Source organism: Onychomys torridus, chromosome 2 (assembly GCF_903995425.1).
Source record: "Onychomys torridus chromosome 2, mOncTor1.1, whole genome shotgun sequence".
NCBI lineage: Eukaryota > Metazoa > Chordata > Mammalia > Rodentia > Cricetidae > Onychomys > Onychomys torridus.
In genome coordinates, this window is record NC_050444.1 from 32,195,192 (window position 1) to 32,267,280 (window position 72,089).

The 72,089-nt window shown below is 38.5% G+C and overlaps 1 protein-coding gene across 1 annotated transcript; it reads right to left on the reverse strand.

Annotated features, from left to right (window-relative positions):
- Positions 1–27,323: 27,323 nt before the first annotated feature.
- Positions 27,324–60,714, reverse strand: Crispld1 (cysteine rich secretory protein LCCL domain containing 1). Its single transcript, XM_036179202.1, has 15 exons — positions 60,363–60,714; positions 59,158–59,477; positions 42,893–43,011; positions 42,459–42,591; positions 41,513–41,628; positions 40,610–40,710; positions 39,102–39,242; positions 38,664–38,724; positions 38,492–38,558; positions 38,161–38,291; positions 36,576–36,619; positions 36,414–36,486; positions 33,929–34,004; positions 30,616–30,746; positions 27,324–28,364 (listed from the first exon to the last, which is right to left on the reverse strand). The coding sequence occupies exons 2-15, from the start codon at positions 59,413–59,415 to the stop codon at positions 28,313–28,315; spliced, it is 1,503 nt and encodes a 500-aa protein (XP_036035095.1). The 5' UTR covers positions 59,416–59,477; positions 60,363–60,714; the 3' UTR covers positions 27,324–28,312.
- Between the last annotated feature and the right edge of the window lie 11,375 nt (positions 60,715–72,089).

The following is a 72,089-nucleotide window of genomic DNA, read 5'->3' on the forward strand; positions in this document are numbered from 1 at the left end:
CTCATGATATTCAAAAAGCATATAAGAAAATGAAAAATATTTTTCATTATTTAGCCTTAGAAGTTACATTTATAATTTCTACCATAATACGTTGGTCCCTACAGTAGGTTGAATGCAATTCACTCCCAAAATCTCATAAGGAGTGGCTCTATTAAGAGCTGGGGCTTTGTTGGAGTGGGTATGAAAGTGCATCACTATGGGGCTGGGCTTTGAGGTTTCCTATGCTCAGGATACCACCCAGTGTCTCAGTCAACTTCCTGTTGACTACAAGTCAAGATGTAACCAGCAGCATGTCTGCCTGCATGCCACCATGCTCCCTGCCATAATGATAGTGGACTGAACCTGTGAAACTGTAATTGAGGCATCCCAAATAAATGTTATCTTCATAAGAGTTACCATGGTTGTGGTGTCTCTTCACAGCAATAGAAACCCTAACTAAGACAGTAGGAGGCTACACTGGCACACACACACTATAATAACGCTTACTGGGTTTATGTTGGAGACTGGTTACTATAAACATTAAAAACAAAAACCTGAGACCACACTTTTTCACAAATGCTGGACCCCAGATACATGTTTAGAAATCAGTAACAATACTTAATGTAAATAATATTTTGCACATCATTCATCTACTTCATTCTAAGCAACAGTCTTGTTCCTTTCAGGTTCACACTTAATAACAACTCATTAGAAAATGTTTGAGTCAGTTGATAGCTGAAGGATGGGGTTAAACAAAATGAAATGTGCAGAGGGAAGCTACCTAAGAAAATGTGCTCTTGCAGCCCAAGCAAAAATTACAATAAAAGAAGATTATAGAACACATGAGATATGAAAGAATGGGGAGGGGGCTTGGAGCTAAATGTTAAGTGGTGATGAGGTCAGTGATGGAGAAAAATAGAAGATAGGAGATGGGTTAGCAAAAGCTAAGGATGTAAGAAGTGATTTATCAAGGCCCTGTGCTTTGTAGGCTAATTTAAATATGCTTTAAAAAAGTTGGAACAGAGGGACCTCATATGGGAAAACAACACAGCTCTCAGAAGACTGGATTATTAAGTGAGAATCTTAGAGCCAGGCACAGTTACCTCCCTGTGAGTTATTGATCAGGGAGGCCCCAGACCAGCAGAGTCTACTCTGAGACTTCATGATTTAAAATCCTCTGGAGAATTTGCCTTTCTTCAAAGGCAAAAAGTCCACAGCTCTGGAATCATTATTTGAAGCCTTGAGTGTTTAGAGACATTTAATAAAATACATTTCCTCTTAAAGTTGGTGTCTCTGGGGAATGTCACAAGACGCCCATGGCTACTAGTGTCTGAAATACCACCAGATATTCTAGCAACAGCTCTGATCTGTTTTAATAAAAACTTTAGAAATTATGGTCATAAAAACTATAATGATAACTAAAGCAAAGCATAGGAAATACACATCATGTTTCCATTTCTCAAACTGGACAATTAAGCTAAGAAAAAGTCACAGTTCCTATGGAAATATGAACATGTGAGACTTGTTAAAAAATGCCAAAGCATGAATATACCATGTCAATTACTAAAGTACAAGTCAATTAGTCAAACACATGAATATTGGATGATAAACAGATCAGTGGATCAGAAAACAGACAGCCATACCAAATCTTCATCAAATTTCAACTCAAATCAGGTAGCATTTTCACTTTTATTTAGCAAAGATGGCTTATTCAAAAAACAGTGTTACAGAAAGTGGGCAAATTGGATTATCACTTGGAAGAAAATACACTTGATTTCTTCTTTGCTCAGTCCTTACACCAAAATAAATCCTAGGTTTATCTAACTTTTGAGCAAAATAAAAGGAAATGTTAAAACATGTGAAGAAACCATTCAAGAGTTTCTTTAAATTTATGGTTGGATTAAGAATGGACCTTCTGAGTAAAATATGAAACCAAGGAAAAAGGTTTTATGAATAAGTATGCAAATGTAAATCTTTAAAAAGCAAAGAGCAAAGACTAGGGAAAGTGAATGAAAAATGGCAAACTGTCAGAGTAGCAGATAGGTTAGATGTTCACACACATTCATGAACATACACACTAGCATAGATATTTGTGATTGTATACATCCAGAACTTTGCTGAATTTATAAAGGGAAATAAATGGCTCTAGCTCATCAGAACAGTTACTTTCATCATATATTCTTTGAATTTTTTTCTAAAAATTGTATTTTTCTCATAGTTTACACTTCCTTTTCTAGTAAATAATTCTTATATATTACTTCTAGTTATAGCCATAATTAAGTAGCTTAGTGTGTAATAAGCTTGTAGAACACACACACACACACACACACACACACACACACACACACACACGCACACACACAGCACAGAAGAAATATGTAAAGCATGTGTTTTAAGATTTGGGAAACCAAACAATGTTGGCAGGTCTTGAAGGATTAACATCCTTGACAGAAGTTGAATAAGTTACTTTCCTTTGCAGAGATAAAAATACCGGGACACAAGCAAAGGAGAAGTGGTTTATCTTTGCTTACAGTTCAAGGGTACACCCATCATGGTGGCTGGAGCTTAAGGCAACCAGCCACATTGCATCCATAACCAGGAAGCAGAAAATGATAACACTTGTGCTCAGCTCACTTTCTCCATTTGCTGAATCTGGGAATCCAGGCTATAGCCCTGAGCACATTTGGGAGGAGGGTGTTTTTCCACTTCCATTACCCTGATCTAGATAATCCCCTACAGACATACCCAGCAGCTTATCTCTCCAGCGATACTAGATCCTATAAAGTTGACAAATATGAGCTGTGAGGAAAGGAAGTGTGTAATGTGAGCTCTTGTGCTGGCCTTTTCCGAACTTCAGAAGGGAGGAAAGAGTGCAGTTGAGATGGGGGGAGCTTACGCTCCTGAGAAACACCAGGCCAGAATATGGAGTGCCCAGACTATTGGAGAAAAGGTGAAGACAAAGAGGAGTAGAAAGCTAGAGATAAGTTAGATACTTCAGTCACGTTTGGTTGTGAAATTTAAAAATATCGGAACAACAACAACAAAAAAAACCAAAACAACAACAACAAAAACCACATGTTCCTTTCAGTGGAGGAAAAGTTAGCTCCAGAGAAAATTCCTAATTACTGCAAAGGCAAAAGACAACGTCTGACCCTCAAAAAGAAAAACAATTCACCTAGAATTTTCTAGAAAAAAAGTTTCTCAAAAATGAAATATAAGGAAGGGTTAGGCTACAGGGAAGGGTATCATGAGCGACTTGGTATGTGACATGAAGAGCCTGTTGCACGCATCAACTCAACAGCAGCTGTGGTCATTTACACAATACCTGATAAGATCAAAGCAGTCAAAACTACAGTATGGAGGTGTGTGTGTGTGTGTGTGTGTGTGTGTGTGTGTGTGTGTGTGTTCTGAGGCCCCACTTCTAGCTGAGGAGGTATTGGCAGGTGATGACCTCCTCCAGGTTAGGAAGAGTCATTTATTTCGTGATGGTAGTGATGACTGTTAAGCTGTTTATGTCCAAGTAGATGAACCCACATGGTGTAGGTAAGGTCCGTACTAATTTGTCTAAGTGAGTTAAAAAAATCATAAATAATTTTAATGAAATAAAAATATGGATGTTTAAGATAAATGAAGACTGAAAAAATTGAAGAACAATAAGTACACACTGCAAGGGCTATGAGGGTTCCCAGTAACAAATAAATACGGCATCTTGGGGAAATACAGGAGTTTGGGGGGAAAAGACAGATACAGGTAAGTATTAGTGAATATTCTCTCTCTCCATACACACACACACACACACACACACACACACACACACACACCATACTGGATAGAAGTTTTCCAAACTTGAATTCAAGGAGACCTTCACAGCATGATACTCTGCGGAGGATAAGGGAGACAGGGCTGCTTTCCATATGGGGTGGAGAGCAATGAATTATCAGGGAACAGCGTATTTGGCAACAACTTGCGTGTTTGAGTCAGAGCTCTAGGTATCCAGATCAGTTATCTGCTGTTTGTCTGATTCTCATCATTGTATTTATGCTGTTTGTAATCTAAATATTGGCACTATACGTTCTGAGGTTAGGAAGCTGTATTTAAAATAGTATCTATGCTCCTAGATACTAAAACTCAGTGTTTGCTTATACTCCTGCCTTTGCCTCTGAGATTTTTTTTAAATAAGTTTCAGAATTTCAGGAAATTGTAATTAGTCTCAATTCTACATGAGTTTGTCAAAGTAGGCACAGTATCACATTTGGAACTGAGTGAATACATGACGGTTTAGAGGAACACTAAGACATTGATATAATAGACTATCACTCTTCAAAAGTGGAATTGTAAGTACACACACCTACACTCACACATCAAAAGAAGAAGTCCAACTATACCCCTTGACATCTTTGCCGAAGCTAGCCTGTGCTCTGCTCTCGGACAGCCCGTATGGTAGGAAACAGCGGTCTGCAGGCTCTGCTGTGCGCTGAGTGACTCTTTCGTGAGCAGCGTTTGGCTCTGACTGAGTGAAAATGTTACAAGGTTGCTCTATGCCTCGCTGTGCATGTGAGCACGCCTATTCAGAACCTCCCCGAGACACGGACTCACAAATGTTATGCCTACGAGTGAAAATGCACCCACCTATAAACTTATCAAAAGAGATCCGGAACACGTGAGTGCATGGACATATTGAAAACAAGTCAGAGAACTCAAGTCCAAGAACTTGCCAGCACATCAGGCAGGGAAATGGTACAACACTCTCACTTGCACCCCATAAAGAGAACACTTACCACTGGTGGTGATGTCCTTTCTACAGAGCTATCATCCGACCCTGTGTGTTCGTCAAGGGGCCAAAAGTCATCTAACTCCTGACTGTTCAGGGACATCAGCTCAGTTTGGCCAGGCCGATGATAAAGCCCACTAAGATAACCGCTGTGCATCATTGCTTTGCCCATGCTCTGGACAGGCTCTGTACCTTAACCCCTGTGTCCTCCATGACTCTACACTTAACCTCCACTGATGGCTTCAATGTTAAGGCCTGACTCAACTCTGTGACCCTCATAGGCTTGTTTCTGTAACAGTGTATCCGACAGCTGTCCAGCTATGCAGCTGAGTCCTTTATCCAAACAACTCTCCCCACATTTATATCAACTCTGCCTCTGCCTGCAGTAAGGCAGCATCTCACCAGTGATAAATTGGGAGAAAAACATTGGGAGCAAAAGTTCTACTACTGAGGAGTTACAATAATTCCTTTTATTGTAACTTTAAATTTAAATAAAATTCTTTTATTCTCTTTAAATTCTTTTGTTCCTTTTACGTATCACAATTTATACCAATTACTTTAAGATCTCTGTGTAATTCTTTCAAAATAAAACTTTCATTAGTTGCTGGCTACAAATGAACATTCACATCTCAACAAATTGAAAATACACAATCTGTTCCATATTTATTCCTGTATGTAGTTCTGTGGGGTTTTGTGTGTGTGTGTGTGTGTGTGTGTGTGTGTGTGTGTGTGTGTGTGTGTTTGTGTGTGTGTGTTTGTGTACTCCCCAATGCAGTGCCAGAGGTTACTGATGTGATGTCTTCCTCAATTACTGCTCCAATTTATTTTTGAGACAAGTCCAGTCACCGAATGTAGAGTTTGCTCATTCAGATAGACTGGAAGGCCACTGAACCCTCAGGACTATGCTGCCCCACACTGCGGCACTGGGGCTGCATGCATGGACAGCCATAGCTGCCTTTTAGGCTGGTTTTGGGGATCAGAACTCAGGTTTTTGTGCTTTCCCGCAGTACTTTATCTACTGAGCCTTTCTCCAGCCTTGTATCATTTTTAGTTAGTCCTTCTCATTCTTCCTAACCAGGAAGAAAGCACTACTTCAGACCAAGATAATCAATTAAATTCTGTAAGGTAAATTTTAAGTATACTCCTCAAAATTTAAACATTTCATATACATCATTCACAGTTTATATATTATACATATACTTAATAGGCTGTTAAAATGAAGATTGATTTTTACGTGGGCTTTCAAGTTAGTATTTATTATGTGCTCCATATAAAGACTTTGCATATATTTTTGCTTTGAGACTCATGATATAGTTCAAAACTGTAAGTCCTGCTTAGAACAAGGAACTGTCTAACTCATTGAAAGAGTGTCACTTGAGAGTATATTTATTTTGTGAGTTTCTATCACTCTACACTATGGAGTGCATGGGTGACATCTTGAGCTTCCAGAACTTGTGAACTAAAGGATGTCTGAGCATTCTTCAGAGATAAGAGGTAGCCAGATAGAAACATCTGAATTCCTCACCTTTGGATACAGTATTATTCAAAGGCTGGGAGAATAATAGAGCTTGTAACTAGACTCTTGATTTTGAGATGAAATGAGACCTAACAAGACTAAGTAAAGATAATTGAACAGAAAAGGCCCTTAAAAACTAGAAGGGAGGAAGGGAAGAAGGAAGGAAAGGAGGAAGGAAGGAGGAGAGGAAGGGAGGAAGGGAGGAAAGGAGTGAGAGAGAAAGGGAGGGAGGAAGGAAGGGAAGAAGAAAAGAAGGAGAAGGGAAAGATAGATGACTACTGTTGGGACCAGAAGCAACTACCATCAAATAGACTAGACTATAAGTTGAAAGAATGACCGAAAGACCTTTAGAGCTGTGAAGTTCAATGACTGCCCATGTATCAGATGATAGGGAAAGAAAAGACTTAATGTTGAGTTGAGTTGACAAGCATTTGGTTGATTTATTATTTTTTTAAAAACTGGCTGAAACATTTGTGGTCTAGAGAAATGATCTATGATAACTATTTATGATTTCAAAATGGGCGAGTCCATTAGCATGCAGCAAGCAAAAATAATAGAACAAAAAGCAAGTAGAAGACAGATAAAGGCAGCAGACAGCTAGCAAGGCATCATCAAGTCAGGCACAACATCCAGCAGAGCTTAGATAGAACAACTTGGGTGAGAGAGGAAAAAAAGGTTGTGCTATGGAAGTTTGCAAACATTCAACACAAAGTCACCAGGGTAGCCATGTTCAGGCAATCTCCTGAAATTCACAATGGAGAGTTTTCCCTCTATGGATGAGCCTCCAGCTTCCCCTTCCTCCAGAAGATACTTCTATACCAGGAATAAGCAATAATAACCTGTTAGAAATGATTTGACTTCCAGCTGTTCACAGGGTGCTGTGTTTTCATCTGGGGTTGTTTTAGTATACTCCTTTCTCTCCTTCATGTAGCCAGGGGCCAAACTAACAGAGGACGGGGTGTTTGAAAGACCTTTGACATAACATGCTGGAGTCTGAACCAACAGAGGGCCTCCTCACCCAAAGGGCTTTTTCAATGACCTTAAACACCACATGGCAACTTTCCAATATAATGTTTAGTACAGATGGGATGAAGCAACAGACATTACTATGAGAACCTAGGGTTGTTTAAAGTGACTAATGATTACTTCAGAAGAACATAGAACTTTTCCAAGTTCCCAGTGAGGGCAATGAAAAGCTTCATTGTCCCACTGAATATACTTTAAATAGATAATTGTAAATAAGCTGCTTTTCAATTGGAAAGCGTATCACTACATTTTAACATGTGTAGCCATTTTCCTATACTAATATATCATATTCCAATTTCTCGATAGTATCCTGATTAATGTCTCCATCTCAGGACTTTATGCATGCACTCATATCAAGGGGCTTCACATGGATCAGAGCACTTGTACATGAAAAAGGGCAATAGTAGTGAGAGGTCTGTTAATTTCTAAGCTAATTATTACTATTAACATACTCATCTCTTCTAATTAGAATAGAAGGCAGTCACCTATTGGAACCATCATTTGGTCAATCTGTAACTAAACTTCATGGACAAATCTTCATTCTATTTATTAAATTGTAGTTGGAGAATATCGATTTGCTTTTCTTTGAAATATTCCAGTGCTGGTTTTTAATTTTTATTTTAATAAAAATATTATCTCTTTTGTTTTTGAAACTATAGTATGATTATGTTATTTTCCCCTTCCCTTCCTGCAAACCCTCCTGTAGGCCTCTCCTTGCTCTCTTTCGAATGCGTGGCCTCTTTTTTCATTAATTACCATTATGTATATGTATATGACAGATTTGTATATGCTGCACTATGGCTACGGATGTTCCTCAATACCCTTTCTCATATCTCTCCTATTCCCTTATTATTATTATTTGTCAGTTACTCTAAGTCTGTATCTAATTAGTCCACTAATTGGATCATAGGCACATCTGTGTCTGATTCTGTGTCTGATTCTGTGTCTGTTTCTGTTCCTGTGTCTTTCCCACTGTTGCCCTCCTTTTTATTTTTTAGTTTTTTGTCATATCTGGCCATTTCTTTTTTTTTTTCTTTTCATCTGTTTATTTTACATCCTGGCCACAGACTCCACCCTTCATCCTCTCTCTCAGTCACTCTCCCTCATTTCTCTTCTCCCACCCCCAAATCTTTTTGTCCTTCATCTCCATCCAGGAAAGGGCAGGTCTCCTATAAGTATCAATAAAACATGGCATATCAAGTTGCAGTAAGACTAAGCACCTCCACATGTATTAAGGCTGGGCAAGGCAAAGCAGTATGAGGACTAAAGTCCCAAAAATCAGTAAAAGAGAGACAGCCCCTGCTCCTGTGTAAGGAATACTATAAAAGAACCGAGCTACACAACTGCCTAGATCAGTCCATGCAGGCTCCCTGGTTGTCGGTTCAGTCCCTGTGAGCCCCTGTAAGCCCAGGTTAGTTGATTATGTGTCCTTGATCCCTCTGGTTCCTATATTCTTCTCTCCTCCTCCTTGGCAAGATTCCTAAATTCTGCCTATTGTTTGTCTGTGGGTCTCTGCATCTGTCTCCATCAGTTGCTAGATGACACCTGTCTGATGACAACTGGACCAGGCACCAATCTGGTCACAGGAGATGCCTAGTTCAGTCTGTTCTCTGCTAGGGCCCTCCCCATAGACCCCTGGGAGATTCCACCACAGCTTCTGCCCCACCTAACTTCCCCCTGGCAGTCTCTCTCAGCACTCTCACCCTCCATGCCCTCCAACCTGATCTCTCATGTTCCCATTCCAACCTGTCCTCAGTACACTCACAAAATATCTTCCATTTCTCCTTCCCAGGGAGAGCTGAGTGTCCCCCCAATGAACTATCTTTATTTCCTAGTCCCCCGGGGACTGTGGATTGTGGCATAGTTATCCTTTATTTTACAGCTAATATCTACTTATGAGTGAGTATATACCACATTTGTCTTTATCGGCCTGTGTGACCTCACTTGGGATGATTATTCCTAGTTTTATCCATTTGACTTTAAATTTCCTGCTGTCCTTGTTTTAACAGATGAGTAATACTCCACTGTGTAAATACACCACATTTTCTTTCCATCCCTTGGTAGAGGGACATCTAAGTTGTTTGCAGGTTCTGGCTATTATGAATAAAGCTGCTATGAACATAGTTGAGCAAGTGTCTTTGTGGTATGATTGAACATCATTTGGGTATATGATCCAGAGAGGGATATATTTGGATCTTGTGGTAGGTTGATTTCCCGTTTTCCAAGAAACTGCCACATTGATTTTTGAAGTGGCTAATCAAGTTTGTACTCCCACTAGCAATGAAGGAGTGTTCCCCTTGCTATACATCCTCTCCAGCATGAGTTGTTACCTGTTTTGGATCTTAGCCATGCTGACAGGTGTAAGATGGAATGTCAGAGTCATTTTGATTTGCATTTCCCTGATGGCTAAGGATGTTAACATCTGATTAAGTGTTTCTTGATCATTTGAGTTTTTTTCTGTTGAGAATTCTCTGGATCCATAACCTATTTTATAATTGGATTATTTGGTTTGTTGATGTCTAGTTTCTTCAGTTCTTTATATATTTTGTAAATCAGCCCTCTGTCAGATGGGGTTTGGTGAAAATATTTTCCCATTATGTGGGCTTCCATTTTGTCCTATTAATGATGCCCTTTGCCTTACAGAAACTTTTTAATTTCATGAGGTCCCATTTATTTATTGTCAATCTTAATGTCTGTGTTATTGGTGCTCTGTTCAGGAAGTTGTCTCCTGTACCAATTTGTTTGTGAATTTCCACTTCCTCTTCTACCAGGTTTGGTGTATTTGGACTTATGTGAAGGTTATTTTTTGTTTGTTTGTTTCTATTTGTTTTGTTTTTCAAGACGAAGTTCCCCTGTGTAGTTTTGGTGCCTGTCCTGGATCTCACTCTGTAGACCAGGCTGGCCTCAAAGTCACAGAGACCAGCCTGGCTCTGTGCCCTCAGTACTGGGATTAAAGGCATGGGCTACCACTGCCTAACCTATGTTGAGGTTATTGATCTACTTGGACTTGAGTTTTGTGCAGGGTGATAAATATGGATCCATTTGCTTTCTTCTACATGCTGACATCCAGCTAGATTAGCATTGCTGAAGATACTTTCTTTTTTTTCCATTATATAATTTTGGCTTCTTTGTCAAGAATCAGGTTTCCATAGGTGTGTGGGTTTACATCTGAGTCTTCAATTCAATTCTTTTGATCCATGTGTCTGTTTTTATGTCAATACCATGCAGCTTTTATTACTATAGCTCTGCAGTAGAGCTTGAAATCTGGGATGGTGATACTCTCAGAAGTTATTTTATTGTACAGGATTGTTTTAGTTATCCAGATTTTTGGTTCTTTCATATAAAGTTGAGTGTTGTTCTTTCAAGGTCTGTAAAGAATTGTGTTGGGATTTTAATGGGTATTGCACTGAATCTGAGGATTGTTTTTGATAAGATGGCCATTTTTACTGTTAATCCTACCAATCCATGAGCATGGGAGCTCTTTCCACCTACTGACATCTTCTTCAATTTCTTTCTTTGAAGACTTGAAGTTCTTGTCATACAGGTCTTTCACTTGCTTGGTTAGAGTTACAGCACAATATTTTATATTATTTGAGGCTATTGCAAAGAGTGTTGATTCTCTGATTTCTTTCTCAGCTCCTTTATGGTTTGAATATAGGGAGGCTACTGATTTTTTTGTTTAGTTTATCTTGTATTCAGCCACTTGACTAAAGGTGTTTGTCAGCTGTAGGAATTCCCAGGTAGAGTTTTGGGGGTCACTTATGTATACTATCGTATCATCTGTGAATAATGATACTTTGACTTACTCCTTTCCAATTGTATCCCCTTGATTTCCTTTGGTTGTCTTATTGCTCTAGCAAGAACTTCAAGTACCATATTGAATAGGTATGGTGAAAGTGGAAAGCCTTGTCTTGTTCCTGAGTTTAGAGGAATTGCTTTGAGTTTCTCTCCATTTAATTTGTTGTTGGCAATCTGCTTGCTGCATATTTTTTTTATAATGTTTAGGTATGTCCTGTGTATCCCTGATATCTCCAAGACTTTTATTATGAAGGTGTGTTTGATTTTGTCAAACATTTTTTCAGCAACTAATTAGAGGACTATGTGGGGTTTTTTTCTTTCAGTTTGTTTATACGGAGGATTGTTACCCTGACCAATTTTCATATGTTAAACCATCCCTGCATCTCTGTGATAAGGCCTAGTTGGTCTTGGTGGATGATCTTTTTGATGAGTTCTTGGATTCAGTTTGTCAGTATTTTGAGTATTTTTGCATAAGTGCTCATGAGTGGAATTCTCTTTGTTGGATTTTTGTGTGGTTTGGGTATCAGGGTGACTATGGCCTGATTTGGCCATGTTCCTCCTGTTTCTATTTTGTGAAATAATTTGAAGAATATGGGTACTATCTCTTCTTTGAATGTCTGGTATAATTCTTCACTAAAACTGTCTAGTTCTGGTGTTCTTTTGGCTGGTAGATTTTTAATGACTGCTTCTATTTCCTTAGGTGTTATTAGTCTATTTAAATTGTTTATCTGATCTTGATTTAACTTAGGTAATTGGTATCTATCAACAAATTTGTCCATTTATTTTAGATTATCAGGATTTTTGGAGTACACATTTTTAAAGTATGACCTAATGATTTCCTGTATTTCCTAGGAGTCTGTAGCTTTGTCCCCTTTTTTGTTTCTGATTTTGTTGATTTGGATATTCTCTCTTTGCCTTTTAGTTAGTTTGGATAAGGGTTTAACTATTTTGTTGATTTTCTCAAAGAACCAACTCTTTGTTATATTGATCCTTATTTTGTTGTTGTTGGTCTCTTCAGTTCTCTTTTAATGATTTAAGCCCTGAGTTTGATTATTTTCTGCCATCTACTCCTCTTAGGTGTGCCTGCTTCTTTTTGTTCTAGAGCTTTCAGATGTGCTGATAGGTTGCTAGTGTGGATCTCTCCAAATTCTTCACGAAAGCATTTAGTACTGTGAATGTTCTTCTTAATGCTGCTTTCATTGTGTCCTGTAAGTCTGGTTATGTTGTTTGTTCATTTCATTGAATTCTAGGTCTTTAACTTTTTTCTTTATTTCTTCCTTGACCCAATGGTAACTCAGTAGATAGTTGTTCAGTTTCCATGAGTTTGTAGGCTTTCTGTTGTTTCTGTTGCTGTTGAAATTCAGGTTTAATCCATGGTGGTCCAATAAGATACAAGGAGTTATTTCATGTCTGGCCATTTCTAAGGAAGCGCTGAACATTTTGCATTCAAATTCATAGTCTCTGTATGATTACTTCCCTTCAGACAGGATTTACCATCTGAAGGGAAAACAAAAAAGCAGATTACCTTCAGTCAGTCTAGGACTGTTCTGATCGAAGTATGTCTCACAGACTTAACCATCATAAACACTTTTTTTCCATCTCCAGTCCGAAGATGGAGGTTGATAAGGTCCTGTGTTTCAATGGCAAGCTCAGATTCTTATTTTTGCCTCCTACTACCATGCATAATAGCTCTGTTTCACTCTGATGCCTTGTGCTTGCTTTCTTAACATATTGTCTCTCACAGTGTGAAAAATTAGAAAATTACTAGAACTTTGTTGCTGTCTCTACCAACAGTCATTGTCTACCTATTATGCTGACTTTGTCCCTAATACCAAAATTGGCAAGTGCCCTGTGGGAAAGGCATACTTAAGCTGAAGTTTAGCTTAGAGCAACTGTTAAAGCACTACCTTCCCTCACACTTCCCATCTATTTTCAGATGCATTTTATTTATTCTTTTTAGCCTGATTAATCTAATTCTTCGCATGTATTTGTCATCATACATAGAATGAAAGTGCTGTGCTGAATCTTAAAATGTAAATGGAAAATGAGGTATTAATTGATTATCCAACACTAAATTGTCAGCCCTGAAAACATGCATACAAGCAGCATTATGTAGACGAAGCAGGTTTTACTTAGGAATGCGCATGTGTGCGCACGAGTGTGTGCGTGCGTGTGTGTGTGTGTGTGTGTGTGTGTGTGTGTGTGTGTATGTAACAATTAACACAAAAATGTCTGTCCATTTGAAAGAGATCAAGGAGGGGTATATGGAAGGGCTTGGAGCAGTGGCTCTCAATCTATGGGTCACAACCCCCTTGGGGTTGAAAGATCATTTCACAGGGATCATCTAAGACAAACAGAAAACACATATTTACACTATGATTCATAACAGTATGAAAATCAGTTATGAAGTAGAAACAAAATAATTTTATGGTTGGAAGTCACCATAATATGAAGAACTGTATTGAAGGATCTTAGCATTAGGAATGCTGAGAAATGCTGATTAGGGAGAAAAGGGAAGGAAAAATGAAATTACCTTATAATCTCAAAAAATAATAAAAGAAATGATTTAAAAAAGAATGGAAAGGGGGCAATAATATAAGAGATTGAAGAACTGCCATTATACATGCATGAAGTAGATGGAAACTATTGTGCCTAGTTGGCACTAAGTTCCAAGGGAAGAAGTCATAGAAGGCTGGTGAGGAATGAAATTGAAGAGATGTTCTGGGACTAAGTAAGCAAAGAGCTTGCATTACTTTCTGAGTAATATTTTTGTTCTATAGATAACAGGTACCATTTTGGTATGTAAATTTCATAAGATACAAGTGTAAATTATCATGTAAAATAAGTTATCATGTAAAAAAGAACTTGAAGGAGCAAAGCTAACTGATAGGTGAACCTAGTGAGTATTCAACATAAGCCAAACAAAAAAAGGCTAAGGACTTAAATGAGGTAGGACTGCAGCATTGATGGTGTATGTGTGAGGGGAGGGGTGGATTTGGATTAGAAAAAGTCAACATGACCTTGGTATCAAATGTAAAGAAAGGAAAACAATCCAAAAATATTTCAAGTTTGTGACTGTGTGACCTTGAAATTATGAATGCTATATAAACTGAAAGCATGTTTGTTAATGAAGAAGTCCTTTGACTTAAAGAAGCTTGACGTGAATGTATAAAATCTATAACTAGTGTTCATACTGATGCTCCAAATATTAATGATGACCTAGATTTTGATGTCATTCTGAAGGAGTGGTATAACCCAGCCAGACTTGTTCTCCAGTCTCCACTGCCAAGTAGCTGAGTTGTAGGTTGATTATCAGTTCCTCAGGATGAAATCAAGGTGACCCCCCCAACTACATCTTTCCCCTTGAAAACTGATAGGATTTGCTTGGAGGTAGATTTGCTACATATATTCCTTCCTAGTAACATAGAAAGAGTGTTCCTGGAAAATGAAGATTTTCATGGTAAATAAATATGTTTCTTGAGAAACAGTTTTTCAGTTCACAAGATAAATTTTCTGTAGCCAAAATAACTCCCAGGATATCTTAAATTGTTCTGTTATTACATTAAGTATTAGGTCATAAATTTACTCATGTTTATATTATTTATATTATTAAAAAGTACCAAACATTTGAAACTAGGGAAATTCATATAAGACTCATAAACATTTTCAAAATAGAAGGCACTTGTATAAGATAGTAGTATTGATCTATGTTGTCAAAGATACAAGAGCACTATTATATGATAATATTGAGTTGTGAGCTTTGAAAACATGTTAAAGAAATCAGTCCCCTCTAAGATATTAAATAAGTCTGTCTAGACTATGCTGGCTTTTTTTAGTTTTGCCCTTTTTAGTTCTGCCCTTTCTTCTTTTTTCCATTTTAGAATGGTGATGTTTTGAAATACTCATCCTTCTCAGTTATGCTTTCACCATATTTGTAAGGTGACATTTATGATTGTTTAGAGGGCCAGTTATCTGTCACATTTGGTATGCTGTGTTTCTCCAAGCACCAAAAAGCTTCCAGCAAGCCTCCACCAAGCATTTCCTTCTTCAAGTTAAAGCCCATGATCTGATAAACTCCTTTTTTTTTTACAAGAAACTGTGAATATTGGATGATATTAGAAATCTACATATCTGAAACAATACTAAATGTTTATTCATTTTATGCTATTTTTAAAAGTTAAACTGTTATCATTATTTATGTATTTAAGCTAATTTCCATTTAAGAAGTGGAAATTTGTTAGATGATTGCATTTCCTGAAAACTGAGGATTTCTGATTCTGACCATGATAGAATAAAGGCAACAGACTTTACCTCAAACTGTAAGTACATGAAAGCATAGAAAATGCACTTAATTACTTTACTCAGTCACTCATTATTAGGAAACATTAATAGTGTCTGAGAAGGAAAACAAACAAGTCCCTATTACCAGGCTGTGTGTTCTAAGGAATATCCCTCTGTAGTCCAAGTAGGAATCCTGAGGCAGCGCACCTGGTCTACACTGTAAAGAAGAATGGAATTCAGGGATATTGGCTGCCAGAAAAGGTACAGCAGAATTCTAGAAAGACAATGAGATGTGAAGAAAGAAACCTAGAAAATTGGTGTGAAGCATCTTGGACCTTTGCCTAATATGAAGCTATTAATGTACAGTGCAAGACTTCAGAAGATTGACAACCAATAATCAGAGAAGAAAACAGGGAACCATTTCTCATGCTCCTCACCAGACCAGGAGACATTCGACCTCTAAATAGACAGAGTGGAAATGCATTATTCATTAAATGGAATAGATAGTGGAGACTGTAGTTGAAAGTTTTCCTGTGTCCTGCCCATTCTGCAGCTGCTCAGACTCCAATAAACATACAGAGGCTTATATTAATTGCGAACTGTATGGTCATTAGGTCAGGATTATTACTGACTAGCTCATACACATAAATTAACCCATAATTCTTATTTAGTCATGCTGCTTCCTACCTTGTCTAAGTTCTGCCTTGTCATCTTGCTTCCTCTATGTCTGGCTGGCAACTCCAGACTCTGCTCTTCCTCTTCCCAGCATTCCTTTAGTCTAATCTCCCCACCTATACTTCCTGACTGGCTACTGGCCAATCAGCATTTTATTAAACTAGTATACAAAAGCATTATCCCACAGCATTTCCCCTTTTCTGTCTAAACAAAAAGGAAGGTTTTAATTTTAACACAGTAAAATTACATATACTAGTACAGTTATCAAGCAAGAATTACAGTTACAATATCCAGTCCATTTACATTTGGCAAATTCAAAGAAAATATTCTATTTATCCTGTATTTGTGAGTCTAAAGTTTCATATCTAACTTATCTTTTATCATAACTAAGCAAAATTATAATTATCTAGTCTTCAGCTACATCAAAGACCCCAGAAGGATATAATATTACCTGAGTAAGCAGGAAGAACATTGCAAGCAACTTCCAAAAATTAGAATGACAAAGACAGCTGGCTACCTGGACAGTTACCCAAGGGAAATGATGGGTGATGTCATTCTACATGCTGTGAATGTGTTGCTCTGATTGGTTGATAACTTAAATGCTGATTGGCCAGTAGCTAGGCAGGAAGTATAGGCAGGATAAGCAGATAAGGAGAGTTCTGGGAAGAGGAAGGCTGAGTCAGGAGACACCAGCTGCCACCAAGGGAATAACATGCCAGCAGACTGATAACCCACGGCCATATGGCAACATAGATGAATAGAAATGGGTTAATTTAAGATAAGAGCTAGCTAGCAAGAAGCTTGAGACATAGGCCATGGCCATGCAATTTGTAAGTAATATAAGCCTCTGTGTGTTTATTTGGGTCTGAGCAGCTGTGGGACCATGGGGCAGTGGGAACCAGTCAGGACCAGGAAAACTTCAGCTAGGAGCCCAGTTGAACTATGTAGCTGCATGAGGCTGAATCATCTCTAGCTAGTGATAATAAGGCATTGTAAGAGCTTCCAATAATGGAAAAGCAAAACTGATAGCCTCAAATGGTAAGAGGATCAATAGAAGTAGTTTTTTTTTTTTTTTAAATATGGCAATTCCTAGAAAAACTACTAGAAATTTAGGTATATAGATGTAAAAAGGAAGCAACAGTGGAGAAAATATAGAATATTAAAAATCTTCAATTAACCTAAAAAAGTATGAAACAGAACAAGGTAGATAAGATTAGCAAGAAAAAAAAAATGTTGCAAGCTTACAGATTTAAGTCTGGGCATTTATATAACTAGTCTTTTTTTTTTGGTAAATAATCTAAATATGTAATTCAAGCAATAAAATTGCCAGGCTGTATTAAAAAATAAGACTCAATTATATTCCACTACATGAATACCATTTTAAACAAAAAGAAATAGAGTGATTAAAGGTAACTTTATGATTGTGTACTCCCACTATGTATCTATTAGATATATTCCTGGAGGAAATACAAAAGTGGTAGAGACATTTTAGAAAACTGCTCAGAGGTTTACAAAAGGAAAAATAAATACACACCCAACATAACATTGCAGGCACTCGCTAAAATGCTTTATTTATTACTTTTCTTTAATTAGTAATAAATAAGCACAGCATAGTGCCTGCACATCACAGGATGCTACTCAGAAGATTTCAATAACCTGTGTGAGTATACAACACCAAAGTTGCTATAATGTAAGAAATAAGCCAGACTTAAAAAGTTATATTAATTCCATCTGTATGACATTCTACAGAAGCTAAAGCAATTGTGACAGAAGACAGAACAGGGATTACAGTGTTGACAAACAGGAGTACCAAACCAGCCCCAAAGAAGCTTCTGGTTGATGGAGCTGTCTTGTATTGATATTGTTGTTTGCTAGAGAGCTATGCCTGTGTCAGTCACTAGGGAATAGTGCACTCAATATAATGCATATACTAAAATTCATGCAAATTAGGTTTCTAAAAAAGGTTGGATACAAATGTATCATTCAAGCACAATCATAAAAAGCCTAGATTGATAATAATATCAAACAAATTAATTTTCAGAACAAAATTACCAAATACTTTAAAATCAATAATGATAATATATTGGATATATGGAATGGATTATTATTACACTGAATTTGGTATTTTTTTCTTTTATTAGTAGAGAAGTTTGAAAACTTAATATGATAGGTGCTATTCATGTTTAAGATCACCTTTAGACATGGTTGGAAGAGTATTTCCTGAAATAGGTGTTCTAATGGAAGCATAATGAAAGGGCGAGAAAGTAAGATCCTTTTTAACAAATGATATATGGAAAAGTGAATGTCCATAGGAAAAAACATTTAGCATAAATTTATACCCCAGTCTTACACAATGCATCAACATTAAATCAACTATGTAATTATAAAACACATAGCAAAACCTTAAGAGAAAATCCTTGTATAAGATAAAATCTATTTATCTTACAAATGACAAAGATACACAATCTATAAAACAAAGAAGTTTATTAAGTTGGCTTTTTATCAATATTTAGAATTTCTGTCACTCAGTGGAATATCTGAATTATGTTTTAATGACAAGGACCTTGAATTAAGGATATGTAAAATAATCACACTGCTGTAACTCAATAGTACAATTTAAAAATGGGTAAAAGATTTAAACAAATATTGAGTTTATAAGGTAGAAAAACAAATGGCAAATGAAAAGATACTCAACAGTCTTGGCTGTTAAATAAATGCAAAAGAAAAACACAGAAGGCATCATTGCATACATGTTGAGTAGCTAAACTTAGAAAGAGTAAAATTACCTAGTTTGCCTAACTTCACACAACAAAAGGTTCTAGAACATCCCTGCAGGAATGTGAAGCATCACAACATTTTGAAAAACAATTCAGCAAAATTTAGTCATATGTGTACCATATAACCTAGGATTCTACTTATTTACCTCAAATAAATGAAAGTAAATGTATATGTGAAGAGTTACTCACAGAAAGTCCTAGAACCTTGTTAAGAGTAGATAAGACACAAGACAATTTTAATGCCTCTCAACAGGTAAAAGGATAAGCAATCTGGTGTGTGTTTGTAAAACAAAAATAATATCTGATGATAAAAGAAAACACTTATGATATCTGTAACAATGGAGGTAAACCTTAGAGCAGTAAGACAGTAGGTACCACACAATTACACTTAGAAAATACTCTAGAAAATTCTGATCAATATTAATTTTCAAAAATTAATTCCCACAATAATTTGGAATTGTCAGGAAAGTACAATAAAATTTGGGAAGGGCCATCTTAAATGTCATGATGTTATATGTTTATATATGTTTTGTCAATACTTATGGTTTGAATTCTGTCACCTAATTTCCCATGCCTATGTCTGAATCACCAGTATTTCAGAATCTAACCTTGGGCATAGAGCCATTGCAGATATAATTACTTAAGAAGAGACCATATTTGAGTAGGGTGGATCACTAATCCAACTAGCATAGTGTCCTTACTGAAAGGAGAAATCTGTAACAGAGCCACACACAGACAAAATGATCTGTGAAAAGTGATTCTGTGTCAAATCCAAGAAATGAACAAATTGCCAACTAACCAAGATAGAACAGGAGGACATGAAACAGATCAGTATTCCCTACCACCACCAAAGGGGCCATTATGGTCCAGCCAATGCTGTAGTCCCCAACATTCAAACTTCAGAACTAAAAGCATACACTTCTCTTGAGAGACAGTCTGAGGCACTGCAATTACAACAGTTAGAAAAAACTTAACTCATCCAAACAAATAACTGTAAGAACCCACATTGTGCATCTGAATCATACTACAATACATTTTCTTGAAGATAATTGAGAATAGCTCAGGAAAATACAAGGTAAAAATCCATGTAATCCAGGAGAAAATGTAATTTTTTTTAACTCCATCATCTTATTCTACAAATATACGTATGCACATGTAATGGTAATTTACATAATATTTTAGAAACACTAGGTAATTTCTATCATGTTCTTCCATTAAATCCTCTTATCAATACTGTGAGAAGGTTATTATCATAATAGCATTATCTATAATAAAAATCTAACAAAACTTCTATGGTATCCAACCAAAAAAGGAGAAATATTGATATAACATAGAATGTCATCATAAAAACTCAGTATTCAGTCATGCTTTGTCCTGAGTTTTACACGCCATTACAATTTAATCATATATTTGGATGGAAATACACATTTTGTTGTAGTTTCAAACAAGACACTCCTAGTTACCTCTTCCTCCTTTTTTGTTGCTTATAAAAATTCTCACTTTTAAGTCACACTTGGCCTCTGGAGCTGACTTTTAGTCTCACAAACAAGAATCAAGTCACTGAGTTTTAACTAATCTCCAAAATCTGGCACTTTTTTTCTTCAAAATATTCCATTTCTACAGTAGCCTGCTCTTGCTTGGTAAACATACCACTTCTAAACAGCCTTGGAAACTGTTGATATTTTTAGAGGTGACTTTGTAATGCTTGCATCTTGGTGCCAGGTGATGCGAAATTTGCATATCTGTGGTTTTTGTGTGATGAGCCCTGCTGCCTGTGTGTCTTGAACTTAGTTGAAGGTCTTTTGTCAGCAGGGGTCTGACAAACAAAGGAAGCTGTCTGAGAAGACACCTGACAGGAAGTAGAAAATATAATAGCCAGTCACCTAACTGCCATATTCTCAGGATTCCCATGCCTTTATTGTCATGGCATGTGTAGTCCTTTCTTTTACAAATTGAGAGAGAGAAAATAATTCACTCTACTCTCTGGAAGAAGTAATTGACTTATTCAAAATTTATGATAGTTTGTTTAAGAATGGCCCTCTTAGGCTCACATGTTTGAATATTTGGTCCCTAATTGATGTAACTCTTTGGGAAGGATGAGGAGGTTGTTGGAGGTATTTCAGTGGGGATGAGCTTTGAGGTTTCAAGAGACTCATGTTATTCCCAATACGCCCCCTGCCTCCTGTTTGTGGTTCAATATGCACATGCTCAGCAGTTCCTACTGCCATACCTTCAGCCTGCCGCCATGACTCCAAACCTCTGGAATTGAAGCCCAATTAGGCATTTGCTTTCATAAATTGCACTGGTCATGATGTTTTTACCACAGCAATAGAAAAGCGATTAAGACAACTAGCCTTTTTTTTCTGGTGTTATTTGAGTCATTTTCTTATAAATCTATTTTATGGACCAGCTTCAAAGAAAACTACATCTCTATTCCTCTTCTACAATCTTCCTGTGTCTAGCAAATTTGTGGCATTTTTCAGGATTATAAAAATGTCTGTCTCTTGGTGAAGTCATAATCTAGATGGTGGAGAATGGCATCATCCTGCAGAGATCATCAACTAGCATGGAAAAGATACTAAATTTAGAGAAATAAGATGAGAATTATATACAAATTCTAGTCCCTAGACAATATTCCTAAAGATTTAGAGTCTGTACGCTAGCCCTAAAATAGGAATATAATTGTGCACCTCTTGCTTCTTACCAGAAGCAAATGATGTATAGATGATAGTGGCTTTCACACACACCCTGTGTATGTCATTCTTTCTCCCTTATTCATTTGTCTACAAGCCATTGTACATAAAAATGCTACTTATGTTAACTGTCAGACTCCTTGGATCCCAAGCATGTCACTCTACCTCCCCATGAAATAATATTAGCTCCTTAGATTGTTATCATGAAGTACATTCTTTTGTCTTTGCTCAAACTGTGAAGACAAGAATGCCGAGTGAATCTATTGTATGTGACCTCATAGTGTGACTCAAGGAAGGCATCTCTTTAAGCTCAACAGTGTATATTTAACTTTACCAAGCTGGATATGGAGCTCTTACCTGGATCCCCAGTATTCAGAGTCTGAGGCAAGAGAATTGCCCATAAATTCAAGGCAACTTGCATTCTACAGTGAGCTGTAGGCTTATCTGGGCTGTGGAAATAAAAGGACTTTTAAGAGGCTGGGGATTTTAGTCAGAGAGCACTAGCCCAGCAAACACAACTGAGTTTGGTGCCTAGTACTGAAGATAAGGCTGGCTCAGGGAGGGGCTGTTGAGACAATGCCCAGCCTTCTCCATTCCAACTTTTATTACTACAGACATATAAGATACAATATCTCTTCCTAGCTGCCTTTAAGACATATCATAACTATTGTTTGTAACACAGTTTCCATCAGCAGAAATCTCTGCAATTACTTGCACCTTCTGTTTGTTTGTAGTACAGGAATTTCTCTTCTCCCTCATCATTTTCCTGTATCCATAAGTACTCATTGTTTACTACCAATACAGATAATTGTCTTCTATGGCCCTTTCTCCACTGTCACATAATGCCTTTGTAGTTATGTAGTGCTACAATCTTCACGTGGAACATCATACACTTGGTCAAATGCATAATATTTATCTCCCCAAGCAGAACCTATTTTCTGAGAGATTTTATGTTTTTAAGAACTTCTACAGTGATTAATATATCCCATAGAAGACTGAACAAGACTCAGTGTTTTCTAATGAATGAAACTAGAATGCTCTAGGAGACACCATTGTTTATTTACTGGTTTTTTACTGCATTGTTCCTAGCCATGCTGTTCTCATATGGCTCATTTAAAAATTCTGGTTTGTTTTAACTTGAACTTAAGGACTCAGTCTGTGTTTTCTCCTATAAAATAATGGTATTTTATATCAACACAAGATTTAGAATACGAACTCTTGATTTCCACATCTGTGCATACTTCTTTTGAACTTATGAGTGTATTCATGTGGATCCTCTGCTTTTCAGCTTCCTGACTATAATTATGAGCATAATTGGTAACTAGTATGGTTTCAATTAGATAAAATTAGTCATTATTTTGGATACTGTGTCTAGGGGGACCCGAAGAAAGAGAACTGATTGCTCAGCAGAAACAGCTGAATTATAACAGCCCCCACCTGCCTTAGTAAAATTCAATTCAGTCTTAATGCCAATGAATTAATGAAAAGAGGATCAGATAATCCACTACTCTATTCATTTAGCTCCAGAATATTATGGCATCAGGGCAGGAATTGCACCTCATGTAATTTCTTTATATCAATTAAATTAATAGAATTTTCGTATGTAAAATTATCTTACTCTAAATATGAAGTTTGGAAATTCAAAAATGATATAGTTTCTTTGCTTAACTCATATTAGTAGGAAAAGTTACATCTTTCCAAAGTACTTTAAAAATATTAAAGAACAGTAAAGACTTTAAAAGTTACATTATTGAATACAAGATGGAAATCAGGGATAAGGAAAAAAGAGGAATAGAGAATGGGTTAATCAGACTAAGGATTCATGAGGAAGTCTTATGAACCCTACCAGAGTAAGCTAATTTATGTATATGTATATATAATTAACACACATATATATAATTAAAAATATTTTTATTTAAAGGAGTTTAAACAGAGGTATTCTTCATGGGTGAAGAAGAACACTGCTCCCAGAAGCCATAAACTGTTAAATGAAAATCTCTGAACTAGGCACAGATTATCTTCCTATGAGTTATTGATCAAGTATGCCCCCAGAGGTACCCAAAACAATCCAGGTTGTTGTGACTGTTCTTGATTGCCCACTATAACCAGAGGTTAGACCCTTTGCTGAAGAAACCACATGTCTAGATCCCAGGACACAGGAAAAATCAATCTAGAACTGACCCGGAAACTCTCTCCTGCTAGCTAGCTTTCACAGTGCTGGAAGGTGTTACACAGGCTGCTCGCTGGAGGATAAAAGCATCAGCGGCCTTCCCGTCCTCCCCCAGGCTGGGCTTCGCATGCTACAATATTGATGTGCCTAATATTGATGGCGCAACATTGGTTAGAATTTCCATGGGAGAAATAACTGCTCTCCTCATTGAATTTTTTGCCTATTCCATAGAAGGGAATTCAGCCTGGTCCTGTAAACATGGTCGTCCTAGCTAGGGAAATTATCAATCCTAGGGAAGAATCTATTGATGCTGATTTTTTTCTGAATGTCTTTATTGTCAAACTGTTTTCTACTAAATATTTATGTTTATATCTATAGGCTTATACTGCTCTCAACCTTGGTCAGCAAAGTTTCTTATTGTGGAGTGCAACAGTTAACACAAAAGCTTTTAACCATTCAAAGTGCTGAGAACACGTGACTGTGAGTGCTGTACAGCAGATGAAACCTGTGCATCAACCCTGTCCCAGCATCCCAAGGCTTAGAGAACATTGTAGAAGGGGTTGGGGGTGGAGAATGTAAGAGCCAGAAGATAGGGATGGAGTGCTGTAGCATGCTAGTCTCTTGATGTGATTGATATCTTGTTGCATACATGAACTCACAATAGTTGTGGTTACCTGAACAAACCATAATAAGATCAAGTTAGTCAAAAATTCCAGCCTGCAAAGGAAAGAGGCTCTTGATTTCCCAATCTTACCTGAGACATTACTGGCAGGTAATGGCTGTTGATGAATTGAAAGTCACTTTTCTTTGGTGTGTGTGGGGAGCATTGGTAGACTGTCATGCCCCAGTGCATGACCCCACACCTATGCACTTGTGGGAAGTGCTAGCTGGATTTAATGGGTTATAAAAGAAAGAAGATATGAAATTGGGAAGGAGTTGTGTTGGAAAGATGTGATCAGGAGGGAGAGACTGGGAGGTGCCTATGTCCAAAATGCATTGTGAACATATATGAAATTTTCATAGAATAAAATATGAATAAGAAATAAATGGCCACCAGTAAAAAACCTAACAAATTGGAAGAGTGATTTTTGTTTAAAAAAACACAGATTATTTTAATAAATGAGCTAGAAAGTTACATTCTGTTTAGTCAGATTTACAAGCTCCAGTAGGGATACTAACACTGTTCTATTAACATTGGCATCTTTTTTTAAAAACCTAAGTACAGAGAAGTTGGCATATTAATCACTATAATACTTTATCTTTGTGTTGACTTCTAGTATGATTATATCAGAAAATATTTACTAATGCTATCAGAAATAAAACAATAAGCTACTAGAATGTTCATTCACTAATATTTACCAATCAATTATAGAAAGCAATTTCTATTTGAATAAAAATCACCCATATAATTTTACTACTTGGCAGAAAATGGATAGTAAAACTACGATTCCCAAAGAGCTCATTCTTTTAAAAAGAATTTTATTACAATTTCTCACAACTAAAGAGAGTGAGTCCCCTCCTCCCAGAATCCATCAATGGTCAATAGAGCAGAGCTGTGCTGATTACTGTTTTTCAATTTGATAGAAACGAGAGCCACCTTGGAAAAGGGAATCTCAGTTGAGGAATTACCTTCATCAGATTGGCTTGTACACAAGTCTATGGGGCATTGATTAGTGACAGATGTAGAAGACCCACTCCTTGGTAGGTGGTCCAGGACTGTATAATAAAGCAAACTGAACAAGCCAAGGAAGCAAGCTAGTCATGGTTCTGCTTCAGATTCTTGCATTGGCTTTCCTCAACAATATGTAAGACAAATAAATAGCTCCTTTCCTTCCAAAGTTGCTTTGAGTCTCAGTAAAGAAACCTAACTAATACAAGAGGAATGGATTCATGAGCATGCCTCCTTCCTTGACTGATTTCTGATAAGGCACTCTTGTGTGAGCCCAGTGCAGGTAACTACAGTTTTCACAAGTAAATGATTGCAATAGCTGATGAGTCTAAAGAATGGTGTTTCCTAGCTCTGTACCCTATCTATCTTCCAGTTCTTCAATACTTCCTGCTTCCTCTTCTACAACGTTTCCTGAGCCTTACAAGAATAAGTGACTTGTGTAGTACTGGCCCCACATCTGTCATTTATTCTCTTCATCTTGAGCAGCCATAAAATTCATTAAGTTTAAAGAACTATATATAATATGAGGCACATTTATAGTATAGATGAATCAAAGGGTGTTACAGTAGACCGAATTTAATTCATATCAAAAGAATTGCAGGGAAATTTCTGCAAGATTTCATATTTAGTGAGGTGTCCATCAAAGAATCAGTGAAATAAGGATAGTGAATGATAGTTGAAGAAAGCTTTCAAATATGATTAATTTTAGTATGTTTATGGTAAATTAGTAAGTTAACCAGCAGAAATACTTAGTGTAATATGATAGGTGAACAGTTTTCCCAAGAAAAACAAAAATAAAAATGAGTATAATAAAACCTAACATATGCTGATGGCATATTGCATGTTTAATGTTCTCTTTTCCACATCATATATAATGTCTCAATTAATTCTTAACACCATCTCTATAAGACAGTACGTGTCTCATTTTCCAGGTAAAGTGACAGAGGGATAAAGACCTAAATAGGCTACCCAAGGATGTACCACCTTATGTACTCGACAGCTGAGGAAGAAGTGTCTTTACTATAGGTTTGGAGTTTCCTAGGCAAAAGAAATTTTATGGAGGGAGCAATTCTATCAGGGTTTGTGGGAAGCATAGGAGAAGAGCGGAGCAGTAGGAAGGGATGGAGCTGGGAGGAGATATGGGAACAGTAGGGAGGATCCACCTGTGGATCTACAGTGGAGCTGTAGACTAGGGACCAGTCTGAAGGACCTTATGCCTGTCAAAAATGATGGATGTTCTCCAGGGAGAACTGAGACCAGAACACACAGGAGAAGAAAGCCACACACACATAGGAAAGTTCTAATTAAACACTTGTCTAAAATGTCCTTATGAAATCTAGTTCTGTGTACAAAGAATGCATCCCAGTAAGGAAAAAAAGATAATATGTATTTCTGTGTGTTGGGGGGGGGGGGCGGAATCCCAGGAAATTATGCTTTATAACTCTTGATTACATTTTGAACAATTTAACTCTTCAATTTGGCTTATTTATAAACTACTTTTCTGAAACTATTTTTTTGACATTTTTCTTTTGTATTACCCAGTTTTCTTGCTTTCCCTGCTCCCTGCATGCAAATTATCTCCATTTTACCTGCTTCTAAACACCTACTCATTTAAAAATATTTGAAGTATTTACTGCCTATCCATCTTTTTCATAATTATAACCATTACCTTGTTGTCTGATACTTTTCTTCTCCTTTGTGAAATTCATAGCTCCTTCTTATTCAAATGTTCTCTTGTTATAATGTTTCTAAATAAACAACTATTTTCCTAAAACAGAGAGCTACATGAGTAAGTGGACATTGTGGGCTTCTGCTAGTAAGCACTTATTTATCCTGATGCCAGTAAGTCAAATTTAGAAAAGTAAAATCAACTCTTGTCATTTATTTAGAAGAGTTCTAAATGAAAGCATGTGTGTAAAAGTGAAAATAACCTTTTGAAACTGATTCATTTTAATACATTTATGGGAAACAAGTTCACCAGCAGGAAAAAAATACTAACAGTAACATTTTACAGAATTTAAGTATCAAAGCACAATACATTTTCACAGAAACAATTACATCACCACCAGAGGATCATACTAATGGAAGGTTTATACACAAAGCCATTTGCCATTATGAAAACCAGAGGTAATAATAATGTAATGCATCTATTCATCCTCATTAGACTGTTTTATTATACTTCCTGGCCTGCAGGAGTACTTGCCAGGATACAAAAGAAGACCATGGGAACTCAGATCTAACAATGCTAGCAAGCGCTGGCTGCCACCTCATCCTCTAGCTACTACACGATCACCAGGAATGTTCTCACAGCACTACTTGGACCTTACCCCACATACGACTGAGGCCATTCCCAAGGACCCAAATGTTTTCACTTGGAAATGAAAGGATTATTTTATACAAAATAACAAGTGCAACATCAGGACTCAATACTCTGCACAACATAACTTGACAGCAGAGAAAAACTGCCCAGTCCTAAGGGCAAGGCAGTTAGAGATTTAGGGTAAGTAAGAACATAGCATTGGACTGGTAGAGGGACTTATTTTTTTTTTTTTCAGTTTTAGGGTTGATTGCTTTTCAATGCACCAGATAGTTCTCTAAGGGCCATTCACATTCACTGTTTAGATTCACTTTATTAGTGGCATATACAAAGCACCATATAATATAATATATGAAATGTAGAACATTACGACTATGTAATAAACCATAGAAATAACTGCTAAGAAAATATAGCAATATTTAACACAGGATTTCTAAAACCATTAAATGTTCATTACTTTCCCCAAAGCTAATGTCCCATGTTTTATTTTATAGACTTGGTTTCTTAAGAGTGGCAGGCATTTGCACTCTGGGGGTGGGCTGGCAATACTTGCTTTCTTCTGTACAGTTACAGTTCTATACAAACTTCAGAATTGTGGCATGTGGAGCAGTCTTTCCAGTGCCTTTCCAAGTGCTCCCTGTCACACAACAGCAAATACCCGGAATGCCTTTCCTCCTGTAGGGTTCTGTAAACTGCAAGAGCACAAAAGATACATTGAGGTCATCTGTACATAGAACACTCCCAATAAACCATTCTCTCTGGGGACAGTCAAGCAAGTAGCTCCTGAATCCAGATGGCCCAACTGTGTCAGACTGCCCTAATTTACACTTAATGGGAAGTTCCAATGAGGGTGACATAATCCTTGAGATCTTGGATGCTTACTGGACTGAAAAGTTACTAAAGAAACTTGAGAAGCTTACAAGGAAGGAGAGTAGCCGCTATACCGTTTCACAGCATCTGAAGCATGTTTTCATGCATTGCCTCCTTAGACTCTAAAACAGCAGAGTTCAGCTGCTGTTTCATTCTGTTGTGGAGATATTGAGACTTGACTTTGCAATTGGTTTATCTCAATTGCACTTATGTACAACCTAAGCTGGCAGATACTTAAGCAAAGCTATAGAGTATTAGCTTATTATCATTTCCTAACTCTAATATTATGAATTATAATACCATCATATTGTCTAAGTTATCATCGATAGTTCTGAAAAAAAAAAGTCAGTGAAATTTAATGTTCAAATCTGGAAAGACCTAAAAATTTCCACACTAAAATGGAAATTATTTTTCTCATTCTCTCTCTCTCTCTCTCTCTCTCTCTCTCTCTCTCTCTCTCTCTCTCTCTCTCTCTCCCCAATGCCATTTTGGAGCTATTTTAAAGCAGACAGTAAAAGCAATACAGAACTATTTATTTTTATTCTAAAAACATAGCTCATTTGCATTTTTCACAAAAATTTGTTCTGTAATAATTAAAAAAACTAAAAGATGGACACATTGACTATTTCTAAGGACAAAGTGAAATACCTCTCTATATTTATTCTCAGACAATAAGTAGGGAGAGAATTTTTGAGGGAAAATGACAACGCTCATGCAGCTAAGCACACTCAATGCACCCATGGGCCATGCCAGGGATCATGCACACAGGAGAACAACCCAAAGTCATCTGTCTTTTTGTAGGGCACCGACTACGAGCTCTGGAAAGTGTATATGTTTGGAGTATTTCTTTGTAGATAGTGATATCATGGGCAAATCTGCACCTCTGAATGTACAGAACCAGTGTTAAAACTAGAGACTGATTGTTACATGACCTGGCATACATCAATTACTTAACCAATTTGAACCTCAGCTACCACATATATAAATTAGGGTTCAGACACTCAACATTATTCAGATGAAGGATCCACCAGAGACAGTCAAAGTACTGGGATATTCACAGTAATTAAAAATTAAATGCTATTTTTGGTAGGATACCACTTATCCTTAACAGTTTTAAGTGTGAGGGCTGAATGAAGCCTACTTAGATTGTAAAAGGTGTATTGGATTTCATAACTCAGGAACCTATTTTATATGTTCTGCCTGATTAGGAAGGTCATGAGCCAAGCTAAAGAGAGTCACCTTCTCAACTATGGTCTCCTGATATAATCCCATCTGAAAGCAGACACTCAGTATACGTATGTGTGTCTTAATTGGGGATGGCAATCTGGACTCTCCATGGGATAGTCTAAGTTCTTCGAGAAACTACTAGAACCTGAATCTTCTGCTATAATACTGAAATATGATTCAGGAAACAGCTAAAATGTAGACATCTGCACAAATAAATGGAACTTCACAGTAGTTCCACAAATACTGAGGATTTTTAAAAATTCACTAAAATTCATTTCTTTTAATGTTTATTCACAGTTTATAAACTGAATAGATAAATTTTCCAAGTCATAAAAATATGTCCCACTAATGAGCTGAACGGCATAAGATAGCATGAAAGAGTTCATTTACATTACACTCAGCATCCAAGTTCAAATCAAAAAGAGAATTTGTTTCTAGGGAAAATAAGACTCGTTGTTTTGGTCAAATACTTTGTCAGATAACTGGATTAGAGAAATACTCAGTGCCTTGCACACCTAGAAAGAATTAAATATGAAAACTAATCTAGAAAATCTGAAAGAGGATGAAGGCAATTTCCTTTTTATAAGATCAATTAACAAAAGAGTGGTTCTCCGGGTAATCCGATTTTCATGTTGCTTTTTCATAAGCCTGCAGGAGACATCCACGTCTGGTACTACAAACAGTTCCTCTCATCCCAGAGGGACCAGCAAGCAGCCGTGCAAGGATTCAAAAGAAACACACTGTTCAACCACTTAGACGCCGCTCTAAGTAGAACTGTAAACTAGCAACAAACAGGACAGACCACAGACTGAAATGTAAAATAATGCACATCTTGTTTGACTTTACCTTTCTGAGAAGATTCCATTTTGAAAAGAAGCGGTGTACATCTTTCTTTTGTCCACAGGCATGACATCCACGTAACCACCATGATTTCGAACCACCCCAGCATGCACTGCTGCTCTGCAGATACTAGAGAGCTGCAGAAGAAAGACCACAGTCACCATTAGGAAGAAGTTCCCCGCGGGACTTGCCTAGCCCATGCTTCTGTAGTCTGTGGTCTACAGCAGCTGTTTGTGCAGCCAGCAAGCAGCTGTTTCACATATAAAGGAGTGCTTGGAACGTCATACGTCAAACCAATTCTCAGCAAGTCTGAATGCAGAGGCTAAGAGTAGCTGGCATAGTGAAACGTCTCCGCCACCTAAGATTGGAAACACTTGTCCTGTCCCAGTAACAGAGTTTTAAAACCAAAGCAATACAAAGCAAATTAATTCCTTTAAGCACAATTTGCCATTCATAAGTCTCAGCCTTTGCTAGTGGGTATTGGGACACAAACGATGAAATAGTCACATTATGGAGGAGATGACCTCACTTACATTCAGATTTTACATATACACAGCTCAGCCATGGCTCTGTCCATATCCAAGATCCATTTACCAGAATGCAGGCTTACATGAAATGGAGATGCATTTGCCCTAATGAAAATAATCCATGCACAGCTATTCTACTGTGCCATGCTCACATACTCAGCTACAAAATCCAAACTAAACAGAAATTCTATGGAGAAGAAGCCTTGTTTAATGTTACAGGTCCAAATTTTCAATGTTTAAAACTACTGTCTCCCAAAAGGCGAATCCTTTCCTTTGGCCCATGGAAGCCTTCCCTCATTCCAAGTATTGGCTTCGATCAAAGTGTTCCGTGGAAACGTGTCAATAGCTGGGAATTGAGGCAATGCTGCACAGGACGTACAGGAAGTGCTTCAACCCCCCGCAATCCACTTCCCCCACCCCCCACAGTCTCTCCCCAGCCTGTGGCAGGCCTCCATTGGGTTATCTCAGTTCACACGCGGATGATTTCACAAGGGTTTTAAAGTTCACACAAGCGTGGGTGTCGAGCCTGACCTTGCTTTATCATGGTGCTCTGAACTCTGTGGCATCAGTCAGTTCTTATTAGCTCCAAGGGCCTGAAGACCGGGGTGTCTAATCCTTCTATTTTTGCTCTATTACAAAATGCTGTCTGTCAAACACTGTGTCCCCTCCCTCTGAGGAGGAGGCACCTCACTCAGCAGGTTATAGTCCGGACTGCATTGGTCATTGCATCCAGGACAGATGCTGCTTGTAGTAGATTAAATTAAAAGTAATTCTCTGCACATTTCAGTGTTTCTCTTGTTTTATTAAAATAGTATTATCAGCACTTTCTCCTCAAGGCAATGAAAATGTTTGCATATGCCATTCACTAAAACCCAAGCCCTGTAGATGTTTTTAGGGTACTGTTTTACTTTCAAGCATGCAGTCAGCAGGCTTTCTTACTGAGTTCAAAGGTAATATTTTTCCTATCCATACTTTAGATGAACATATTATAGAAATGACACTTTCATCTGTGAATATAGTACAATTTTGAACACATGCAGAATTCATATGGTTTGTAATAAGCTACAAAAGATGTCCATAGTAGTAGAATACACAATATAGTCCTAGCTCTATAGGCAGGAAGAGAGCCACATGGAGGGAAGACAGTCACAGGAGGAAGCTGGCTGATTCTCCACACCTTTCCACACCAACTTTCACTGGAGACACAAAACATTTTGTGGGAGCTGAGAAGGTTGGCAGGCATAGTCAGTCTACAGCTCTGCCTACTGTGTGATAGTAATCTTTATGCTTCCAACTTACTCTAGCTGCCAACACCTATCGCCTACACACTTCACAGAGACAGGACTTAAAGATCCTCTTAGGGTGGAAGTTCTAGCAATATCCCCTAACTAGCAAGAGATGCCTGTACGGCAGAGGAGTGGGGAGGATATATCCAAAGACTTTTATCAGACATGACTAAAATGAAAAACTTTCGAAATTCAAGAGAAAACCTGCAAGGAATGACACCTTTTGCATGTTCTAGGTCCTGACTGAGCACAGTTCAGCAGACAAAAGCAACGCCTGAATTGCCCAGCAGCCGCCTTCAAGGAACTTGTTGACTAATCATAACCAGGGTCCCGATGCCTGGTAAACAGGCTAGTGTGAGAAAAGTGGGGGGAGGATGACATCTTACGAGGGTAGGGCGGCTCACTATGTACTTCACAAAGAGAATGGTGATGAGTGAGAATTCATGACAGAAAAATTTCAGAAGGAGAATGTTTCAGATGCAGGAGGATGAGCAAATTCCTGGCACCAAACCCAGGGCTGGAGGCTTAGCAAGGACATCAAAAGCAGAGCTGAACTGGGAAGGATTTGGACTTAACTGAATGTGATAAGAGAAGTGAGGTGAAGTCCACAATCCAAGCCACCTCACACAACCAATTTTCTAGAATATTCCACTGCATACGTACATCAAGAGACTACTTCCTACATTTGTTTCTGTAACTCTAGCCTTGAAATCTTCAGTGCCTTCCAAATATCCACTGAGTGAAATCTGAATTCAGCAGCCTACAAATACAGACTCTCCCTCTCTCTCCCTCCTTCTCTATCCCTCCTGATTTTCCTTTTTGCTTCAGTTCTCTGCTGCCCAGAGCTCACCAATGCTGTCTCCTGTGCCTGCTGCATCTATTCTTCCTACACATCTTGATACATTCTATTCCCACCACTAGAAGAATTTCCCTAGAACCCTCTTGCAATCCGTGATACAGAACCCACTTGCAATGAGTGTATCCATTCTGAAGCTATCCATACTGGAGCTCCTTTTCTAAATGCCCCAAAGTCACACATTACAGTGTGCTGGCAGGTCATTCCCCTTTGCACATATTTTAATACGTCATCGGGTTTTGACCCTTTATTACTTGTCAAATGTCTCTTTGGCAGTGAGCATATAATGCATATATCTGACAAATTATTAACTTCCCAGTTCACAGTTCAGACACAGAAGAATCAAAAGATAGACTGGAGAGAAGCAAACTGCATTTCCCTTTCCAAGAATGCCTCCAGGTTCCCTTGTTAAGTAAGTGTCTGATACATGGGCAAGACATGAGGATAAACTGGTCAAAATAAATAATTACACAAGCATATCTTATAATAAATACTGTTTTTCCGTGACACGATGATTAGCTATTCTGAGATTAAGTGTATCAGCTCAGAAACAATGCCCTACTCTGTGTAGAGCACATATGCACACTTAAATGAGTACATATATTTATATACTTGGAAATATCAGGAGTTGCACAAGGTAGCATACTTACATCAGAATAAACTCTGGATCCAATTACACGAGCATAATGTGGATTTGCCTGCATACAGTTGCGAGGACAGTACACTCTGAAAAAAATAAACACATAAAGTAGACTGGTAAGTTCAGTGTTTCTTAGTAATAAAACCAAAATCCTAAACAGCAGTAAAGTCAACAGTGTAGGCCTGCTTACCTCAATCTCCTCTGAAACAGACCAACTGCATAAACTAGCAGTAGGCACAATGGTTTCTTTTACTTACTTCTAGGTTTTAACAAAGACATGGTTTTTGTTTTGTTATGTTTTGTTCCTTTTAAGTTTGCACAGAAGGCTTCTGACTTGGGAACTCAAAGGAGAAAGAAACATGAACAAAGCCCTGTGGATCTGAGTTTGGAACTCAGTGTCAGCAGAATTTAGTAAATGGATGGCGTGGGAAATCACCGTGACTGGCTGTCACAGTATGCTTCAGAACACGCATCTCTACACTCACATCTTTGGTGTCTTGTTAGGTTCATGGTCTTAGTTTCATCTACAAACAGTTAATTTCCAAGTTGACATCTCCAGCCGAGACTTCTCTTATTTCCACTGCAAATTCCTACCGCTTCCTCAGCACCTCCACTTACATCTAACAAATATCTCAGACTTATCTGGCATGAAATAAAATGTATCTCTCATCAAGCTGTGTTCTTCTGTGGGTTTCCCATCATAACACAGTGCAATTCTATTATTCTAGGGACCTCTGCAGAAGCCTCTGTTGTACCTTGGTTCCTCTTTATCTTATATCTTACATTCACCTGGGTAGTAATTCTTATCAGTCATACTTAATACAACCAAGATCAGGGCTTCCCTAAAAGAACTTAAACTATGGTAAGTACAAATATGATCAGCCACTGTGTAACTTACAGCAACACCCTCTCCTATGACCTTGCCTGACTTGGTCCTCTCCAATCAGTTTACACATATTTAAGCTAAAAGATGCAAGTTCAAATGTGCCATTCATGCCCTCCAATTATTGCAAAGGCTTTCTTCCTCACTGAAAATAGTTGAGCAGATCCTAAAACATGTTCTGCATGTCTGATAAATTTATATCTGGCTCCTCTTCTACCTCTTTTCTACATTCTAGTGAAGGATAATTTTTCCTCAAACATACAAAATATACTATGTGCCCATGCCTCAGGGCCTTTACAGTTCTCTTCTCCTTGCATGGAATGCTCTTTCTCCAGATAGCCTACTGCCATATAGATATCTGATTGGCTAGGCACATTTCTTAATAGCTACCAAAAGCTTTCTGTTTTTAAATTGAAACAACTTGTCCATAATAATTAAATCCATTCTTGGAGTTCAAGAAACTATCAACTGATGATTTAAAAAATAACCAGAGCTTCTTTTTGATGTTTTTTCTGTGTCTCCATCTGTCTGTCTGTCTGTCTGTCTGTCTTTCTCTTTCTGTGTCTCTCTCTCTCTCTCTCTCTCTCTCTCTCTCTCTCTCTCTCTTGCATGTGCTATGTGTGTCTCCCTCACATCCCAAAACAGTCACTTAAAGGAAGTATAAACTAAAACTGAGAAAACATCATTTTACATTGTGTATAAGACTTTCAACATGATAACTGTATGTTGTTACATACTTGTACACGAACGCATCCATGAGTTTTCTATTAATGTTAATAAAAAGGAAAAAAAAAAACTGAGTTGGATTTACCCTTACCGATTTAGACAGATCTTCCTCAAGAAATAGATTTAGTTGTTACTAAAATTAGCATAACACTATACAATACTCTACACTGTAAACACTTCATAGAATATCTACGTCAGAAACATTTCAATGTAAGTAACAAATGACAATTGTTTTGAGGATTGATTATTATAAAAGAACTTATCTGGGGTTTCTGAGAAATGAAATATGTCCCCACTGACTAGAAATGATCTCCTTGAATGTGAAAACTGCTGGGCATTCATTCTCCTTCTGTGGCTGTAACACCACCTCCCTTGCCCTAGGCTCAGGCTGTGTGGATAAACTGTACCTTACTCTTAACTGGTGTTTAGCCTGGTGGACCTCTATAAGCTAGAAAGAGAGCTACATCAGTGACCAAATCAGGAGCACCTTGCTCTTAGATTTCCAATCTTCAGCAATGTGAGAAATCAATTTCTGATGTTTATATCACCCAGTGTGACATCTTATAACAATAGTTCATATGAACAAATACAAACTCTTGGTAGCTCATATGAACCCATGATCACATGTGTAAGTTAAGACACCATGGAATGGCCAACACTTAAGTACGGTAGGGGTACTTGTGTACATGTAGTATGTGATGTCATGTTGCTCCCTTTAGGTAGCAATTCTAGATAATAAACAATTCTAAACCCGAAGAACCAGAATTTCAGATAAAACAGATATCACAAGACCAAAGTCATACAAATTAAGTGACTATGTAGGTGCACACACAAATATGCATGCATCTATTTTGTTACATGGAAGAGAAAATGTGGAAAGCTTTACCTTGGACAGTGTGAGGCAGGTTTATGAAATGGACAGAGTTGTTCCACTGTAGTTTCACACGTCACAGCTTGAACTGAACAATTTGAACAGGAAACAAATGAATCCATTTGGAGCAAAACATCCCACATATGGTAAGAAAACAAGTAAGAAAAGAGAGCTAACCTGTTACTTTGGAGACTGTGAAGGAATTAGCAGAATGATATTTGCTGCAGACAAAAAAGAAATGTCAATCATTTGCTTATGGACAATAGCAGCAATGTAACTCCTGATACTGCTCAGGTCTTTAGCTTTTAAACATTTTTACTAAACTGTCTGGACAAATAGTATAAGCCCACATCATCTATTTCACAATAAATCTATACATTAATGCCGCTTCTCCACAGAACCAGTTTAAGCCTTTATAATAATCAATATAAGACCAAAAAAAAAAAAAAAAAAAAAAAACACTGAAAAAATAACAACTTTCTTAAAGGGGCAGTGGTTATTCAATTATTCACTATTGTTAAAGGGTCTACAGAAAATGCATGAAACTCTTCTTAATGTATGAATGATCCAGAAAAGGGGAATGTAAAAATAGGAATATCATTATGTATTAAAATTTTAACTGGTTTACATATACTCAAACTTTGAAAAACTCATTTGTTATTGAGGTATGGCTAATTTGCAATGTTAATTCAACATACTTCACCCTTTAAATTCCTTGCTTAGTATTTTTTTTTAATTTCCTTTTTATTTCCCCTCTACTGATTGTTTTCAAGACAACGGAAGCTCTGGCTGTTCTGGAACTCACTGTGCAGACTTGGTTGGCCTTGAACTAACAGAGATCCAATTGCTTCTCCCTCCCAAATGCTGGGATTAAAGGCATGCACCACTACACTCAGCAAAGAATTCCAATTCAATCTGTGAAACTTCTTGCAATTGTACACTCACAGGGAAAGAGTCTCTGCTACAATTCCTAAGGAAAGCTTTCTATGTGGAGTTCACGTTCTTTTAGAGTCTCTGCTACAATTCCTAAGGAAAGCTTTCTGTGTGGAGTTCATGTTCTTTTACTTAGAAGGAAAAAGACACTCCACAATGATGTTTCAAAAGACTACACTGCTGTACCGTAAAGAACATATGAAAATGTTCCATGTTTTAGAATGAGACACATTATACTAGATTTGGGAACAACTTAAAAAATGAATCAATACTCTTCAAATGTTTAAATTACACAGGCATGAATTAGTCTTCTTTGGGGTACTTTTGATGTAGCTGAAAATAAAAATTGGCTATAATTAAAAAAACACTTTTTTTTATATGTGTAAGAGTTTCGCCTATGAATATGAATGCCCATTGTGGGTGTGCCTGGTTCCTGCCAATTACACAAGACAGACGCAGGTCTCCTGCAACTGGAGTTACAGACAGTTGTGGGCTACCATGTGGGTGCTGGGAACCAGACCTGTGTCCGCTGAAAGAGTAGCCAGTGCTTTTAAACAAGGAGCCATCTGTCAAGCCCTGAGAACTAACTACAAATTTATATGTACTTAAGGACTCTCTTAACAATTCGGAATTTTATCATGCTCTTAAGCAAGATTTAGCTTTGAGTTTGAAGGCTTTCCCCATCTTTTTATATGTGAAAAGTATAAGATAAACTTTGAAAATCAGCAACTGCTCTCCCATAAATTCTTCTATGCTTGGGTCAAAAGAAATGTTAGCTCATTATTGCAACATCATTTCATCTGATAGAAAAGATCATTCAGCTTCTTACCCAACTGTCTGAACACCATTTCTGTTGGATTTGATGAAGTAATGCTTTCTTCCTTGTCTAGTGACATCTACCCATCCGCCTTCATTGTCTATTATCCCATAGTGGATAGCAGCTCGGCAGATACTGGATTGCTTGCAGAGAAGGAAGAGACACAGGATTTTAAAGAATTCAAGTTGTGTATGAAGAAGCAAATTACTCTGCATATGACTTAAACCTAAATAAACATTCCCAAGAAAAAATATCTAAGCTTAACATAAGTTGCATATTCCACACTGAAAATAGATACTACATGAAAAGATTGTATTGCCAAATAATTTTCATTTCCACTTACCATCTCATAATGGACACTCCCAATGACTTTAGCTTTACTGTCCAAGCAGCCTGCAGGGCACTCATACCTAAGAGACAGTCATGGGAAAGCAATGTCAGTGTCTCTGCACACAGACTGCAAACACTTCTTTTACGTTTTGTCTGCTGGTGTTGAGGCTCACAGTGATGCCTACCTGTTGCAAGTGGTCCCTTTACACTGGTCTCGCAATCTCACTTCGCAAGAAACAATCTGAGCTAAAAGGAAAACAAAATACCAAAATAGTTTCAATAATTCTAAAGCTTCTAAAATGGATTTTATGAATTATGAAAACATGCAGGTTTTTTTGTTTGTTTTAATTTTTGTTGTTGTTGTTGTTGTTGGTTTGGTTTTGGTTTTTTGAGACAGAGTTTCTTGGTATAGCCCTGGCTATCCTGGTACTCACTCTGTAGACCAGGCTGGCCTTGAACTCAAAGAGATCCACCTGCCTCTGCCTACTGAGCACAGAGATTAAAAGCATGCACCACCACTCGGCTGAAGCATGCTTTTTTATAATTTGAAAATGTGCAAATAAAACTGTGGCAGTTATCATCCACGCAAAGTATAAATGACTGATATGTGGTTAAGGTCTTACACATCTGCTGGGTGCTGACGACTTCATTTCTGTTACTATCGTCCGATCTTGTCCGAACATGTGTGTCATGGACCTGAGCCTGCTGCCGTTCAATTTCATTTGTTTCTTCTTCACGAGGGGTGTAATACCTGTCTGACCCTTCTGTCAGAAGGAAAGATTGAAAAGTATGGATTTTATTTATGTGAGCACAAGTTACTAATAAATGCTTTTCTATACATGCTAAGTAATTTAAAACCAAAAATTCAGCACTATTTTGGCATAGGTTTTGACATAAGTTCATGGTTCTGTGTACCACACTTAAGTGAAATTCACACTATAGCCTCAAGCCCTTGACTTTTTCATGTTAGCACTTAGCTAGCTAACATTCAGTAAACTCATTTACTTCCAGTATGGTATCAGTGTTTTGTTTTCATTAAGAAACTATGAAACTCACCTTGTTCTCTAGTAATATCAGGGCTTAGGAAATGCACACTTCCCCCTTAAAGGGTGGGTATGCCCATGTTATCTGTTACAACATCAATCCATAATTTTTTTCTTTTAAAATAAACTTCAAAATGCATTTTAGCTTTAACGAGAGAACAGTTTCCAGCTTGGAATTTTAACTCCGCTCACCCCTAGTTTGGCCTATCTCAAGAGCTTGTCAGTATCATGGTGTAAAAAGGTACTTATTTTCATTTGTATCCATAAACTCAAAATCAAGAAGAAAGGTGTGAATACAGAGGAGGGTCAGGTTTAAGAGGAATACACCAATCATTAGTGAAGGGCAGAGAGGTGGTAATTTTGGGAATGGGGAGTACCAAGACCATCACAGAAGGTGGGCATGCTGCAAAGTGGAGAGGAATTCAAACGGGATAGGCATTCAATACAATATGGAGGTACAATGGGTGTTTCCTGTTTGCTCATCACCATTAAGGCACATTCAGTCACTAAGGAAAGCAAAGATATGTCTCTCCATGAGCACTGAGCATGGTTCAAGTCTTTCCAACATGCATGATCTACATCAATCTTCATTATTAATCAAAAAATTAGGAAGTAGAAGGTAAAATGTGACCACATAGATGCTCAAGTTCATGACTTTTCACAAATCCTTATCATATGCATTTTATCCACAGGCATCATTAATAGGGCCTTATATTTATGTTTACATGTTTTAAAGACAAGGTTTCAGCTATTCCAGGCTGACCTTGAATTTGCTGAACAGCTGAGGACGACTTGGAACTCTTGATTCTCCTGCCTCCACCTTCCTAGTGCTGAGATTAAAGGTGAGTACTATTACTCCTGGTTTATGTGGTGCACACCTTTAATCCCAGCACTCAGGAGGCAGAACCAGGTGGATCTCTGTGAGTTCCAGGTCAGCCTGGTCTACAGAGCTAGATCCAGAATAGGCACCAAAACTACACAGAGAAACCCTGTCTCGAAAAAACAACAAATAAAAAGAACACACACAATGACACAAAGCTGGGTAAACAGAGGTTTTAAAGTGAAAGCTACAACCTTATAACACTGACCTTTGTAGCACAAGTTTTCTCTACAGCCTCCTCCAAAACTGGGTGGGCAAGCAGAGCAAGGCCTTCCATGTTTGTAAGGGGCGTGGCCCCACCAGTTTCCCCTAAGAGACGATCCACTCCATTAATACATCTTATAGAGTACTAAGACATTGCAAGCATCACGAAATAAGCATTTCAGGAGTAATGATACAGGCATCTTAGGATAAAGGCCTTTGTATAGGCTAGTATGAATCCCTTTTGGTCTAGGTTTACATACAGTTAAACGTCTCATTAGTTTGAAAACTTTCTAAGTAACTGGCACGAATACTGCTAAGATTTAAAAAATCAAACATTAACAGAAAACTGAATTCAGAAGGATATTCACCCATCTCATATATACTAATAATTTAAATCTGATTCTCAGAATGGTTTTGTGAAATTTTAACATAGTCATTCAAGTCTTCTTTACACAGGTAAAATATATGTATTTCTCAACCAACATGTAGCTGGAAATTTCTCATCAAAATGACTAACTATAGACTAGACCAGCATAACAAGTGAAGTTGAAAACATAAAAATGTGTTTACTGTCTTAGAACTCAGGAGGCAGAGGCAGGTAGATCTCTGTGAGTCTGAAGCCAGCCTGGGCTACAGAGTGAGATCCAGGAAAGGCTCCAAAGCTACACAGAGAACCCCTGTCTCAGAAAACAAACGATGTCTTTACGGAAGATTGCGGTTTCAATTCTCGCATTCCCTTTAAGCACCAACTAATGCACTGAGCAACTATAATCACTGCCATTGGAGATAAATTGGGTGAGGCAATACACTCTACGAATACACCTTGAAAATGAGAAGAATCTGGATCATAAAACTATTTTCACATTACGAAAACTTCCCCCAAGACACCCGTGCCTTGTCCACTCACTTGGGAGAGTAATTGCACACCAAGTAGACGGCCTTGGGCCATATCTGCCCCCAGATGTTCATGTTGTGGCACAGATTGATGGCACAGCCTATCCTGCTGCTGGTTGCCCACACCACCTGCGGTGGAAAAAAGAGAGGCTCGGGCAGGGCTGATGGGAAATGAGACAGCAGTGTGCCAAAGAAAAATGGTAAAAACGGAACTGCAGAAGCCAGCACTGATTATTCACACCAGAGTGAGAAGTGTTACACAAGTACCTTGCCTGAGCTTTGGGTTTGGCATTGTTATTCAATTTATAAAAGAAATTTGCAGGTCAATAGCTCTCTCTGCAATGCAATGTCAGCATTTTCAAAGCACATACTTACTAAATAATTCAAGGCTGTATGTACCTCCCTCTTAAGCTATAAAGGTTTCTATGAAGACACTTACTAACCAAAGTGGCAGAACTCTATATCTCAGATAAGAAGCAAAAGTGCAATGCTCAGAGGCCTTCTGTTTCAGAAACCCAGGATAGCAGTGACCTGTCTTCCTTTGTTCGATTTAGAGATCAGAAATACACCCAATGCTAAATGTGAAAAGGAAATAGAAAATGTATACACATGTATTATAAATTCTGGACATATGTAAATAGTAAATGTAAATGGTAAAGTATATTTTGACCTCAAATTGATTTAGAAGATGGTAAACCATTTCTTGATTATCACCTATTAAAGCCATTGTAAAATGTTTTCTATGTAAAGTCATTAAAATAATCTTTTTAAAAGAAGTATTTGGAATTCTGTGATAATGTTATTGCTTATAGAAATTGTTTTGTCTATTCCACAAGGTTAACAACAATACAAATTTTCTTAAATATCACATTAAATAATACAAGACGCCTGCTCATATGTTCACCTGCAGTTCTGGTAACTGTGTTTGGAGGAACCAACTGTAGCTCCACAAAGCGTACCTGAGTGTAGTGTGTGCACACAGGGCCAGAGCATCGGAAAGGGCAGTACGGGTTGCACTCATGCTCATACGGGTAGCTAAAGTCTCTCACTTCATCATACCACGCTTGTACATGAAATGTTGGGGGTCGATATCTGGCAGAAGAAAAAAATCACAAGGATAAAGAAAAGTTGGAGAAAATATAAAACCAACTTAGATTGCCAAGGCTTGACAGAAAGCTCCCGTGTAAGCTACAAATCCCAAATACACAAGTGATGTGAAAATAAGCTGGAAAGTCGGTGACTCTTCTGGTAGGGTATTAGAGTTTTCTTTGTTCTGTGATTAGCTCTTTGACTCTTAGGTACCAAACATTAGAAAGTTTGCAGTGATAGATTAACAAACATCTCCTTCATGACATTTATGTTTCCGGAAACAAAAAGCTGTGCTTTCCATTACCTTCCCCAATGTGCTCCCAAATTCTGTCCAATGGAGGGCAACAGGCTTGCTGGTCCATGCTCCCACAAACATGTTTCAGCCCAGGATTCTGCAGATCTTTCCAGCTCCACATCCCATGTCTACAGGGAAAACAGAACATACACAGACATACAATGTGTTCACCGGACATTTCTTCAAATACAAATTACTGGGTTCTTGTTTTCTTCTTTCTTTATTAAGTGAAGACATTGGTCTGGGTGCTTCTGCACCTACCTTTTCCTTCCTACTCAGCTTCCTTGACTACATCTTTCCCTCTAAGGTGCCTGCACATTTTTTAGAATTGCCAAAGTGATCACAAAGGCATTTACCTGACTCATCTCCCTAAAATGCGGCCAACAAAATCCCATGGGCATCTAGTGCAAGGTCTGCATACCTAAAGCATGTTATACCTGCAGGGCTTGATCCTGGTCTAAGCATCCTTTGGTTATTCGCCAGGCAGAACTCTATCTTGGCTTTCTATCCACATTATTATTTCCTAACATGGTTTCCGTGTTACCTCTCCAAATCTCCCAGAAGTAAGCTCCACCCACCTTGGTGCTCTCAAAGGTTTGCTACATTCCTTTGTTTGGCACTACCACCCTGCATGGCAATGTTTATTTACATGCCTACCTCTCCCAAGAGAATACGAATTGCCTGGAGGTAATCATCCAACTTCTAGTGGTAGACATTTAGTCTATTTTTTGTGTCCGTTATATAGACACAGTTACAAATAAGTACATGTTGGATACATGAAAAAATAATGGAACTGACTAAATAGAGTACACATGATACTTATTTACAAAATAATTTATAAAGAAAATACAAAATGATGACTTAATGAGTTTTCCAAGTTCTGGATTTAGTTTTCAAGTTGTTACTGATTCAGAACATAGGCACTACACACAATATTAAAATCACAAAACCATGTAGAACTGAGCTCACTGGCACTTTCAGAACAGGAGTCCACATGATGAAGGGAAAGGAAAAGAGTCCCAGGAATGGAACATTTGAAGAGTTTAAGGGACGGGGTTGCAGAAGAGCAGACAGGAGAAAACAATACACAGGTATTTAGACACCTCAAAGTCGACTGAGGGTAAGCGGACAGGGAAAAGAAATGGCGGAGCAATACAGTTACCACCAAAGCATAAAAGAAATCACAGTCATGTGTCTGTGTATTCCTCTGGTGGAATTTCACAAGACTGCAATGTGCACACCAATAGGACAGTGACAGGCACACCAAATAGAGTGTAAGAACACACAGTGGCAATTAGATCTAACAAAAAATACATAGATTAATAACTTCAGAAAAATTATATAGAACAATGAGAGTGACAAAGCATTCTAGAATTATTAAAACTGGAAAGGGAGAAAAACCATGAGATAGTATTTTTTTAAAAGCCAAGAAAAATAAATCATAAAAGCTTGTTAATGGTGAATTCAACTACATTAAGACCAAAGAGATTTCAGGAGTAGACAGGCAATGATGTCACAAAAAGAATAAGACAGAAGGCTGGCTAAGCAGCAATGTGTGGATAAGAGCAAGTCCAGATCAGTGATGGAGAAATCTGGCCACAGAAGTTAGAAAATGACTCAAGTATGTTCACTTCCCCATCATTTTAGAAGAGAGGTAATGGAAAAGCTAAGAAAGGTAAGGGTCAGGGTCCAAGGAGACTTGTTTGCTTCCTATGATTTTAGAAACTGAAAGAACCATAATATGACCACGGGCTAAAAGGTCTCATGAAGAGACCCTCGGCCCTACACACACACACACACATTCACACACGAACACAGCTGTGTGTTCACATGCATAAGCACAAACATGTATACTCCTCTGCACACATTCATATATATACATACACACACACGTACACATGCACACACTCATGAACACAGGCATGCATAATCACAAACATGTATACTCATGCACACAAACTCACATATACACATACACATTCATACACACACATACACATGCACACACTCATGAACACAGGTGTGCATAAGCACAAACATGTATACTCATGCACACACACTCATATATACATATACACATTCATACATACAGACACACATGCACATACAGGGATGAAAATTTTTCTTTCTCATTCATATAAATTTTCATATGAGTATTTCTTCCTTTTCAATTATGGATTTGAAATACAGAAAATACTTTCACAGTTACAAAGTAAAATTTTACATTAGATAAGTACATTCTTAATATAGTATGCCTGTATTATTTACCCCAATACAAAAACATTTCTACATCCAACTAAAAACTAAAGAGAGGTAAACAATACTTGGTTTTCACTAAAAACTTTATTTTTACTCTAGATTAGTAACAAATATTCCAAATTACCACCACAGACATAAGTATATGATGCCAATAAATATTTATCAGTAAGTACTTTATTTGCAGATATAAGTAAGCTATTAATTAATTTCATTTTAATTTACTAATACAAAATATTCAAGTCACTGTTGTTACCTATTCAACAAAATTTTACACAAGAAATATGAATGGATATTTCATTCATGGGCAAAATGCTATCTTCCTTTTGTACCCAGAAAATTTGAAAAAATAATCACGTTCCCAAAGCAATCAGATTTTCAGGCAGAGTCATCAGGAATGTAGAGTGTCCTGAAAAGACAAAAACGTTTGTCTCTAATCTTAAAACTTGGGTTTCCCACAGTGCGTTAAATCACATTACAAATCCACACCAGTCCTTAGGCTTCCCAGGGGGCCAACCTCATGCTAAAGGAGATTCAGAGACAAGAGTGGGAAGCACAAACAGAGCATGTGCTGATTTTCAAGTACTCATCCTAGGCAAGGTGTTGTAGAATGCTTGCCTCCTTGCCTTCAATCAGAGCAGCAGTGACTCACTTCTAACAAACAGAATGAGGCCATGAGGATTCTGGGGCTAGGTTATGAAACAGAGCTTCTATTCGGTTCTTTTCAGATACATCTTGACTAACTTGAGCCAACACATTATGCAGCCAACCACAGAGGAAAATTGGCGGGAAGAACACTGTGGAGGGACCACACAGAGGGAGCAGCAGCTGTGAGGGTTCTTGGCCCAGGCTTGAGACCAGAGAGAGTACAGACCCTCAGGTGATGGTGGCCCCAGTCCAGTAAATAAGTGAGAGCTTCACACCCACCACCCTCTCCTAAGGACCACCCAGAGGAGCCACAGGAAAGTCCTGGAGACTCCTGAAAGCCAGTTTCTTCTATCTTTGCACTTGACTGGATACTCTGGGCTGCAAGGTTTTCCATAGAAACTGGAACTTTTGAGAAAGGATATGCAATTGCTCCTAACTCATAAATCTGAGTTTTCCAAAACAGTGTTTATATCTGTTACACAGAAAGTGAAATAAAATTTAAAACATGCTCAAACATGTTAGACTAACCTTCCTTAACTATAAAATCTGTCCGATGAAAAACAAAGTAACTCAGTACATACTGTGGATAACTCAAACGTATTCACACACACACACACACACACACACACACACACACACACACACACATATGAAAAAAAAGAGGCAATGAGCTTGAAAAGACCTTGAGCAAGGAGGAGTATATTGGAGAGCCTGGAGATAGAAAAGTAAAGTAGAGAATTATGTGATCACTTTATAATCTCAAAAAGAAGAAACAGCTTATTTTAAAAGCATCAAGTATTTTTATAACCCATTGAAAATAAGAGAAAAAAGTCAACAGAATTCATTTATAATCATACGTACATAAATATATTCATAAAATCATTTTGGACTATAAGGACTACAGCAGATAATCATGTAACTAAATTTAACTTTAAATCAATATTCAATAAATAATATTTCATAATCATTTAAAGTGATTATCTAATTTAATCATGCCTAAGTGTCCAGGTCAAGACAAACAATGTAAATTTAAAAAAATTTCCAGAATACAGTGCTGAAAATATAGCTTTCCTGGATGAATTATTACAAAGGCCTAATGACAGCATAGTACAACATGATATTTCAGGCTTTAAGACTGCCAAAAATTCATACCCATACTATTTAAGTGTAGGTTGGACTCTACACATTTCTATTTAAATTCTAGTTGTAAATCAAATCAAGATGGCTTAAGAGGCTTTTTTTTCTTCCTCTGAACTATTCACCCAGCAGTAATTTGAAGTCAACCTATACTAAAATTAGCATTTCTTCATAAAATGAGTGCATGAGGTATGTTGAAAAGAAAAACATGGTTATTTCCCAGCTACATATAACACACACACACACACACACACACACACACACACACACACACACACCCTATGGGAGAGAGCTGTAACACATTCCTTCCAGTTTGAGGATGACTTCAAGGTTTTAAGGACTGCTTTATTTGTTCTCAAGAACTCTGTAGTAAGAGGAAACTGAGTAGCCTCAGAGGCTGCAGAGACTGAGGAAGCAGCATCACCCCGAGGCAATGAATGTTATTCTGAGGGTTTCCTGGAAATCACAGAGATATGAGGTGGGCTTCTCCCAAAATCTATTTTCAACCAAAGCCATGATGCCATTACAGAAAGCAGCAAACTAACCATTTAGAATAATGTCTTTCTGTTTTATTGTTTAATTTCTGAAATGGAAATTTAGTGTACAGATAAGCTCAACAGACAACTTCAGAGGTCTGACGTTACACGAATACCATGTTCAGCATCAAAGAGATGCATGAGACTGGACAGATTGGCCTCATGGTGTAGAGCAGACATTAATCTGATACCATTTCTACATTTTTTTCTACAGAATTTGTACTCATTAATCTCTTGTCACTGTCAAGGCCTTTATAGCCCGACTTCCTCCTTGCTGGCCCTCTACAACTTACACTACCAAACTTTTACATGTCTAAGGGGATTCTTATCAAAATACAAATGACAACTCAGTTGTACAGGAGAGAAGTTATGACATGTCCAACACCTGGAGTCAGGACCAATAAGAACACAACACATCAGAGTCCACACCTGTCCATGCATCTTTCTTGGATGCTGAATTTATTACTGTTGGACTGGTTATTCTTTTTTCTTGTCCTTAGTTACTCTGAACATCCCTCAAGAAATGTCCATTCCAACAATCTTTACTAGACCACCCTCTCCATATGTTTAAACATATATTTTATCAATTGTTATGTTTTCTTCTTTCTCTATCTCCATTGTTCTGAATTTTAATTTCCAGATGAGAATTTTAAAAGCAGAACCCTGCTTTGCATGTCTTGTGAGTTTTCTGTGTCTCCTAATATATAACTTGACCTAGAGGAGACCTGACTGTCCAAGGATGTTGCTGAAGGTGGATTTGGTTCAGAGACAGACAGCCCAGGTTTCCTGCCTCAAACATTCTTGGGATTAAGTGCAACTGATAGAGCAACTGTAGTGCACCTATTTCACACAAAAGGGAAGTCTACAAACCTGAATTCTTTTTGTGAATGCTGTTACCTTTCTATAGACTTTCTGGGAAACCAGACTACAATGACTTCATTATATTTATTGATATTTAATTAAGAGGGTAAGAGTTTGGACTAGAGATTATAGCCTGGTGCTTAAAAGCATTGGCTACTCTTTCACAGGACCTGTGTTCAATTCCCAGCACCTCATATTAGTGAACAACTATCTCTAACTCCAGTTCCAGGGGACTGAACACCCTCTCTGGTCTCTGGAGACACCGCATGCAGGTGGCGCACAGGCAGAACATCCATACACATAAAATTTTTGCAAAAGTCTTTTTTAAAAAGAAAAGAGTAGTTTAATGTTTAAAAAATGCCTTCTAGATATTTCAGGAGACCATAGGAATTAGGAAAATCTCTGAGTAATTTAAAAAGTATAATCTGGGGTAAAGTATGTATTAGGGTAAAGCACTTACTACTTAAATATGAGGACTTCATTCAGACCCCACAACGCACATGAAAACCTGGGAGCGCAGGCACATGTAATCCCTGTGCTGGGAAGATGGAAACAGAAGATCCCTGCAGCTCCAGCTTGCTGTTCACCATTCTAGGTGAATCAGTGAGTTCAAGAGACATTAAAACTTTGCCTCAAAAATTACATGCATAGGGATTGATAAAGACACCTAATGTTGACCTCACATGCACTTACATACACACACTTGCATATAAACACAAATTGCACACTTGAACAAAAACAACAATCTAACTGATTTTACATCTTGATTTGTGAGTATGGGATCAATTTGTGAAAATTTCTTCACTAGATTTATTTATAGCCCAATAAATTTTAGAAAGTCGAACCTAAAAAAAATGCAGGATTGGAAAAAAAATCCTCAAGAGAAATTACAGTATCTAATTATATATGAAGTTATTATATTTACATGTTGTATTAGTTACTTTTGGTAATCATTGGGACCAAAGAATCTGTCAGAAACAATGTCAACAGGGATAGCTCTGTTTGGGGTCAGGTTTCTGAGGATTACAGCCCACTCTAACAAGGAAGGTATGGTGGAGCAGTTTCATCTGTGGCAAAGTGACCAGAAAGCAACAGCTCTTTGTGTGGCAGCAGCTAGGCTGTAATGAGCCAGACAGGAAGCTGAAGTTGGCCTTCAAGTCCCATCCCTAATGGCCTCTCTGTACCAGCTGGCCTCCATGTGATGAAGACCTTATAACCTCCCAGAACAGCACCATCAACTGATGGCCAAGTGTTCCAACACCTGATCCTGGGGGCGGGGTATTTCAAAATCAAACAGTAGTAAATACCAGTATCTTAGGTTTTTGAAGGTGAATGAAAAGCTAATTGTTTCTATTTGCTGTACTTGGAAGTGTCTTACTTTTTTTTAAAAGAATGAAAATGAAAAGCTCTTTCTTGGATAAATTAATGAAAGAAAGCATATGGATAAAAAGAAACTGAAACCACAACTTACCCAAAAAAAACTACCATTTAAATCAAAGACTGATATTAGAATCATTCAAATGCAAGTTTACATACCTTCAACAAAACTGCTGTCTTCACAGATTGCACTATCTGTATATAATTCTTCCCCAAAGTGATAAATTGGTATCTTTCCAACCAGTGGGAGCTACATAAATCCTATATTCTCTGTTTTCCTTGATTGCAAGGGCAGTTAAAACCAGTCTGATAAGCAAAATATTTACTATGAGATTTCTAGGGACTGCCGAGGTATAATTTTCCATGAGGAGTTAAATAATAAATGATAATAAACAAGGTCTATGATACTTTATATGTATGAGTATGAATATATGCACACAAATACATGAATATATATTTCATATTTATATATTATGGGTATGTATACAATGGCTTTCGAGTATTTCTATTTGATCATCTGAGAACAATTATGATAAATAGTCTTCATTTATCTCCACACTGCCATCTCAGATCTTGCTATGATCTGTGCCTCAAGGCTCAACTCACACTTAGCTGTTACCTGAGCTCAGTTGTCCCTTAGATTCTGGCTATCTCTAATCAGTGGAAGACAAAGGGTAGTCAGAGAATATATATATTTTCTACCCCAAGCCAACTCCTTGTCCAGGGTGACTGTGTCTCCCAATACAGCTCTGCATCCCCAACCCAGGCCACACCAGGCTGTGGTCCCACTCCTGAACTCTGAGCAGGGTGAAACAAGTGAGCTTGCAGTAACTCAAACCCCACCTGCATTCAATTCCCCTTGTGTAGAAGAGCCAAAGATGCTATGTTACAGTGTCCACCCCCACACACACACACCCTCTTCATCCTTGTCTGCTCAGACTCAGCTGATGGATTTTACTCTAGAGCTCACTAGGAAAACCAAAAGCAGTCACACAAAAAAGAATCTCTTTTCTCTGTCAAATGAACCCAACTGTTTCCACACTTGTGGCCTCTGACTTGCTGCTGCAGTGAACAAGTGGGGGGCGATGTTTCCTCCCTCCTATGCAAGGTCCTTCCCTTAGCGTGATAACACTTTCTCTTCAAATGAAGAGCAAAATCTTTGCCATCGTCCTCATTAGTCACCCACTCGTTTTTCTGATCTTCACAGCAACATCTCAAGGAGTTGAGGTGACATCACCATCTGCTCAGCTCCCTTTTCTCAGCTCTTCAGTGGGGCTTCAGGGCACACCTCACTGCGGACGGACTTTTTTTTTAATGAAGGCTACCAATGGCTTGCTCACTGAGGAAGCCACTGTCGATTTGTCTTCTTTTCAACAACACTGAGAAGAGACAGCTGAGGATGCCATCTGTCCCTCCACTCTGGCTGAGTCCTTGCACCCAGCTCCTGGCTGCCCTTTCCTGTAGGTTTAACAGCCCTGTGCTGTGTTTCAGGCTCAAACCCAAAGCATTCAATGGACAAAGGTGTCCATAACAATCTTCCCTTGGACTCAAGCTGTTCCACACAGAGACAACTCCTGACAATATCTAAAACCATTCCCTTATTTTTATCTCAAGCCCCATCTCTTCACTGAAGACTAAATGGAATGAAAGATGACATGGCACCTCAAACTCACTCTTGTCCCAAAAGACCTGATGATTTCCTCTTCGCCTTGTGCCGTTTCTCCTTCTGCATCATTCTTGACTGTGATTATATTTATATACATTAATATTTTTCAACTTTTCATGAAGGTGCACAATAAAAACAGCTGAATATGCCAAGATACTGCATTTTCTTATAAACTGTCACTAAGTTTGAGAAGCGAGCTCTAATTGAAGTTGAAAACTTTTGGCTTGAAAAGATTTGACACTGTGGATGGTACCAGCCTATATAAAATGCTTCTGATTTGGAAAAAAATGAAAAGACATGCTACTCTCTTCTATCTAATTCTTCTTTGAACCAACCTTGGAATATCTCAAATTTCTAGTGGCTCCCACACAATCAAAACACATCATAAAGCATCCTTGTTCTCACTGCCTTAGAGTTCTTAAAGTATCATTTACAAGTTACTTACCTTTCTACTGTTCTCCAGTCAGTATTTGGCCCAGCCCATCCTCATCGCTCCTATCCCAGTACCTAACTCCCCATTTTCTTCGCAGTTCCTTCTCACCATCCACACCTCTCATCTTCAGAAGAGGTCAAGAGCTCAGGCCTTGAATGTCTCTATCTGTGGAGATCTTAGCTCTTTTCCTGACTTTACTGTCTGAATGCTCATAAACCATAACTTCATGCTGCAGGCTGGAAATCATTTATCTACTACTGCACATCTTTAACCACATTCTAATAAATTCACTTGGATATCTACACAGTGTCCAACACTGAGCTCCAGTTTCCTATAGCAAAAACTGTTCTATACAAACTATTCCCCATTTTAGAAAATGGCACCTCCAATGATGCCAGTTCCTCAAGGACACATAGCCATTGGCCACATGCAAAGCAACAGTACCACTTTTTAAAAAAATGAGCTCAAATGATCCACCCATGATAGCACAACGATGATCTGAACAGAAATTGGCCTCTGTGCTGTTGTGCATATCACACTAAAGTTTTCCTCTTCATTACAGAAAGAGTAAGAGACAACTTTAGATTTGGAGAGAGGAAGTCAGACCAGGTAGGAAAACAACTAACTACTCTGTTCTGAAAAAAAAAAAAAAAAGCTAGAGTGTGGGTTCTGCCTCCTTTAATCTTTTAGGATTGTGTTGAATAGCATTTAATCTGTGATTTCTAGAATTTTCACAATGTTCTTTCTGAAAGTCCTTTCAAGTTTGTAGGATGCATAATGTTTTCCATTCATATGCAAACCAGAGTGGAAACTGCCACAGATTTTCAAAATTCTGCATCACCATTTGGACAGATAGCTCTTTCACCAGGAGAGGGAATTCCGTCTGCTGGCTGCCTGCTAGCAGAGTCAGCTTTATGTGTCTTGGAACAAAACTTCTTTGAATTTTAAAGGATAAATGAATTGGCAGGAGATAATATTCATATTCCTGCCACTTCTCCCCACCTCCTCACTGCAGCCCACCCCTGGTCACTATCCACTTGACAGCTGCTGCCACATCATCATACTGACACACACAGTTGAGTTTCAACCACCTACACACCATTTCCAGTGGAGCCTGGAACAATCCTAAAATCAGTTTGTCTTTATTCAAATGTTCAAATGGCTTTTTATATTGACTAAAGGTAACCCATAACATCCCCCCAATTAAATCTCTGTCTTCACTTTCCATACCACTTCCCAGGCACACTTTCTCAGCCACATGAGGCAATTTGTGGAGAGAAGCACAATCCCCACCACCTTTTCTCTGCCTTTTCTCTCTAAAGGCCTAGATAAGGAGCTTCTATTTGAGAGAATATTTAATTTAATTTAATTTATACGTGTTCTCCACAGTTGTCTCGGATATTATCTTTTTCATTCTTCCTCCTATGCCTTCATTTAACACATATAGTTTGGAATTTAATAATATCCAACCACAAACATTTACTGCATAGGCAATTCTTTTACTGCAGTGGGCACTGAGTTATAAAGAGAAATATGGAATAATCCTTACCTTTCTAGGAAGTCAAAGTCTTAGAAAGGAAATAAGACATGCATATATTTCACTGAAACTTTAATATAAAGAACATGCAATGATGTACTTCAACATCCAATGAATGGGTCAGAGGAACTGGCCCACTGGTAATATAAACATGATAGAACAAAAGGGTAGATTATTGAATCTACTTTTAAAGGGCAACAACTTCTTTGAAATGCTTTATATTGCTATGGATTTTAGTTTATTGCTACAATTTAAAGTTAATTTTGTTATACTGTATACATATTTCTACTCTTGTTTAAGGTATTATGTTGATGCAACACATTTAAAATTGTAATGTATAATTAGGAAATACAGATTAATAATTAGTCATCTATGATAATCAAACTTATAGTCATGTTGGTTAAGTTTTCTAGGTATACATAGATATATTTCAATTAGGTAAGTAACTTTCAAATACTTCAAAGACCTACAGAATATGACATTTAAAATGTTTTAAGAACTTAGACTTTTCTGGACAATGAAACACATCTGCTCCTAGCAGCACCAATTACTTCAAGGAAGATGATGGGCATTGAAGAAACCCATTAATGGAGTTCGCTTTCTTTGTGGCAAAAGTTAGCCACTAGGCAAAAAAGCACCCTTGCCTCAACTGCTTGACAGGATATTGTATAAATTGGACATACAGGAATTATTGGAAAATGACCACTGTGTTTTGCTAAAACAAGGCAAGATGGTCCTTCAGGTTCCTGCTTCACAGAAGAGACTGCCAGACATTCTGCAGGACATAGGGAAAGGTGACTGAGAGACTCTAAGCCTATAGGCTGAAGATGGATGCATCAATATTAGACAGGAACTTTGGATGACTGTCCAGGTAGCCAGCCATCTCTGTCATTTCTAGATTTATGGAAGTTGCTTACAATGTACTTCCTGTTTATTTAGGTAATATTATATCCTTCTGAGGTCATTGATGTAATTGAAAACTAGATAGTTACAATTATATTTTTCATAGGTTATGATAAGAGATAAATTAGATATGAAACTTTAGCCTCACAAATATAGGACAGATAGAATATTTTCTTTAACTTTGCCAAATACAAATAGACTAGATATTGTAACTGTAATTCTTGCTTGATAACTGTTCTATTATATGTAATATTGCTTTGTTAAAGTTAAAATCTTCCTTTTTGATTAGACAGAAAAGGGGAAGTGTTATGGGATATCTTTCTGTACACTGTGAATATGTGTTGCTCTGATTGGTTGATAAATAAAGCTACATTGACCTATGGCAGGGCAGAAATAGGTTAGATAATACAGTCAGACTGAAGACGAGTCAAAGAAGGGTAGAGGGGGGGGGGATGCCAGCCTGCTGCCAAAGGAACAACAAGATGTCAGCAGCCAAGTGGCAATACATAGATTAATAGGAATGGGCTAATTTAAGATGAAAAAGCTTCTGGCTAGTTAGCTCTTTAGTTTATAAATAATATAAGCCTCTGTGTGTTTACTTGGAACCAAGTGGCTATGGGAGACAGGTATAGGAGATTTATCCCGACCGCGGGGCTGGGCAGGACCAGAGAAACTTCTGGCTACACATCAGAAAATGCTTTAGACAAGGGATAAGAAGGATGGCATCTGAGCTCAGTTTTGAGGGATAAACAGGAGTCTGAAAGGAAGAGATGGACTTAGGCATCCAAACGTGGATGATACCAAATAGGGAAAAAAGCCACAGAAGCATGTCCTTGGTTAAGAACAGCAAGTGTGGCAGTGTGAACACACATAGCTGAGGCCCTTGGTACAGACTACAGGTGCTTCCTCTCCTGAGTTAACTCTAGATACTTATGAATCATAGAGGAGACCAAAGAACTTTTGTTCAACTGAGTGACCAACACAGCCAAGCAGAAGGTCAGCTTTACCAGCTGTGAGGAGAGTGACCTGGGCTATAAAACAAAAATGAATTAATGCAGCATGCTAACGGGGAAGCTGTGCTGTCAAGGCAGGTTTGAGCTGAGGAACAAAGGTGAGAATGAACTAGAAGAGATGGACTTAATGAGATCCGTGAGACAAATGTTATGACCTAGATTAGCAGATGTGTATTTATTTATGGGTGTGGGTGGGAAATCAGATATGTGGACTTGAAGATAAATACAATTACTTGTCTGTTTCCTGGAGAGGACTGAACAGATGACATAAGGCCTTTGGCTTTCTTTTGAAGTTACTGTGGAATAACTCTACATGGAGACCACCCCATGTGTACTAGGAAACACATGAAGGAAGTGCAGAGAGGGTTCCCAGTTGGAAGTATGGAAGACAGAGCCATGGAAGCCTGATGCTATTTAAATGGAATTGATAAAGCAAAACCCAGAGAAGACATTTTCAGTGTTGAAGAAGAGAAGATGACCAACTACCCTATGAAGACATTTTCAATGATGAAGAAAACAAGAATATAGATGACCAAACTATACCACAGAGTCAAAAATCCACATGACAGCAGGCTGGAAGAAGGCATGTGCATTCCACAGAGTCAAACATCTCACTTCAATGTAACCTCTGGGCTTTGTATTTTTCTACCAGCTTTACCACTAACATAGCCAGGGCCCAGAAGGGCAGCAGACGATCAGAGTTCACATTCCAGTAAGCCCCAGGGACAAGATGTGAGCCTGCTGTTGTGTACATCCAAAGCCAGTGTTTTTAGTTGGTAATCCCTAGTCCCTTCAATTGATGCCTACGGCTCAGTTCTCAACTCTCTCTAAACCAAATGTAGAAAATCGCTCTCCCTAGGGTTTCTAGTTTCTGACATCATTTCTATGGTTCTAGATTCTTCCCCAGCTCTGTGCTTGAACTTACTTAGTCTGATTCTCCGAAAGCAGGCTGACAGAGACTGACACTGGGTATCTGCTCTTCCCTGCAATTAGCAGTGTTGATCACCATGAATAAACAGCACACACCTCAAAGTTACCTTTGAAAAGCTCTCACAAGGACCATTCATTACCCTCCGTTCCCTTGGCATCGCTCATAGGCATGATCAAAGAATTTTTGTGATCCCTTATATGTGAGGATTTCAAGCCTATCTGTTCTTTTTCCTCTGTCAAATTATAAGCTCTTCACAAAAAGTCATAGCTTTCAACAGTAGGGTTTTAACTTACAAGTGAAGTAAGGATAGGGTAGGAGTGGGGACATGACCTTAGTAAGTCAGTGTGTGGCCTGGCTATTGTAGGACTGAAATAGGAACCAATTATAAATAAGGAGCCTGGCTATTTCAGCAGTTAATCTGAAAAGACATATAGAGTGTAAGTGGACATTTAAAGTAACACAGAAAATGGTTCTATGGCCAACTTTTAGATTTCAACTTTATTTCTTAAAATAATTTTAAATCATTGAGCAACAATATTCTAAATGACTGATCAGTATCTGCACTTTTATCCCTATGAAATAAAGACAATAATATTCTCAATAATCACTTTTTAATACCCCTTCGGTGTGTATTCTAAAATTAACATCTCTCAGTATTACAGTGGAGCACAGAGCTCTACAGTCTGGTTAAAGCCAGCACACAGCTCCAATGTTAATAGTATCTAAGGGCAACACAACATAAACCCTGGCTGCTTTCTCCATCTACATTTCAAGGATAGAAAGAAACCAATGAAACAAAAATGAAACCCAAATAAACATCCCAAACTAGACATCAAACATACTCTGGGTAGTTATTGTTGGGTTTTTGTTTTTATTTTGTAAGTAGACATAGGGGGGAAAAATCACAGAATATTTTTCATGATTTGCACATTAAATCACATACAGAGATCCTCACATTCCCTTTTGTGAGACTGAAGCCCCAAGTTCTTTATTTTAAATAAAAAGTCAGTGGAGAAACTAGAGAGATGGTTCAATCCACAAAGTGCTTACCACCGAACACAAGCACCTGGTTACATCCTCAGCACTCCCTTGAGTGAGGCTCTCTCCTAAGCCAAGCAAAGTGGTGTCAATGTGTAATTCGAACACTGGAGAAACACAGATAGGAGGACCCATGGATATCATCGGCCACCTAGTTTTGCCAATTCACTGAATTTTAGGTTCAGTGAGAGACCCTATTTCAAAAAATGCTCAGGCAGGGAGTGATAGACCTCCAAGTGCATGCACACCCACAAACACACATGTGCACACACACATGTATATGCACACCCATATACACCACATACACACAACCACACACACTTGAAGCCACTCAAGGCCAGATATCATGGAATAAATGGTCAACTTAGAGAGGCTCCACAATTTGATCTCATTGGAGGCTCACTAATGGAGGAAGTTAGAGAAAATTTCATCTCAAACACTCCAAAATAAGCATGATATGTCACATCCTGCATGGAATTTTGAGAAGAGGGAGCAATCTCTTTAGATGCCAAATGTAAACAGTGTGAGGAAGCCTAAAATTCCATTACTTATTTCTTCAATGACATGTTGTGGCCCTGAAATATGTATCTTAAAGAATTAAACTACAGGCTATCTCAGTGAATCATCACAACCCCTCCTGGCATGGCCTTAAGGATCATGAAGCAGAGCCACATTCACACAGCCAGTCAGTAATGATGCCAGAATTTCTTTCTACCTTCCACATGGGCCCAAATTCCCAGTTTCTGATGAGGTCTCCTGAATGCTGCCTGCTTTCTTTAGGGTAAAATATTTTCAAGTAAAAGTTAAAATATTGTAATGCACTATTTTGTAATGGGACGTGGAATGTTAGAACTACCATGTTTCTAAAAATTTATCTAAAGGAATATCCATCAGGACTAAGGTAAATACAGGGAGAAAAGGGACATCTGGAATGACTGTCACTACTGCACCCTACAACGGTGTCTAAAGGAGAACTATGCTTTTGTATGTTCATTAAATGCACTTTGCTGACATCAAAGTATTTGCTATCAGACTTGGCTAGCACAGTGCATTCTGAGTTCACGGGAGTAATATAATACAGTTTGAAAGCCTGTATAAATATGTAAGGTATGCTAATAATTTTAAAGAACTGATTTTGTTTCCCAAACCAGTTAATTTAAATGAAGTGATTAAGGACGAAATGATTCTTTAGAATTTAATTCTTTGCCTAGAGTTGTATTTATACTTTGAAGCTTACAAACAATAAATAATGGGGATAACCCTTGGCCAAAGCAGTCTAACATAAAACAACTATAAAGTGATTCTCATATTTGCAGTTAACAGAAGTCCACCTGGGCACATACCTGTGCTCCAACAACACCAAGCTCTTCCCAAAGTCTCCGTCTCGGTTGTTAAGCTCCACCATTTACAGGAAGGTTCTATCGGGCATTAGGGCAGAATCTTTCTACTAAGTAAATTGAAAGTCGATATGGGGACTGGCCAGATGGCTAAGCCAATAAATGCCAAGCCTGATGATTGGAGATTGACGACCTGGACTCACATGCCAAAAGAGAGAACTGACTCCTGAAAGTTGACCTATGACTGCCACCCCTTCATCATGGCATGGGGAACCCCTACACAAAATTAAATGTATGTAATAAAAAAATTTAAAGTCAATACAGAGGCTATTTGGGAGGGTGATGAGCTTCCTTCAGGTCGGATCAAAGGTTTTTAGAATGCTTAGTAGGAAGAGTGGGTGGGAAGTTACTTAATTTTACGCTCTTAACAACAGGAACATGAACCAAAGAGTGTACAGATAAGGATATACTCGAAGAAAACTTAAAATTAAAACAGAACATGTGATACAAAGATTAAAGAATAGCATGAAGCAATTTATCTATGGCGTTGAATGTACCAGTAAACATTTCTTTGGTATATCCCACGTGAAAAATGTCTTACCATGTACTCCATATTAGAAGCGGTTGGGTACACCTGACTTCTCAGTTTGTTATGGAGATCCAAGATGCTCTGCATGTCATTGTCTGTGATGGCTCTTTTCCCTCTCTGCTTGGCTGTCCACCATTCACCATCCTCATCCATGTACTTTTCCAAAAGTTTCTCCAACAAAGTGGCGTTAGGAACCACCATCGCTGGAACCGCTCTAGCCACGAAGAGCAGTGCGGTCACTCTGAGCCACTCCGGAGCTGTACACATCATAATGAATGGCCTCGGGGCTTCCCCGGGAAAATCTCCAAGATAGGCTCTTCCACTCCCTTTGGCTATAAGACATGTCACGTGATTGAGATGAATTTATTTTCTAATAGCAAACTTCAACAAGTAACCACTCAGCTTTTGAAAACACCTTTTCTATGGCCCCCATTTCCCCACAGAGAATTTTCACAGCGCACTGTTTGCAGAAAATATTTTTCCAAGCTACCCATGAAGCCAAAAGTCAAAGACGAAAGAAGCCAGGAAGCTCAAAGCTTGAGAATAATTTCTGAATTACAAGGTTGTAAATAACAGATTACATTTAACCTTCAAAGAACACAATTAGTGCAGTGTTTTATTTTTGTCTAGGGGTTTATATTTTCTGTAGAAACTTTCAAGAGGGTTTTTTTTTTCCCAATTTAAGGCACAATAAACCAGTATCTCATTGCTATTCATAATTTCCATAATGTTCTGAAATTGCGAGAGGATTTTGACACTACCCATGCCTGCACCCATGGGTACCTGGAGAGGACCCGGTGAATCACTGCGAATGAATGCTCGGGTCCCTGGAGCAACTTTTCTTCGACCCACCCGCAGATGAAGAAGCCAGTTATGTTTTCTGCAAAGTTTGTGTCCAACTTGTGAACCAGACCCCACCAAGAATGCTCAGGGAGAACTTGAGAGCAAGCCCCTCACACACAGCAGGAGCCCGCGGTTCACCGAACCGGGCAGAGAGGGCGCGCCCAGGACAGCGTGAAACCAAAGAAGTCTAAGGCTAAGAACTAAGTCAGGCTCATCTCTGTAGGCGCGGGTTCCTGCCCTGCAACCCACCTACCCGGTCTGGGGCAGACCTCTCTCTACAAGTTGGTGTTTCTCCTAGCTCGTGTTTCCAAAAGGGGAGCTGGGAAAACCTGGCAGCTGGACCTCTCTGGATGCAACTTGTGAGTCGCCCTTACCTCTCCAGTGTGATGTTCCCCAAGCGAGAGCTGAGCCGAGCAGGTCGGCGGGTCTCCGCAGCTGCCCCCAGCCTCTCCAAACAGGACGGCACAGACGCGGCGATGGGGAGGGTCCGGGCCACCGCGGGACTCTGAGCTGGCTGAAGTCCCTACCTCCGCGACTCCTCGCAAACTTGGGAAGAGCAGCGGACAGCAGGCTCCAAAGTTAGATAGCAGAGTGGCGGCGGAAAGCAGCTCTCTGGGCAGAGTGGGCCCCCTGTGTCCCTGAGCCGTCGATGCTGGAGGAGGGGTGGGGCAAGGGGAAGGCTCCGCGGCGACCTCGAGCTTCAGCCGGGTGCAGTCTCAGCGTGCAGAGCCCCGGCGCCAGGCGCTTCCGCTGCTCCCCAGCGCTCGCGGGCATTTATTGATGTCCCTGCGCAGGCACGTGACGCCAGAGCCCTCCTTGCCCACCCCCACCTCCACCTCCACCCAGTCCTGGCCCGAGGCCCACGAGAGAGTCGACTAGCAGCAAGCCAGGAGCTTTCGTGGGCGTGCTCTGAGCCTCTGCGGCAGAGGCGGGGAAGGTCTAGACCCTGGGGGGAGGAGAGCCCCGAACTTCTCTCGCCTCTCTCAGCTCATCTGCTATCAGGAACCCTCCCCCTTGTTCCTCTCTGATGAAGCACTAAGATTCCTTAATAGCTTGGCTGCAATGGAGCTGGCCCCAGAACTTGAGGTGGATGGGCATGGAGGTGCGCTCAGAACCTTCAGTGTTGTACACAGCAAAAGGAGATCTAGGGGGCAGGATGAAGGGGAAAATGTTTTTTTTTTTTTTTTTCATTTTCTCTGATGAGGACCCATAGGTCTCTAGGCCCTAGTTTCTAGAAGGGAGAAATCATTCTTTGTCTTCTAAGCCTTAATGAGGACCAGATGCAGAAGGGTTTCAGAAGACTATTGAGGCAGATATTGTCTGACAGTTGAGACCTCTACTCCAGTCATAAAACTGGCAACATTGACTTCTCAAAAGAGATCCTAGCACTTGGCATTTGTGAAAATAAGAGAGGGTCCTTTAACTAATTAATCTTTGATAGATTAACAGGAGTTCAAGTCTCAGTCCCAGGATAGACATGTTGCAACCTAAAGTAGGAATTTACTAATTTTAAATTCATAACGTGTCGCCCTACTGAGTGCAGTGTTGTACATGTGCATTTTTATTTTGAAGTGGGTTATTTAGTTCAGCTCTGTCTCTGTTCCTTAGTGAGGCCTCATGGCAACTTTGTCTTTGTATCTGGAGTATCACACAAGATCAAACAAAAGCCTTGTGGTATGGCTTCTCAGATCCTGCCAAGCACTACCTGCCTCTTCTCACTGCCTAGCCAGCTGCTCCTCTGTACCTAGGGAGTCCCTGCTGCCTGGCAAAGGGAAGGATGGGAAACAGACCTATCAGGAGGAGTAAGTTGTGGGCCACGAAGAACTTTCTTTGGTGAAGACTCACGATTTTTATCTTCAGCCTCTTAAACACAAAATGGCTGTAAATTTGTAGGTCTGAAATAATTCATGATTCTCATGCCTGGCATGCAGAAGACTGGCTTTTGCAGGCGCGAATGATAGGCAAGTGCATGGTAGGAGTTCTTTGTAAAGGAATGGTGATGTTACTGAGGATGGAGACAGTGAATATACCACAAACTTTATGCATCATTGAAAATCATACAGGGAATTGAGTTAAACCTGTTAAAAGTAACTGCATATATTTGAAATATTTGAAAAAGGCTTTTATTGGGATTAAAGAAATTAAAATGGTAAGAAATTTGGTAAGGAAATTATCAAACTTTAATAAAAGACTGGCTTAAATAGTCACCATGCTAAACATTAACCATTCAATAAGCTTTTCATTCCCAATTCAGTATATAAGCTGTTTTCAATACTCAAGAAGTATACTGTGCATGTTTTGGTTTATTGTTGCAAAGTCTATTTGTGAACAGAAGAAAACATGTCCACACAAAATTCATGTCAAAGTAGAACTTTGGTTTTTAGCTGAAACAGTCCCTCCCTTGTAAAGCCATGGCAGGTAGTAGCACTTTTGCTATCTTGTAGCAGACATCATTGGGTGCCTGGCCAACACCCGATCTCCCACCTCTTTATTCCTTGCAAGTCAACAGCCACTGGTTTTACTAGGGGTGTCGAGGACCTCCCCTCCCCACATCAGACAGCAACCTGGGAGCATGGCTTGTTCTAGGCAAGTCATCACAACAGATAGGAGGAGCAGTGATTAGCTTAGTTAACAGACAGATCAAGCAGTGCTTGCTCATACCCCAAGGAAGGCAGGCCTGTAGTTAGGGCTGCAGAAAGGAGCTGGAAAACTTTTCTTTTGTGATAAAAAGAGGTCCATAAAAAGAAAATGTACCTTTAAGTGCTAATTTGTGAAATCTCTAAATCAGCTGTCATGTGTAAAGAAGACAGACAGACTAAAGGCAAAGACCTCTTTAGCTGTTGAGCAAAAGGACAAATTGTGCCCATTTCTCCGGGTTCCTGATACTTCACTAGACCGCCCCGCCCCCTGCGCCCTAGTTTCTTGTTATGTGAGATTATAAATGCATGTCTAAGGCACACCAGCTTGGCTTGAGCATTTAGCTACTTGCAGCCCAAAGCATTGCAAGCCACGCGTTTCTGAAGTGATTCTTCTTTTGCCGGTGCCATGTTCTTTGTGCTGTAATGTTCTGTGTATGTGCAGAGTAAGGAGTTGCCTTAAAATGTTCTAGCCTACCCGTGATTTCCCAAGAGTGAGTATGTGTTGTAGGGATGGCAGTCGCCTAAACCATTATGGCCTCACACCTCATCTGTCAAGACATTGTTTCATTTCTTCTCCTGGGGATATGCAATAATAGATTCCATGTGTTTGGTATTTTAAGAAATAGAACTGGTATAGATTTATTTGTTTATTTTAAAGATTTATTTATTTTTCTCTTACATGTATGAATAAGTGCATGCTTGTTTGTGTGTATGTATACCACAGGCATGCCTGGTGCCCATGGAGGCCAGAAGAGTATGTCAGGTACCCTAGAACAGGAGTTACAGAAAGTTGTGAGTCAGGACTGAGAACAAAACCCATGTCCTCTGCAAGAACAGCAAGGGTTCTTAACCCCCCAGTCATTTCAATAGCCCTTGAGCCTGCAGAAGAAATACTTGCCTATCCAAAGCCATGAAGAAAATGGTGCCATGTTATCTCTTAACTGCATCTCTTGCCATTTATCTTCTTCATTCCACATGGGATGGATTTTGTAAGACATTGTGAAGAAGGAACAGTTTATGACGGACACAGTTTTATAGAGAGCCTCATTTATTGTCATCATCACTAGTCAATTGTCATGAATCCTTTAGCATAAAGTTCAAATTTCAAAACTAAGACAGACAAATAAATGCTTTTGCTGAGGCCAGGCATATTATGGCGCTTTAGTTGGATTTGTAAAGACTGTGACTGTTCAGACCCATATTTGTGTCACAAATAGGAAATTCCTTGAAATATGTCTCAATGTCTAGGAAAGAAATTAGCCTGTTTTTTGGTTCGAATGAGACACTTGGTCATTATTTTGCAGGCTGGTTGCTCTTTACTCACTGGCTTCAGTGGCTCACCTTTAAATTATCTTCTCTCACAGCTGTGCTGGTCTCTATGCATTTAAAAAGCATTCAGTAATATCTATGTGCTTCTCTGCCTTTCTTAATATTCATGTCTGTGCATGAAGTCTGTAACATTTAGCCTGATGATCTACACCCAAACCACCCTCTGCCACATAGGTTTTCACAATTTAGCCATCCTTTCAGCCAACTTCAGTCTTCTTTCTACTTCTCAAGTGATAGATACTTAGATACTTGCCCTATTTGCCAGAAATTCTAAAAATTCTTGACAGAGTAAGTTCTGTATACATATTGCTTTTTACCACTTACAATGAAATACACAGATGAGTTGGAGTTTGCAAAATACAAAATATGATCTTGGGAAAGTACATTTGTTATTTGCTTTTACAGTTGCTTTAACAAAATACCAGACAGAAGCAACTCAGGGGAGAAAGGATTTACTTGGGTTTGCAGTACAGGGTGTAATATAGTCTTCAGTATGTTGGAAGAGCAGTTTAAGCGTGAGGTGTCTGGTCACAGATGTGAGATGACAGGAAGCAAAGAGCTCTGGCCAGAAGGGAAGTCAGGCAATGACCCTTAAAGTCCAACTCCAGTGGCCCTCATGTGCCAGCTAGGCCTCCTATCCCAAAGCCAGCACAACCTCTAGATATAGCACCAGTAGCCAAGGACTGAGTGTGTAAACACATTCAAACCTAACAGTACATGAGCTCCAGGATGTGCATGGCAGACGGACTGGAATCCACAAAGTAAACAAAGATCATCATGTTTGAGATGATTGTCACCTAAGATATTTCCTTGGGGGAAAACATCTATGGCTAAAGTAAGTGTGTGAGAGACAAGTGAGCTACAGAGCAGAGGGGCAATTCAGATTAATTTAAACGTAAAAAGTGGACAGGACTGCTGTGGATATCGCTCTATATAAATAAAATGCTGTTTGGCCAGTGGCCAGGCAGGAAGTATAGGTGGGACAAGAGAGAAGAGAATTCTGGGAAGTGGAAGGCTGGAGGGGAGACACTGCCAGCTGCCGCCATGACAAGCAACATGTAAAGATACCAGTAAGCCACAAGCCACGTGACAAAGTATAGTTAATAGAAATGGGTTAATTTAAGATAGAAGTAGATAACAAGAAGCCTGCCATGGCCATACAGTTTGTAAACAATGTAAGTTTCTGTGTGTTTACTTGGTTGGGTCTGAGTGTCTATGGTCCTGGTGGGTGAGAGAGATTTGTCCTGACTGTGGGCCAGGCAGGAAAACTCTAACTACAAATGGCACCCAAAGTGTTGGCAAGAGTTTCCACCTAAAACCTGAGAAAGAAGATTCTAAAACGGAGCTAGGGTTCTGGCATGTGTGTCTGACCTGTAGTGTGGTGGGAATGAGGAGTCTACAAGTGGCACTACGTTCTTTCTGCTGTGTGGTGGATTTAGCCTTTGCTAGTTAAAAAAAAAAAAAAATTAGACTTTCTGGACAGTGAGACATGTCTGCTCCTGGCAACACCTATTTACTTCAGAGAGGAGGATGGGCATTAAAGACACTTCATATCTTATCTTCACCTTGGCAAAAATAGCCATTTGGACAAGAAACTGTTCTTGCCTGGACTGCTTGATTGACTGGACGTGCAGGACCCATAGAAAGGTGACCACTGAACTTTGCTTGACAAAATGGTCCTTCAGGTTCCTGCTTCACAGAGGAAACTGCCATACATTCTACAGGACACTTAGAGAAGTGACCAAGAGACTCTAGCCCTGTGGGCTGAAGACAAATGCCCCAACTTTACAAAGGAACATTAGGCGACTGTCCAGGCTGCCAGCTGTCTCTGTCTACTCTTGCAAGACTCCTGAAAAATGTTTACATCCTTCTCCTGGTTCTCAGGTAATATTATATCCTTCTGAGGTCTTTGATGTGGTTGAAGACTAGATAGTTATAATTTCCTCAATTATGATAAAAGATAAGTTAGATATTAAACCTTAGACTCACAAATATAGGATAGATAGAATATTTTGTTTAATTTTGCCAAAACAAATAGACTAGATATTGTAACTATAATTCTTGCTTGATAATTGTTTTGTTATATGTAATTTTACTATGTAAAAGTTAAAACCTTCCTTTAAAAAAAAAGAAAAAGATATCACTCTGTATAAATAAAATGCTGTTTGGCCAGTGGCCAGGCAGGAATTATAGGCAGGATAAGAGAGAAGAGAATTCTGGGAAGTGGAAGGCTGGGGGGGAGACACTGCCAGCTGCCGCCATGACAAGCAACATGTAAAGACACTGGTAAGCCACAAGCCAGGTGGCAAAGTATAGATTAATAGAAATGGGTTAATTTAAGATAGAAGAAGTAGATAATAAGAAGCCTGCCATGGCCATACAGTTTGTAAACAATGTAAGTTTCTGTGTGTTTACTTGGTTGGGTCTGAGCGTCTATGGGCCTGGTGGGTAAGAGAGATTTGTCCTGACTGTGGGCCAGGCAGGAAAACTCTAACTACACAGGGTATAACTCTAGGAAGTATGTCCAGACCAACAACATTAACAGAATTTCAGTGCTTTCTAGTTAAGGAGCACTGCCCTAAGTCATTCTTTTAAATTAAAATTTATGAATATAAACTCCTCTTTAAATAAATAAATACAATGCATATATAACCATTTATTATTTCCCATATAGCCTTTCTATTAGACAAGCCACATTATATTTCAGGAGGGTGCTGTATTTGTGTAATAAATATTATCTGAACTGGTAGGTTATGTTTCCACATATCATTTTATAGTCTATATGCATAATTACACTGTAGGCAGATTTTTAATCTATAGCCTGTCCACAGAACGATGCATTCATTGACCAAAAAAACATCTGTTTTGAGCAGTGTTTTCACCTGTTCAAAGCACAATGGACAGAAATACAAAACTATTTTCAAATTAAAGATGTTTCTGAGGCGCGTTCAGGGGTTGACGTCTCCCTATCTGGACCTGCAGATGTGCTCCTCAGCATGTTTGCAGTACTGGTCTTCCAGGCTTATTGGGAAGAACTGTTGAAAGAGGAGCATTGTTACAGGGAAAGCCCTCACCTTTTCATCAGGAGAATTAGTGGCTGAGGCAAGTTTTTCATTCCTGCCTGAAGGGCATGAAAGCCTCCATGGCTGTCATTAGCTAGCCTGTGAAGAAATAGTTGACGAAAGTCCCATGCTCCACTTTAAATGACAATTTTACACAATAAGACTTAAAGTGAATAGAAAATCCTAGTGTCTGGCGTACAGATAAGCTCTACAATTAAGAAGTCTGTCTGTTTGTGTGTGTGTGTGTGTGTGTGTGTGTGTGTGTGTGTGTGCGTGTGCGTGTATGTGTGTGAGTGTGTGTGTGTATGTGCAGTGCCTAAGTAATAAACATTCTTTCACTACATATCAGGGGAGTTATTAATGAAATTTGATTATAACTAGACAAATTAAGCAGAAAACACCGAAAATAGGGAAGAAATGATCAATGTTTTATGTAATATATAACCTCCAATCATGCTCCTGAGAATAAGCCCAAGAATTAGTATAGATCTTATCAATGCTTCTGGTCTAAAAATGATCAACAAGGAGATGGCTCAGTCAATAATGCATTTGTTGTGTAAACACAAGGGCCTGAGTGTGGATCCCTAGAGCCCTGGACAAGGCAGCACAAGAATTGGGTAGGCAGAGGCAGGAGGATCCTTGGAGCTTATTTGCCATACAGATTAGATAATTCATTGTGCTCCAGGTTCAGTGAGAGACCCTGTCTCAAAAATTAAGGTGGAGAAAAAAATGAGGAAAACAACTGACATTATCCCCTGGCATGCACTCACATAAACACATGCACAGTGAATGAACACACAACACACACACACACACACACACACACACACACACACACACACACACACACAGAGAGAGAGAGAGAGAGAGAGAGAGAGAGAGAGAGAGAGAATATTACTATAAAAATAAAATATTGGGTGACCAATTACTTTATAAACAATAAGCAAAACGTGGGCAAATAGACAATATGCTTCAATAACCAGTGTTTGTAAACCGCATATGAATCATCTACAACTTTAGTATTAAAAATTCCACTGTTGTCAGGAGGTGCCTGTTTCTGCATCTGGCCTGCTTCATTCAATGGTCTAGATTTCAATACCAAGTTTTGATATCTTACTGATTCTAAGCATTTCTTTCTTCATGCCATTTGAGCAAATTCCTTCCTAAATTATAAGGTACCTTAATTGCTGCAGGTATCTTATCTCTTTCATTTCCTTTTATTTCAAATCCTAATTTTTTCAAAAAATTTTCATGGTTGTCCAACTGTAAAATATTTTACCTATACTCTAAAATCTGCATATAGCCTAAAACACTCAATGGAAGTCAAGATTAAGAGTAAAACTGTAATTTCTTTTAGACCTAAAGAGATTGGTAAGCTTTCATTACAAAGGGAATTATATTTAAATCATTTGTATGTGTGAGAGTGGTGGGGGTGTACACATGATTCCACATGTCAGCAGAGGCCAGGGATCTCAGACTCCCCTGGAGCCGGAGTTACAGATGGTTCTGAACCTTTAGCCATTATTGTTGGGAACCAAACTCAGTTTTTCTGCAAGAGCAATATGCGTTCTTAATCCCTGAGGGATCTCTGTGGCCCAGATCACCATATTTTTTTGAGACAGAGTTTCTCACTGAATCTGGAGTTCATCAGTTCAGCTGGACTGTCTGGGCAGCTAGCTCCTCCAATGCTCCCTCTGTCTCTTCCACTCTAGTGCTGGAATCACAGGCGCATACCACAAATCCTGGCTTTGTATGTGTGAGGGATCCAAACGCAGGTCCTCATCCTTGTGTGGCAAACTTCTTACTGACTTATCCATCTTTCCACCTTCCCAATATAATCTCTTTTATATACTTATAAAATATATATTTTATATATATATATATATATATATATATATATATATATATATATATATATATATATATATATTATACTTATAATAAGCACAGCTAGGTTATTTATTTGTATGTGTGTGTGGTGATTTGGACTTAAAAAGCGTGTCCTTTTATAGAAATGTTTTCTCTTTCTTTCTTTGGGTATCCATTTTAAACTGAATATCCCTCCTGTAGTGATAGATTGAATTTGGGGGCCACAGGTCTTTCTTTTGTAGTGACTTTGGGCTTGGCCATGTCACTTTCATTGACCATTTGAATACTGGTGGAAGTGACAGAGTGTTTATACCAAACTTACACTGTGAAGACGTAGCATCTTGTACCCACCATCTTGGAATCCCCCTCACACATACCCCACACCTATTGGCATGAAGCAGCACATCAACTTGCAATTACTCTTTTAAGATAGGCCTGAAGTAGAATCCAAACCACAGAATTCACCTTATTCTTCTTGAGACTATCCAAGACCACACAGTCCACCTACCCAGCTGGTCAACAAACACTGTAAGTAGTGGGCTAGCCATTTAGAATAAATGTTGAGGTTCAGAAAGATTAAGTAAATAGTACTTGATGACCCATCTTTTCCTCAAAATTAAAGTCCTTGCCAGAGCACTCTCATTAACAAACCTGCCCCACCCATTGCTGCTTTCTTAGAAGTGCAAGTGAAAATCTTTGTAGAATGTAAGAACAGTGTTGGAGGTAGGAGGCAGTAGCAAGCTAGGTGGACATCTGCACTAACCATTTTTTCTTGAAGTGTCTAACACTTACTTCTGACTTCATTAATGGCTTGTCATTTGAAAAGTTATCCTCTTTAAAATTTTTTTTCCTATGAATCTTGTCAATATTCCAGTTAGTGTCTCTTAACAGAACAACAAACAAGTACAAGAATAACCACACCTAGGTAATTCAATTTTAAACAAAAGCAGGACAACAGTGGATAAAATGTTGCACCAAGCTATGCTCCTCCGCTATCCCTCCTAAGAGATTGTTCCACTTGGAAGAACTGACTTGCTTTTCTAAAGAATTTCTAGATTTAAAAATGTATATTTTAGTCAATCATACACTATTGCTACACATGAGTAGCTTAAGGAAAACATAACCCTGAAAAAAAGAATGGTTCAAACCAAACAGGATTTTTTACTTTAAAAATGAACGGCAGGAAGCATGCAGGGTCAAATCCAAGGTGAGACACATTTCTTGATATGGAAAAAATAAAAATGAGGTACAAAGACTTTCTGCCCTCAACATTATTATATAAAGGAAGCAGTGTTCTGCAAAGTCAGGCTAAGCTTGAGCCAGGAAGGAAGTACTAGGTGTGTGTTTTGAGATGTGAACAGTGGCTAAGGTCCAGATGGCCAACAGAATGGCTGAGCGAGGAATCAGAAAAATTCAAGACACGTTTCTCCACTTGCCAAGGCAGCAGTCTATCCAAGTTCATTCAAGATTACATAGAATAAATTGAGGTGAAATTGTAATTTTAATTATGCATTTTGAATATGTAAAAATTAACATTGCCTGTAGTTATAAAAGGATTATTTGGAAAGGAACATGTAAGAAAAGCTTTTCACTTCATCAAATCCCAAAAGGTGGATTTGATTTCTACTTTAAATTAATAGCTTATCTGTTGGTAACTATTCGGCTCACAGACCATCCATTAGCAAGACGAACATTGCTCCCACATGTTGAGCAAATTGCCTTGCTCTATCTAACCAGATTTCCTGTTCTACTTCTGGCTTCTCAAGATTTGTTTAAAGCCAGCCCTTGGCTCAGTTTGTTAATCCAAGGGACAGGGATAGAATTAAAGGAATGCAAACCAGGGAGAAAATCATCTAAAGATATACAAACCCATTTTCTTTCTCCTTGCCATTTTACTATTTTCCTTTTCTTCCTCTGTCTTTTTCAAAAGACAACTTTTTGTTTCTGGCACTCAGTGCTACTTTGAACATTAGCAACTTTATATGTCTTAATATGCACTCAGCTATGAACTGTTTTCGGAACTTTTCTAAAGCTATTTAATTTGGTAAAACATACCTTGCAATTGATCTTCAGTTTGTGGCATAAGCCTGGCATCATTCTGTTTCTGTAGCCATCCAAGGTGAATATAATTTCCTTAGACAGAAGTGGCTCTGTCCTGGCATTTATGAGTAGTCAGTGATCATGATTTCCTGCTTCTTAAGTCCTGGGACTGGTTGCTTTCCACTGGTAATCAACACCCTAAAATACCTACCAAGGGTGTCAGCAACTCTTGGGAAATCTATTTTCCTCATCATGTAGTTTTCAGTGGTCATTTTTTTTTATAACAACATGGCAAATACCTTTAGCTGATTATAGAACCGAACTGCTCCCTATCATTATTGGCATAATCATAGATCACAAAGTGTATGAAAAAGAAATTTTCTTTATTAATTTTTTTTAACTAAGAAGCAAGTTCAGGTCAAAGAAAATGCTCATCCCCTGTGGTGCAGATTTATGCATATAGAGTGACTCTAAGACAAATTATCATTTAATTTAAAAATTGAAACTACAAATGGGAGTCTGGGGAGATGCGTCAGTCAGTAAATGTTTGCTGCACTTAAGCCTGAGGACACAAGCTTGTATTCCCAGAACCCATGGAAAAAGCCAGGCATGGCCGACCAAGCCTAGATCCCAGCACTGGAGAGACAGAAAGAAAGAGGTCTCTGGGGATCCCTGGCCAGCAGATTTAGTTGATTTGGTAATATGGAGGTTCATTGAGACATGAAGTCTCAAAAAATTAATGTAGAAAGTAGTTGCGAAAAACACCTGAAGTCAAACTCCACCCTCTGCATACACATGAACATCCCACAAAAATCCAATCTAATGGTAACAATTTCCTACCAAGAAAATGTCAAAATTTGGTTTGTTGTGAAAAGCAAGAATCATGTTTTTCATGACTATAAGAAAATAGCAAAAGCCGAAGGTCAGTCGACTTTTGAAGTTTAACCCAAAAGATAATATCTGAAAACCCCAAATGTGCCCAAGGTACTACATTCATTATGATATCGCCTTAATTAAATGGTACACGCAAAGGCCATAATATCTCCTAGGGACACAGCCTTGCTTCCATATTCTGAGAAAATATTTCCACCTACTTTTCCAACTTCACCAACACTGTTTTATTTTAGTTCGTTGCTATTTCCAGATTTCCAATACAAGAAAT

Coding starts and splice junctions, on each gene's coding strand:
- Crispld1 (XM_036179202.1), bottom strand. CDS start 59,415: ATGATGTGTACAGCTCCGGAGTGGCTCAGAGTGACCGCACTGCTCTTC. Junction 41,629..42,458: donor TGTGCACACACTACACTCAG/GTACGCTTTGTG, acceptor TTTCCACCGCAG/GTGGTGTGGGCAACCAGCAG. Junction 38,292..38,491: donor GGAGTGTCCATTATGAGATG/GTAAGTGGAAAT, acceptor CTTCTCTGCAAG/CAATCCAGTATCTGCCGAGC.